The sequence below is a fragment of the Bos taurus genome, chromosome 10, assembly GCF_002263795.3.
Source record: "Bos taurus isolate L1 Dominette 01449 registration number 42190680 breed Hereford chromosome 10, ARS-UCD2.0, whole genome shotgun sequence".
In the NCBI taxonomy this organism is placed as follows: Eukaryota; Metazoa; Chordata; class Mammalia; order Artiodactyla; family Bovidae; genus Bos; species Bos taurus.
Window position 1 is genome coordinate 24890596 of NC_037337.1, and position 72089 is coordinate 24962684.

Below are 72089 nucleotides of genomic sequence, written 5' to 3' on the forward strand. Positions count from 1 at the left end.
TTCTTCTGATTCATTGGTGGTGAGGTAATCAGGAGTCAACACAATCAACCTTTTGTTTCCAACCAGTCTGAGTACTTGGGCTTCGTTAGTAGCTGAAATGGTAAAGCATCAACCTGCAATGCGGGAGACCTGGGTTTGATACCTGGGTCAGGAAGATCTCTGGGAGAAGAAATGGCAACCCACTCCAGTATTCTTGCCTGGAGAATTGCATGGACAGAGGAGCCTGGTGACTACAGTTCATGGGGTTGAAAGCAGTCTGACACAATTGAGCAACTAACACACACAGTCTGAGGTCTAGTGTTTGTGATCACATACAGTTAACTTCTTCCACTTGGTAGGGGTTTCAGATTCTGCAAAACAGCTTGAAGGACTTGGCTCAAAATGTTACACACAGTCCTTGAGGGGTTTCTGAAGGTCCTTGAATAAGTTTAATGGCTAAACTATTGGAGAAGATAGAGAAGGCAATGGCACCCCACTCCAGTACTCTTGCCTGGAAAATCCCATGGACGGAGGAGCCTGGTAGGCTGCAGTCCATGGGGTCACTAAGAGTCGGACACAACTGAGCGACTTCACTTTCACTTTTCACTTTCATGCATTGGAGAAGGAAATGGCAACCCACTCCAGTGTTCTTGCCTGGAGAATCCAGGGACGGGGAAGCCTGGTAGGCTACCGTCTACGGGGTCACACAGAGTCAGACACGACTGAAGTGACTTAGCATAGCATAGCATTGGAGAAGACTCTTGAGAGTCCGTTGGACAGCAAGGAGATAAAACCAGTCAATCTTAAAGGAAATCAGTCCTGCATATTCATTGGAAGGACTGATGCTGAAGTTGAAGCTGTAATACTTTGGCCCCCTATATGAAGAACTGACTCATTGGGAAAAACCCTGATGTTGGAAAAGATTGAAGACAGGAGGAGAAAGGGATGACAGAGGATGAGATGGCTGCATGGCATCCCCGACTCAATGGACATGAGTTTGAGCAAGCTCTGGGAGTTGGTGATGGGCAGGAAGCCTGGCGTGCTGCAGACACGACTGAACTGATTGAAAGTATTATTGTTTTATCTTGCTTGATTGTTTTCCTTTCTTTCTGCATTTTCTCACTTCTCTGATTAAATTTATACTTTGGAACTTGGGGAAGGTCTAGGAGCCTAAGTTTTTCTACACATAAGAGGCAGAGAGAGGACATTGCAGGGGCAGATGGAGTGGTCTGTTCCAGGAAGGCCCCATAAGGTCCTGCTCAATTACTTATGGATAGATAGATAATCTCCTGTGTGTGCTATGTATTGTTCAGGAATGCAGGATGCAACACCGAAGAGCAATTAAAAAATAATAATAAAAGGCCTACAGTGCAGTAGAATGAGAAAAAATTGAACAGCTTTGTTTCTTAAAAAATTAGACAATTTTAAGTAGTGATAAGTACTTTGAAGACATTACAAAACTGTGTTAAGATAGAGAGTGACTCTTGGGATGAGGAAAGGCATCAGCCCTAAGTAGGGTATGGAGGGAGGGCTCCACTCTGACACTTACTCTGCAACAGCAGGCTGGGCGCTGAACCTCTCTCATGTTCAATTTTATATCTGTAAGTAGCCAGTATTTTTCTGCTGGACACTGGGCTCAGCATTGGCATTCATTATTCCATTCACTTCTTATAAGAACCCTGAATAATAAATTCTACCAATAACCACAGTGCAGAGATGAGGAAATTGAAGCATAAAAATTCTTGTCACAATCCCAAGGTCACACAACTAGTGAATGCTGGATCTAGAAACACAATCTAAGTCTTTGGTCTTAAGCACTTTGCTCCACTGTCTTCCTAAAGTAGGGTGGACCCAATCTTGAGGGGTTCCAGTAAGAATTGCGAACACACATGCAAATCACCTAGTGCAGCACTTTCTCTGTCACAGGCTCTCAACCAGCTGTGGTAATGCACAAAACCTTGGTGGATGGGAAGCCAAGGTCTGGAATTCCAGACAAGTCTACCTACAAGATAAAGCTCAATATTTTCTGAGGTTTGTTTAGCAGTTTACACAGAAGATTTCATGTATTATCATAAGTATCAGCGGTCTATCATGTTTCTTACTGTTAATGGGAAATCAGTTCCCATTAACTGATATTAACCACCTTAAATATAAACTATTACATTGAGACAATGGGTAGCATAATATAACATAGAAAGAGTATACCAAGCTGTGTTTGCTACTCAGTCTATTAGTATTTTTGTAATTGACTTTTGCTCCCACTTCTCAGGATATTTCTACACTACAAGAAAGGACAAGCAGTAAATGCAATTTGACTTAATAGATTAAAATATCCCATCTTATGCAACAATTCCAAACTTTCTATTCATGCAACCATAGTCATCTCCTGTGTTTATTTTTCATTTGGAATCAATCATTTTCACATCTGTCTGACAAAAGCAAAAAACAAAAACAAACAGCCAGTTTTCCTGAATCCTCTCCCTCTTGATTTCTGCACTGGGAAGTTTACTGAGTGGTTCAACTTTGGCAGCTCCTATTGGGATTAGGCTTCCCCACAATTTAATCCATGATCACTGGAGGGGAGCAGGGAAGCCAGAGAAGCCTCACAAAATGTTTGAGCAGGACACCAGGTGGCAGTATATCAGCTTCCATTCTTGCTGCATGCAGTGTGCTAGAAGTCTGATTCTCAGGAAGGAAAAACAGATTTCAACAAAGGATTCACAAAGGGGTGACATTTGAGTTGAAACATGAAGGAATTCAGAGGTGCATCATGTTTATATTTGGGGGATAGCATCACTGGCTCAGTGGTAAGGAATCCACCTTCCAGTGGATTCAATCCCTGGGTCTGGAAGATCCCATAGAGAAGGAAATGGCTACCCACTCCAGTATTCTTGCCTGGGAAACCCCACGGACAGAGGATGAGTCAGACACGACTTAGTGACTAAACAACAGCAAAGCATCACAGTCAAGAGGGAAAAACAAGGGGCACTGGTCTTGATTGGGAAACAAGCTTGGGGTGTTTAAGGAATGAAATCTCATTGTAGCCCTTGTTTTTTCCAGTACACTATTACTTAAGAAACTTATTAAAGCATCTGGCACTGTTAACTAGTTAGTGGATGCTTTCCTCATTTACTGATCCTGGGACAGTTGAATCTATGTTTTGGCATTTTCTTTCTTAGTTTCCTTTAGCGTCCAGTTTAAACTAGTAATGTCACCACCACTGAGACATCCAACCACCCAGTTCTGGAGCCAAGTGCTTCTCCATAGTCCAGACCTTGCTTCTAAGCAGCCCTCTAAAATGCAACACACTGGCCGATAATAAAAGGTAGAGAAGCTTTTCACAATTAGGAAAGATAGGGCTCATTCCCAAAGTATTTTTTCTCTAAGGAAACAATAAAACCTATCTCTTAGGGTTTTGATATTTGAATTAGATAATGAATCTGAAACGCAAACTACAGTGCCTGACATTGAGTAAAGCTCAGTAAATATATCAACTTTCTTTTTTTCCAGGAAATCCTGCCTCTCCTTCAATGTCCAGGTCTGTGACTTGTTACTGTTTGTTCTTTTCTCCACATTGGCTCAATGATGGAAGCTTCTAGAAAATTCACTTAATCACTTAGTTTCCTGGAGAAAGTCGTTATTTCTCCCTATTTCCTGGAGTCATATTCTCCTAGCCACATTGATACACTCAGAGTACTGAAAGGACCCAGATGGAACACTGAGATAAGGTATTATTTTCATTTCCCTAATTAATAATAATATTAAGGTCTTTATATATGTATTAGTTATTGGATATCTTATTTCTGAGTTGGATCTCCAAGATTTTGTCATTCTTTATTATCTGTTTTCTTAATGATTTAAAAGAGCTTCTAACATACTCTGCATTTGAGTCCTTTTTCAGAAATACTCGGAGAAGGCAATGCCACCCCACTCCAGTGCTCTTGCCTGGAAAATCCCATGGATGGAGGAGCCTGGTAGGCTCCAGTTCATGTGGTCGCTGAGAGTCAGGCACGACTGAGCGACTTCACTTTCACTTTTCACTTTCACGCATTGGAGAAGGAAATGGCAACCCACTCCAGTGTTTTTGCCTGGAGAATCCCAGGGACAGAGGAGCCTAGTGGGCTGCCATCTATGGGGTCACACAGAGAGAGTCGGACACAACTGAAGTTATTTAGCAGTAGCAGTCAGAAATACTTATTGCAAATGCATTTTAACAGTTTGTGCATTGACTTTCAAAACTCTTAGCAGAGATTTATAACAAACACAATTAAAAAATATATTTTCAGGTTCACAAGAAACTGGCTTGGATATTTAGTTTGTTGTCTTTAAACTTCTTAATTTTTTTTTTAACCTTGGTGGTTTCTATTGCTTCTGATGTGAAGTTACCAGTTCAATTCAGTCGCTCAGTCATGTACTACTCTTTGCGACCCCAGGACTGCAGCACACCAGGCTTCCCAGTCCATCACCAACTCCTGGAGCTTGCTCAAACTTAAGTTCATCAAGTCAGTGATGCCATCCAAACATCTTAGCCTCTGTATTCCCCTTCTCCTGCCTTCAGTCTTTCTCAAAATCAGAGTCTTTTCCAATGAGTCAGTTCTTTGCATCAGGTGGCCAAGTATTGGAGTTTCAGCTTCAACATCAGTCCTTCCAATGAATATTCAGGACTGATTTCCTTTAGAATTGACTGGTTGGATCTCCTTGCGGTCCAAAGGACTCTCAAGGGTCTTCTCCAACACCACAATTCAAAAGCATCAATTCTTCAACGCTTAGCTTTATGGTCCAACTTTCACATACATACACAACTACTGGAAAAACCATAGCTTTGACTAGATGGACCTTTGTAGGTAAAGTAATGTCTCTGATGTCTAGCTTTGTTGTAGCTCTTCTTCCAAAGAGCATACGTCTTTTAATCATTCTTAATGATGTTTCCCAAAATATAATGCCTTGCAAACATCTGCCAAAACCAGAGTGGTTGACTTGCAGAATTCTTATTCAAATTTATGGCTTTACTCATAGCATTGCTCCTGAATAAGGAGATTGCTTTATAGAAAGTCAAGTATAGCAGTGAGTGGAAGTGCTTGCTATGAGCAAACAGGTTATGGGATGGATAATGGAAGAGGTCATTATAAATACCAGGTATAATCATGTGGTCATTTGCAAGAATGAGAACAATAATACTTATGAAAATTTGTTTTTCATTTTGATATGAATATATTTATGTATTATATTAACCAATTTTAACTCCCCTATCCCATTTTCCTGCATGTAGTAACATAAGAAAGGTATGTTAACATAACTCAATCGTATATCTTATTTTATCTCAGTAGTGAAGATACAGGATTCAGCGGGAGAGTGTGACTAACTAGAAGATAAAGTAACATCACCTACAAATGGATAAATGAACTTGCTCTAATCTTTGAAGGATATGGTTAGAAATTTTTGGGTTGAATGAGGAATTACTGCATCATAATATCAAGAAGTGTGGTGCTGGAGAAGACTTTTGAGAGTCCCTTGGACTGCAAGGAGATCAAAGTAGTCAATCCCAAAGGAAATCAACTCTGAATATTCATTGGAAGGACTGATGCTGAAGCTGAAACTCCAATACTTTAGCCACTCGTTGAGAAGAGCCAACTCATTGGAAAAGACCAAGCCTGATGCTGGGAAAGATTGAAGGCAAAAGAAGAGGGCAGCAGAGGATGAGATGATTGAATGCTACCACCAAATCAATGGACTTGAATTTCAGCAAACTCTGGGAGTAGTGGAAGATGGAGGAGCCTGATGAGCTGCAGTCCATGGAGTCACAAACTGTTGGAAGCCACGTTAGGCATTACTGACAAAATGGAGGCACAGCCCCCAGCCCCCTCTCCTCATTCCCCAGGCATGGACCTGGATGAAGGAGTTAGACCTTGTAATTCTGACTTGTTTCTTCCTTTCTTCAGCTGAGTTGGCTGAAAAGGAATATTAAGGTGCTTATTGTTCTTAAGAGGAGCATGAGAAGGCACAAAGCCTTCTGCAGCTGTGCTCAGAGAATAATTCATAAAGTTAATCATTGACTTTTGTTCAAGGACTTTTGCAAAAGAGTGTTCCAGGATGAGCACATAGGCTGAAGCTTGAGGCCATGGGAGGGACTGCTATCTGAAGCCTGTTTGTGAGGAAAATGTTTATGGCAAAGGAGTTTGCTGAATTTAGGGCTTATAAATAATTAAAATAGTTAGAAGTTAAAGATTTAAGAAATGTTGTAATGTTAGCAGATTTTACTATAGCTTATAGAGGTTAGGAATTTTAAAGATACTAATAGCTAGAAGTCTTTTTAAGAGATAGTGAGCTCAGGATGTTAGGGGCAAACAGGATTTAGAAAGATAAGAAATAAACTGAGGAATATAGCATGAGTTACAATGTAATCACAAGTTAACTATAGGATACATAAAAGGAAGTAGATAATAGATGGTAAAGCTGATTCCAAGAGAATCACTGAAGCAAGAACTCTGTTTGAAGAGCAACAATGATTTATGGAGATAATAAATCTGGGTGAGGGGGAACCGAAAATGTCAAACCTCTGACCTAATGTTTTTGTAAAAGCATAAAAGAGAATCTTAAACTTGAAATAAATAGGCAGTCCAAGAAAACTGAGAGGCTGTCTCATTACTTGCTGACACTGTTCCTCCCTTCAAGTTGAATCCCTGGCTGCTGGAGCTAGACTCCGGCAACAGTCAGACACGACTTAATGACTGAACAGCAACAACAACATCATCCTTATTCAAAAGTGGTTAAAAGAGTACAGATGGATGACAAGTTACCAAAGAGGATACTGTAGCAGCTTTGACCTATCTTAACTATTTGAAAACATCTTTCCCAGAATGTGCTTCCCATATTGTTCTGACTTAGGGTTGGCCCCCAAAGGAACTTGTCTAACATTTGGAAGATAGTTGTGATGAAGCAGCCATAGTTTTTATGTTTGGGGGTTTGGTGCGGGCCTCCAGGGACTATGGTTACTCACACGTGTTACTGCTGATTTGATAGCTCATTTTATTGTTGACTCACAACTCCTTCACTTCCAACCAAATCTCCTCCTCATCTTCTCTTTGTCTTGGGACAAGTATGTATGTAAGCATGATGCCAAATGACACCTACTTCTCCTAAGGTCACCTACTACTGTGAAATGGAGGGAGGTGAGACATAGGTTTTAGTGTGTCTTTGTGGGCTCCATTATCTTCATGGTTCTAGTATGTCACTGTGAGTCATAGTTCATCCATCTATTCAATGTTCTTCTACAAATATTACTCCAACCAACTAACACTAAATTCAGTCTCAACACCAGATACTAAGATAACGGCTTTGTATACACTCTTCTACCAGACCTAGCAATTGCCTGAATTCTAATTTTTATAACTAATTTCTCATTTGACAGACACCACTAGTGGTTCTGCTTCTCTGATTATACCTTAAGTGACACAAGTCTAAGAAGAAAGGACTAAGGAAATGATTTTCATGATGATTCATGATAGCCTATACCCAGATTTGTGATGTGAGTGTATTTTAGTGGAACTGTCACTTTAAATTATTATGGAGCAATTTTACAGCTTTAGACAACTTTACACATCTTCTGTATGATTGACTTAAAGTCAAGAATTCAAGAGGAGAATGTATTAGTCAACAGTCACTCTGAACACCTGTTTCCAAATGACATCAAAGAAGCTTTTATTTATAATTAAATCCTCTGATCCAGACTACAGATGAAGCAACCTCAGGACTACCATTTCTTGTCTGGGGTCTGCAGGTGTGCATTTTAGCTGGGGTCCTGCAGCAGGGGGTCTCTTTTTTATTTAGTTCTGGGGTTTTTGTTCAGCCTTTCCTATTACTTCAAGCACTGTGGTGCTCTGAGAACACAGAAGTACATTGCAGAATCTTCCAGCTCTAAGGCTGAAATGGTGAGGCTGATGGACTTTTGAGCTTTCTGGAAGTTTACAGAGTAACGGCCGTCCCTTGCATTCCCAGCATCTGAATACTGACGAATAAGATAAGTCATCTGTCCACTGGGAAGCTGCGTGTACCAAAAAATGTAGTAGTGGAACATGTCCCAACTTGTTTCATACCGACAGTTCAGGGTGACTGCCTTCCCCACTTCACTGAGTATGTCTGGCTGGTCTTGAGTAACACTCTGGGCCACACCAGATCCTGTGGAAAAAAGAAGAAAACAGAGCTGAAATAGTGAACAAAATAATGTAGAAATTAGACCTATTTTGGACCCAAATATTTACAAACCTAACTGAAATCCTAAGACGCTTGCTTTCCCCCAATTCTCCTTTCCTCCCCAAGTCCCTGTGAATCAGCATGTGCCTGTGTGCAGTCCTTTCACCCTGAACACGAGCACCCATGTTTGGAAGCATCCCTACCAGAGAAGGTGAAGGTCAGGAACACCCAGAGCAGACTGGAGAGCGGCATCAGGCATGGATTCCCCTGCTCAAAAGTGTTTAGTTCTGCCTCAAGCTAAGATTTCAGTGTCTTTAAGTGCCGGGCAGCACATATACACAGTACCTGGTTCCTGTGTGGCTCCTCCCCCAGACAGGAAGTGCCGTTTGTCATGTTCCTAGACCAGCCGGTCTGTGCTCAGATGGAAAAAAGTTTGGCTCACAACAAACCTTTACTTTGTCTACTCATGTTTCCCTGGTCATTAAATTTGGCAGATCCTGAAAAAGGGCTTGAAAAAGGCAATTAATATTAAAGATTTGAATTGAGGGGAACTAAAGATTAAACAAGTTGACATACACTGGTAATTATTTAGTAAAATTATTTGCCATCCTGTTTAAGATATAATTTTGTATAGCCTACAAAACTTTCTTGAAATCTACTGATTGGTCATTCATCTAGCCTATACTTACTTTTCCCCATCCAGAATCTACTGACTGTTTTAAAGCATTTACAGATCTTAGGCCTTCTGGGAGAAAAGCAATCTTATCCAAAATAATTAATGTATCTCTTTTGTTTTTTTTTCACTGAGTTCCGGGGCTCTACTTAGATTTGTCAATAAATAAAATTACTGCAACATGAAATGATTTTAGAAAATCAGCCTATGTGAATTTCAGAGCCTATTCAGTGCTTTATGTTTAAATGAAATTATAACCAGAATAAAACATTATTCTTTTGAAATCTGATATTTATTTCATTTTCATATGAAAATCTGATATTTATTTTCGTATCATTTCATTGATATTAATACAATTTTAGCAAAATATCATAACCTTATATATCAATTTTGATATACACTCTTAGGTTTTCATACATCGCTGTAAGAAATTTTATCACATGTATAAATTCTTGTCAGTTCAGTCCGTTCAGTTCATATCACCACTGAAATCATGACACAAAATTGTTTCATATCTCTAAAGAAATCCTCCTTGAATACCCTCCCCATCCCTGCAACTCTTTGTAACCCTGCTAACTACTCATCTCCTTTTCATCTTTATATTTTGTGCCTTTGAGAATGTTGTTTAAGCAAAATCACACTATGTAAGCATCATAATAATCCAATAAGTGTAATCATATACCATGTGACCTCTGAGATTGACTACTTTTTCATTCAGCATAACACCCTGAGATCTATCTAGGCTATTGTTATTTAGTCTCTAAGTCCTGTCTGACTCTTTTGTGACCCCATATACTGTAGCCCACCAGGGTCCTCTGTCTATGGAATTTTCCAGGCATGAATACTGGAGTGAGTTGCCTTTTCCTTCTCCAGGGGATCTTCTTGACCCAGAGATCAAACCCAAGTCTCCTGCTTGGCAGGTGGATTGTTTACCACTGAGCCACCAAGGAAGCCCTGTCTGGGCTTTTGCATGTATCAGTAGTCTGCTTCTTTTAATCACTACAGACTGTTACCATCTTATGTTGTTCTGATTTTGGATTTCTTTACCTTACAGTGGCAAGACAGTGATGAACTTTCAGGATAAAGTAGAAACCGTACTTTGAATTTTTAAATATGATATTTTCCCATGCTAGTAACATGTGGTATAATATTCCCTGGTGGTTCTGGGCAGCAGCAGTGAGCTGAGCTCCTGGCCAGCCCTGAGATCATGAGAGTAAACAACTGACACACTTACATTCACTCTGTACTCATACAATCATTCTGTTTTTTACTTTTAGTGTGTGTGTGTTAAGTTCCTGCCGTTGTGTCTGACTCTTTGAGATTGTATGGACTGTAGCCCACCAGGCTCCTCTGTCCATGGGATTCTCCAGGCAAGAATACTGGAGTGTGGTGCTGTGCCCTCCTCCAGGGGATCTTCCTGATCCAGGCATCTAACCTGCATCTCTTATGTCTCTGCTTTAGCAGGCAGATTCTTTATCCATTAAAGCCACCTTGGAAGCCCCACTTTCAGTACAGTACTCAATAAATTATATGAGATTTTCAACACTTTAATATAAAATAGACTTTGTGTTAGATGATTTCACCCAGCTGTAGGTTAATGTCAGTTTTGAGCACCTTTAAGGTAGACTGGGTTCAATTCAGTGGGTTAGGTATATTAAATGCATTTTCCATTTATGATCCTCTCAACTGAAAATGGTTTATTGAGACACAATTCTATCGCAAGTTCAGAAAAATCTATAAATATTATGTCATTGTACAGATGTATTACAGTGAATTTATTTGTCTATTCACCCATTGAAGAACATCTGGCTGGTTTCCAGTTTTTGATCATCAGAAACAGAGCTGCTATGAATATTCAAGTACAGATTTTGAATGAATATAAGTTCTTCATTTTTCAAGCATTAATACCCAGGAGTGTGATTGCTGAGCTGTAAGGCAAGTGAATATTTAAGTTTAGGTGAAACTGCTGAACATTTTTCCAGAATGGCTGGACCATTCACCCACCAGCAATGTAAGTGATCCAATTTCTCTGCAGTTTTGCCAGAACTTGGCATTGTTAGCATTTTTAATTTTAGCCTGTGAGAAATGAGAAGTGTTATCACTTTGTGGCTTAATTTGCATTTCCCTAATTACTAATAATGCTAATCATCTCTTTATATTCTTATTTCATTACTAGATAGCTTTTTGGTAAAGGGTCAGTGTGAATCTTTTGTCCAGGTTTCATCTGGATTGTTTGCTTTCTTCCTGCTGAGTTCAGAGAGTTCATTGTATTCAGAATACAGTCTTTTGATGAAAATCTATTTACAAATATTTCCTGCCATTCTGTGGTTTATCTTTTTCCTTCTCTAAACATTTTTAATTTTGATGAAATCTGTTTTTTTTTTAGTGGATTGTGCTTTTGGTGTCATGTCAAAAGTCTTTTTGTCCAGACGTAGGTCATGAAGATATTTTCTTATGTTTTTCCTAAAAGATTTGTAATGTTACATTTTATACCTGGATGTATGGTTCATTTTGAGACTGTACTCAAATTTTTGTATAAATTGTGAAATTTAGGTCAAGTTTCAATTGTTTCCCAAGAATATCTAATTGTCCTAATCTCATTTGCTCATAAAACTATGTTACCGCTCTAGAATTGAAAGAGACACGTGTACCCCGATGTTCATCACAGCACTGTTTACAATAGCTAGGACACAGAAGCAACCTAGATGTCCATTGGCAGATGAATGGCTAAGAAAGTTGTGATACATATACACAATGGAGTATTTCTCATCCATTAAAAAGAACACATTTGAATCAGTTCTAATGAGGTGGATGAAACTGGAGCCTATTATACAGAGTGAAGTAAGTCATAAAGAAAAACACCAGTACAGTATATTAAGGCATATATATGGAATTTAGAAAGATGGCAACAATGACCCTATATGTGAGACAGCAAAAGAGACACAGATATAAAGAACAGACTTTTGGACTCTGTGGAGAAAGCGAGGGAGGGATGGTCTGAAAGAATAGCATTGAAACATGTATATTACCATATATGAAATGGATGACCAGTCCAAGTTCAACGCGTGAAACAGGGCACTCAAAGCCAGTGCACTGGGACAACCCAGAGGGATGAGATGGGGGGGAAGTGGGATGGGGGTTCAGGATGAGGGACACATGTACACCCATGGCTGATTCATGTCAATGTATGGCAAAAACCACCACAATATTGTAAAGTAATTAGCCTCCAATTAAAATAAATTAATTAATTTAAAAAAAACACTTTGCTACTCTATTGAATTGTCTTTGCATTTTGTCAAAAAATAAGCTTTCCTGACCTTTGTGGATCCACTTCTATACAATGGCTCAGTAGCATAAACTTGTTAATGATACACTTTCATTCCCTTATGTAAGAGAGCCTGCAGAATAGTTCTCTTTTTTATTTCTTATATTTATAATTTGTATTTTTTCTTTTTTCCTTTGATAATTCTACCTAGGAATATATCAAGTTTATTAATTATTTTAACAAAATTAACTTTGTATTTCATGGTTATCTCCTTAGATTTCTTTGTATTTCACCAATTAAACATTTTATTTTTTACTTCTTTCAGTTTATGTTGGGTTTAATTTGCTTTCCTATCATCTTTTCTTGAAAGCCTTGATAGTAGTTTATCAATCTTTTTTCTTTAGTGATATAAGTATTTAAAAAGATAAATTTCCTTCTATGTGTTATTTTAGCTGCATCTCATACATATTTAATGTGCTCTCACAACATCTACTTTCAAAATATCTTCTAGTGTCCATTGTAATTGTTTCTTTAACCTAGGTTGTTTTAAAGTTATAGGTTTTAAATATATACGAACTATTTGGGAGTTTCTAGAGATGTCTCTTTGCACTTAATTTTCCATATCATTTCCATTTTGGTCAATAAATAAATTCTATATAATGTCAGTTTTCCTAAATATATTAAGACTTTTTATGGAGAAACAAATTGTGTGTGTGTGTGTGTGTGTGTGTGTGTGTTTCATCTGCACAGCAGGGTGTGTCTGGAGCCTCGGCTGCAGATTTGGGTACAGGCTGCAGGTGCCTGGGGAGCACTGTGCTCTTGCTGCACAGAAGTAGGTGGCTGAGTCTCCAGACTGGGAAGTTGCGATGTGCAGTGAGAGCTGTTGGGCACTCTTATTGAGGGAAATCATGAATCTTCCCTCTTCCATTTCATTCACAACTGAGTGTATGTCTCCCAAGAATGCAGGGGCTTTACCAGGGTATTGCTGGTACCACAGGAAGCAGTTAATTGCACTCTTCTCACAACTACAGTTCAGAATGGAAATCTCTCTTTCCTGGACTCTCAAAGATCAAGGGCTCTGTTTCACCTGCTCTTGGTCACTTTTTTCCTTTTGTTGTCCATTCACTCCTGTTTAAACAAATAAAAGCCGTGAATTCCATAAAATATATTTATTTTTTAAGAATATCTGCATGAACTTGTTTGCAACCCAATTTTCCAAGTCCCCCTAATTAATGAAATATCCTAGATTTTCTCCTCCACAACTCACAGCTTAGTTGAAGTCACAGAAGTGAAAATGATGCTCCCAGTATCTTGTCCATTGTTTCTGGCACCAGTGATCAGTGACAACTCAAGTTCCTCTTCTCACTTAGCTAGAAATCTGACTTTAAACTAACACTTATTTTATTCTTTTAGTAGGTCCCACCCTTTCATAAGTGCTTTCCTTAAACCCATCGCTCTCAAAAGTACTACTTCTCATTTGGTGCTAATTTAGAATCACTGAAAATTAAATTCATTGGGAATCAGAAATGCCCCCTTTAAAAGCATAAAGAGCAGGTTAGAATTTCTCTCTGTCCCCTTCTTCCTTTTCCTCACACCTCCTAGAAGGTTAAAAATCATATATCAGGAGAGTTTGATGTTTTAATAGGAATAGGATTAGTTTACAATGGGAAAGAGAAGGCCTCCCACGAAATCACTAGATTAGCATTACAGGGTATTTCTTTTTTATTACAAATTCTAACTAAAGTCTATTTCGAATACACAAGGGCATAATGTATCATTCAAGCAAAGCTTATGGAGCAGAACATAAAGATACATAGTCCTTTTGCCGTGATGGCACTTAAATTTTAACATGATCGTTCAATGTTTCCACACTTTACATGATCCTAAGAATTAATTAAATATAATTAGATCAATTTCAATTTATATTTCTTCTAAAATATAAATCAGGCAAATAAAATGTTTCCAAGAATATGCATGGAGAAAATAAACTGAGAAGCACAGAATAATCTGTTCTGAAGGCTATTTTATCTCCAAATGGATAAGATTGGCTAGGAAAATTCTGCAGAATGCAGAATATATGGGACCATGATCTTTCAGTAATGAAACGTTTTTGGAAGTTCTTATCCTGAATTACACCTTATCCTCACAGGCAAAGTACAAAAATGTGAAGAGTCAATGTGGGTTTTGATGACAACACATCAGGGGATAGAGACAGAAATTAAGGAGCTCATTTTTCTTAAGCACAAAGAAGAGTTTGTGGTCTCTGTATTTGATATCATCTCAGTTCAGTTCAGTTCAATCACTCAGTCGTGTCTGACTCTTTGCGATCCCATGAATCGCAGCACACCAGGCTTCCCTGTCTATCACCAACTCCCGGAGTTCACTCAGACTCACGTCCCTTGAGTCAGTGATGCCATCCATCCATCTCATCCTCTGTCGTCCCCTTCTCCTCTTGCCCCCAATCCCTCCCAGCATCAGAGTCTTTTCCAATGAGTCAACTCTTTGCCTGAGGTGGCCAAAATACTGGAGTTGCAGCTTTAGCATCATTCCTTCCAAAGAAATCCCAGGGCTGATCTCCTTCAGAATGAACTGGTTGGGTCTCCTTGCAGTCCAAGGGACTCTCAAGAGTCTTCTCCAACACCACAGTTCAAAAGCATCAATTCTTTGGCACTCAGCCTTCTTCACAGTCCAACTATCACATCCATACATGACCACTGGAAAAAACATAGCCTTGACTAGACGGACCTTTGTTGGCAAAGTAATGTCTCTGCTTTTCAATATGCTATCTAGGTTGGTCATAACTTTCCTTCCAAGGAGTAAGCATCATTTAACTTCATGGCTGCAGTCACCATCTGCAGTGATTTTAGAGCCCCCAAAAAAACAGTCTGTCATTGTTTCCACTGTTTCCCCATCTATTTCCCATGAAGTGATGGGACCGGATGCCATGATCTTCGTTTTCTGAATGTTGAGGTTTAAGCCAACTTTTTCACTCTCCACTTTCACTTTAATCAAGAGGCTTTTTAGTTCCTCTTCACTTTCTGCCATAAGGGTGGTGTCGTATCTTAGACACTGTCAAAGAAAAACATCACAGTTCAACAGAAGGCATAATAACCATTCCCACTCCTCAATCTAATCCCATCTACTCCAGCTCTCTTAGGGGATTTTTTATTGTTTGTTGAATTATTAGTGTGTTTTCTCTTTCATTTATTCACTCATTCATGCATGTCTTCAATATATATTTACTCGTGCCTACTAAATGGTCGTACTTGGGTCTCATTCAAGAAAGAGACAGAAGTAGCAATCTTCAGCCTACCCACTCCCAATACTCAAGTACATTCAGATAAAAGCTACTAAATAGAAATGTGTTTCTATATGATGCATCCAAGAAAATGATAATGGACTCACTTCTGGGTTCAGTCAGAGAGTAGTTCTGATGGAGGATCTGCTTGAACTGGAACTTACACCACCACTAGATTTCTTAGTAAAGAATGGGGTAAGGGAATTCTGGCACTGATTAACTCAGTTTGATTGGAGTTTGGGATGTATCTGGGTGGAAACATTATAAATTTATATTAGAGAAACTAATGTGGCCTTAATCTCAGAGGACAAAACATATTGTTTAAAGAAATATTAATTTTCAATGCCATATTTTTCAAATTGTTAAACTAAAATATACACAGATACTATTTAGGTAGATGGATGGATAGCTACATACATACAAGAATGGTGGATGTAAATTGAAGCAAACTTGGAGATAAAAATTTGATAGATATTTAAAGGAGTCTTTCTGGCTCCTTGAAGAATCTGTGTATGTGGGACAAAAGTTAAACGTCTCTGAAGCAGTGTTGCCCCTCTGTGGCCATAAAGAGATATTACTCTGAATGACTATACAGCTTCTTAAAAAGGGGAAAAGACAAGTTTCTTCAGTAAGTGGTGTTGACCATACTGAACACCTACAAGGAAAAGACCAAAAGTAGAGCATTTTCTCACAACATATACAAATATACACTCAAAATGGATTAAAGACTGACATGTAAGACCTGAAACCTTAAAACTCATAAGGACAGTATGTTCATTAATGTTTCTTTTTGTAATATTTTTTTTCTGTCTCAAAGGCAAGGGCAACAAAAGCAAAAATAAATAAATGAGACCTAATCAAACTAAAATCTAATGCACAGCAAAGAAACCATCAACAAAAATAAAAGGCAAACTACTGAATGGTAGTAGATATTTGCAATAAGGGGTTAATATCCAAATACATAAAGACATCACGTACCTCAATATCAAAAACACAGTCTGAATGAAGAATGGGCATAGGACCTGAGTAGCCATTTTTCCAAAGAGATAGCCAAGAGGTACACGAAAAATGCCCAAAGTCTCTAATATTCAGAAAAAGAGCAAATCTATGTCAATATGAGGTGTCACCTCACATCTATCAGTATGGCTATCATCAAAAAAAAAAAAAAAAAACAAATGTGGTGAGGATGCAGAGGAGAGGAAACCCTAGTACATTGTTGCTGGGTTGGAAATTGCTGCAGCTACTATGCAAAACATTACAGATATTCCTCTCAAAACACTAAAAATATAACTACCATATAACCCAACAATTCCACTCCTGGGTATTTATCCAAAGAAAACAAAAACTCTTCCAAATTGTATCTGCACCCAAATGTTTATAGCAGCATTATTTACAATAACCAAGATCCAGAACCAAGCTAAGTGTTCATTCATAGATGAATGGATAGAGAAAATACTGATCTTTCATCTATCTATCTACACACACACACACACACACACATACCCCACAATAGAACATTAATCACATATAAAAAAGAATGTAATCATGCCAAATGGAATAACATGGATAGATACAGAGTGTATGATATTTAGTGAAATAAGTCAGACAAAGAAAGACAAATACTGTGTGTTTTTACTTATATATGATATATAAAAGCAAAGCAAAACAAAGGGACAAATAGAACAAAAACAGAATCACAGGAACAAATGGCAGACTGCCAGGTATTTCCCCACAAAAGATGAGTTTATTGGAGATCACCAAAGGACTGCAGTTCTGGATCAGCAGCCATGAGGAGCCACATGCAAGTCCCCACTGGAGAAGGAAAGGAAGTGCTTTTATAGAGAAGACATGGAAATTGGGAGGGTGATAGGAAACAGAATGCCCTTAACTTTCTATTGACTGCGTCCTGACCAGGGAATAAGGGGCTTCTTTCATCTTCCCTTTGCCCTCTGTGATGTCCACAGGTCGGGAGAGCTCCCTCTCTTCTGCCAGCTCTATTTAATTGAGATTTTTGTGCGTTAAATTTTTATACCTTATAGGACAGAGTCAGAAAGATATTTGATTCCAGGAGATGAGGAAGCCATGGTAGTAGAAGTAAGATGTTGGAGTGATTCAAGAAGGGGTCTTGAGCCATGGAATCCAAGTGGCTTCCAAAAGCTACAAAATGAAAGGAAACAGATTTTTCCTCAGAGAATCTGGAAGGAATCAACCCTTCCAAGACCTTGACTGTAGACAGAAAAACAGATTTTATATTTCTTGCCTCCAGAACTATAAGAAATATTTTGTAAGTGATCAAGTTCATACTAAATATTGAGCAAATATTTTCTGTTCACATTGCTGCACTCGTAGGATGGGATACCAGTGCTTGCAGTTGCCTGTTGGGACACATCATGGTGAGACATACCTGAACATTCTTGAGACACCCAACCAAGCTGGATAATATATTTACTGGAGAGATTTCTCCCTTCTTTTAGTTGCTTTCAATGTTTAGTATTTTGGGTGGGAAATATTTATTTTAATTCTTTCTTATCAGCCATTCTTTTAGTTACAAGTTAGAGATTCTAGTGCAGAAGGAGATACAGATTGAGAAGGGAAAAGACCAAATCCTAAATCTGTAGGGCTGAAAAGTGTTTGTGGTTGTAACTATACCAACGTAGGTAAGAAATACTAAGTACTGCAAATGCCCTGTGGTGGCCTCATGATGTGACTGGTGCCCTTTAATCTTCTATCGTGTTTTGTCCCTGAAGGAATATAAACCAGGTTGATGAGGTGGCCCCCAGGGTTCTTAAGATACCAATTCACGCTCTGTGGGAAAGTGGGAAAATTACTCCAAAGCGTGGAGTTGGCTCCCTCCTGGAGACTCAGGGCTGGGGGACTCTGCTCCACATCCACCCCTTGCACACCTAGTGAGAAAAGAGAAACTGTCACAGGCGAGGGTCACTTAACTCTTACTAAACCCTGAAAGTGTCCCCCTCAATCCCCATAGATGGTGAATAGGATAGAAAGTCTGCAGGACTTGTCAGCTTCTCTCTTTCCCTTAACAATACAGCAGCTGCTCAATCCTTCAGATTCCTCTGTGAGGCAGCCCCAACTCACAGGAAACCTGGGCAAACAAAGCCCCAGCACAGTGCCTGCTAGCCCCTTCGTGATGCTTCCTCTTCTTGTTGAGACATTTTCACTATAAGATACTTAACTAAACCCTAAGGGGGTGAGGGTCAAAAATCCTTGTGCAAATGTTCCTGATCCTGCAACCAATCAGCTCACCCAACAAATCCTGCTCATGCACTCACTTTGTGACAGGAAGCCTCGATCTCCCATCTTAACCAGTTCAGAAAGAACTGGAGAGGAGTGGAGAAGAGTGGCAAATAGAAAGGTCAATAGTTTAGGACTTGAGGGGCATTTTCTAAGAACTTTGTAAAAAAGGCTGACATGATTTGGAATTTGTGAAGGATTATAGGGAAGAGAAAACAAAAATTTAATTATCTGGCTGGCATGGATGCTGGAGATTCTTGCAAAATGAAATATTATTTCCCAGGAGTTCTCAGGATCCTTTTTTTTTTTTTCCTTTGGCATCTCTTATGCACTCACCTGTTGCTTCTGAAGGGTGCTCAAGAATCAACACAGCATTCATAGCTGTCTTGGCTGGAACATTTTGCAGTATTAAACAGCTTTACTTTTAAATTATACATATGTATTTTAGACTGAACCTACATAAAGAGTCTTATTATTTTTTGTCTCTTGATGAGCACTGAAAGTAGAATTGTAAATATTTTTATTTTTATTAAAACTAATAGCTTTATTTTTACTATTGTTAAAACTGATTTATGTCAAAGTATGGCAAAAACCACTACAATATTATAAAATAATTACCCTCCAATTAAAATAAATTAATTAATTTAAAAACATATAATTTAAATATATATTTTAAATAAAATTTGAGGTTTAAATACATTTTATTTTATCATTTTTTAAATTAGAGGATAATAGCTTTACATTGTTGTGCCCATTTCTGCCTTACAACAACACGAATCAGTCAATATTGTGTATGTATCCCTCCCTCTTGAGCCTCTTCCAATGATCTATTTCCTCATAGAGCACCAGTATGGGTGTTTATATTGCAGCTTCCAATTAATTATCTATTTTATACTAAATAGATTCTAAATGTTGGTTATTAATATTTGTATTCTGCTTTTTACCTCTAGTAGGTTATTTTAAAAGAAGTATTTTAAAACATATGAAAATCAACTCTGTGCTTTTTCTCAGACTCTATGAATAATAATGTTTCTGTGTATGTGGATTTCAAGGTAAAAAGGGTGGAAAATGAGAACCTGTTTATTTTCACTCAGGTAAAATTGAAGTGATCTGTAGGCGTGGGGATCAGATGGGCAGTTTAAGATTATTGCAAATGTTTACTAAAGGAATTGTGAGAAATAGTGTATAAAATATAGTTGATCAAGAATCAATCATTATTATTGTGCACACAGTGGGTATTAGAGAAATTAAATTAGAAGACAGAAAAGAGGAGAGGAGCAACCTGAGTGGGTCACTTTGAACTTTGCCAAAGCAACATGTTTAACCTAGAATGCCTGTTATAGGCCACCGCTATATAAAGAAAGCCTTTTTACCTTCATACTCTATATTGTCTAGACATACAGGAAGAGATAGGGAAGTTCACTAGAGGTAGGTATAGTTGCACCTCCACTTCAGGGGGCCGTTTAGAGCCAGTGATGTGGCTGTCAGGCAGGTCATTAACTGGCTCCAGTTCTTCCTGCAGCATCAATGCTGAATCAGTGAGACCAGGACAGATCTGCCTATAATGAGACAGTGTCTCTATTCAGATTTCAATCAGAACTCTGTTTGTTCTATAGACACAGGAGCATGGAATATGATGTTACTGATTCCCTATGAAGAGCATTCCTAACATGAGAAGGGTAGTGGAAAACATGGCTATGCAGAATGGAAGTTAAGATCCATTTGGTGGAAGATCTCCCCTGAGAAGTTGGAAGGAATGTCAGAGGGTGCTGAGTCTTTATTACAGGGAAATCTGAGATTCAAAGGATCCCAATGTAAGCAAGTTCTAGTGACTATCAGGAAGAAATGTGTCCTTGACAATCACTGCACCTGGTGCTGAGCCTGTTCAAATGTATACCTCAGTGAGCTGTGAGGTACAGAAGCTCAGAGGAGTGAAACGGAGCTTTTATTAGAGGTGACATTTAAAGTTTCTGCAACATCACCTGGATGTCAATAACAGGAACAAATCCTTTCTTGGGTATTTCATGGTCTGGTTCCTCCCTGTTCTTACCAGGGTTGAATTTCCTCCCATTGTAATCAGATAAGAGTGTTTTCAGGGTTTCCCATATTAAATTGTTGTTGTTGTTGTTGTTGTTCAGTTGCTAAGTTCCGTCCAACTCTTTGTGACCTCATGGACTGCAGCATGCCAGGCTTCCCTGTCCTTCAGTATCTCCCAGAATATGCTCAAACTCACGTCTCCTGGTAGCTCAACTGGTAAAGAATCTGCCTGCAATGCAGGAGATCCCATATGGATTCCTGGGTCAGGAAGATCCACTGGAGAAGGGATAGGTTACCCACTTCAGGATTCTTGGGCTTCCCTGGTGGCGCAGCTGGTAAAGAATCCACCTGCAAAATGGGAGACCTGGGTTCAATCCCTGGGTTGGAAAGATCCCCTGGAGATGGGAAAGACTACTCACTTCAGTATTCTGGTCTGGAGAATTCCATGGACTGTATAGTCCATGGGTTTGCTAAGATTTGGACACAGCTGAGTGACTTTCACTTACGTGTTCATTGAGTCGATGATGCCATCCAACTATATCATCCTCTGTCGCCATCTTCTCCTGCCCTTGATTTTTCCCAGATCAGGATCTTGATTTTTCCCAGATCACGAGGTCATTTGCAGAAATAAGAACAATAATACTAAGGAAAATTTGTTTTTCAATTCAATATAATATATTTATGTGTTCAGTTCAGTTCAGTTCAGTTCAGTCGCTCAGACGTGTCCGACTCTTTGCGACCCCATGAATCGCAGCACGGCAGGCCTCCCTGTCCATCACCAACTCCCGGAGTTCACTGAGACTCACGTCCATCGAGTCAGTGATGCCATCCAGCCATCTCATCCTCTGTCGTCCCCTTCTCCTCCTGCACTCAATCCCTCCCAGCATCAGAGTCTTTTCCAATGAGTCAACTCTTCGCATGAGGTGGCCAAAGTACTGGAGTTTCAGCTTTAGCATCATTCCTTCCAAAGAAATCCGAGGGCTGATCTCCTTCAGAATGGACTGGTTGGATCTCCCTTCTCCAATTTGCCTACATGTAGTAACATAAGACATGCTAATATAAGTCAATGTTATATGTTATTATATCTCAGTAGTGAAGATATAGGATTCAATGGGAGGGTATGTCTTAGGTAGAAAAGAAAATAACATCACCCACAAAGGGATAAATGAACTTGCTATAATCTTTGCAGGATACGTTTAGAATATTTTGGGTTGAATGAGGAATTACTGCATCATATTAGCAAGAAGTGTGGTGTTAGAGAAGATTCTTGAGAGTCCCTTGGATTGCAAAGAGATCAAACCAGTCAATCCTAAAGGAAAGTAACCCTGAATATTCACTGGAAGGACTGATACTGAAGCTGAAACTTCAATACTTTGGCTACTTGGTGAGAAAAGCCAACTCATTGGCTCCAAAGACCCTGATGCTTGGAAAGATTGAAGGCAAAAGAAGAAGACAGCAGCAGAGGTTGAGGCGGTTGGATGGTATCACCAACTCAGCAGACATGAATTTGAGCAAACTCCAAAAGATAGTGGGAGATAGAGGATCCTGCAGTCCATTGGATCACAAAGAGTCAGACATGACTTAGTGACTGAACAGCAACAACAACATTATCAAGAAGCATAGTTTTGCTATGGTCTTTATTCAAAAGCTGTTAAAGAGCACAGATGGATGCCAAGTTAACAAAGAGGATACTTCAGCAGCTTTATACTATCTTAACTAACTGGGAATATCTTTCCCAGAATGTGCTTCCCGTATTTTTCTGGGTTAGGGTTGGCCACAAAAGAAATTTGTGTGACATTTGGAAGGTCGTTGTGATGAGGCAGCCACAGTTTTTATGTTCTGGAGTTGGGGCAGGGCTCCAGGGACTATGGTTACTCATTCATGTTGCTGCTGATCTGATAGCTCATCTTATCATTGATTCACAACCCTTCCACTTCCCACCAAACCTCATCCTCATCTTCTCTTTGTCTTGGACCAAGTAGGTATGTTAGCATGATGCCAAATGACACCCACTTCTCCTAAGGTCACTCACTACTGTGGAACTGAAGGAGGTGAGACATAGACAAGTTTTAGTGTGTCTATGTGGGTTCCATTACCCTCATGGTTCTACTATGTCCTTATGAGTCACAGTTTGTCTATGCTTCAGTCTCTCCCTAACTTTGCTCTAGCTGATTAACAATAAATTCAGTCTCAACACCAGATACGAAGATAACGGCTTTGTACACACTCTTCCACCAGATCTAGCAATTGCCTGAGTTCTAATTTCATCACTAATCTCTTATTTGATACCACTGGAGATCTGCTTCTCTGATTGTACCTTAAGTGACACAAGTCTAAGAAGAAAGGACTAAGGAAATAATTTTCATGATGATTCCAGATAACTAGACCCAGGTTTGGGGTATGAGTGTAGTTTAGTGAAATTGTCACTTTACATTATTATAGAAAAAGTTTACAACTTAAGCCAAGGTTACACATGCTCTGCATGATTGATTTAAAGTCAAGAATTCAAGAGGAGAATATTAGTAGAAAGTCACTCAGGACACCTGCTTCCAAATTACATAGAAGAAGCTTTTATTTAGAATCAAATCTTATGATCCAGATCAAAAATTAAGGAACCACAGGACTACTATGTCTTGTCTGGGGTCTGCATTTCGACCTGGGTCCCACAGCAGGGAGGCTCTCTCTTATTAACCTCTGGGATTTTTGCTCAGCTTTTCCTATTACTTCAAGCACTGTGCATTCCCAGAGAGCACAGAAGTATTTTCCAGAATGTTCCAGCTTTAAGGATTAAATGGTGAGGTTGATGAACTTATGTGCTTTCTGAAAGTTTACAGAGTAGTGGCCATCCCTTTCATTCCCGTCTTCTGAATACTGATGAGTGAGGTAAGTCATCTCTCCACTGGGAAGCTGCTTGTACCAACATTTCCAGTAGGTGTACACGTTCCAACTTGTTTCATACCTATAGTTCAGGATAACTATGTTCTGCACTTGACTGGTTATGTCTGGCTGATATTGAGTAACTTTCTGGGCCACACCAGATCCTGTGGAAAAAAAGAAGAAAACAGAGCTGAAATAGTAAACAAAATAATGTATAAATTCAACTAATTTTGGACCCAAATATTTACAAACCATACTGAAATCATAAGATGCTTGCTTTTCCCCAATCCTCCTTTCCTCCCCAAGTCCCTGTGAAGCACCACATACCTGTGTGCTGACCTTAAACCCTGAACACTCCATGTTTGGAAGCATCCCTACCAGAGAAGGTGAAGGCCAGGAACACCCAGAGCAGACTGGAGAGATGCATGAGGCATGGATTCGCCTACACAAATGCGCTAAGTTCTGCCTCAAGCTGAGAGTTCAGTGTCTTTGAGTACCTGGCAGCACATATACATAGTAACTGGTTCCTGTGTGACTCATCTCAAACAGAAGTAGGGTGTCATGGTCATCGACCACATGGTCTGTGTACAAATAAAGACTGGCTCACTACACACCTTTACTTTGTCTACTTTTCTTTCCCTGGTCATTAAGTTTGGCAGATCCTGAAAAGGGGCGTGAAGAAAGCAATTAATATTAAAGGTTTGAAGTGAAAGAAACTGAAGATTAAACAAGTTGATATACATTATTTATTTATTTATTTATTTTAAAAGGAGGCTAATTACTTTACAATATTGTAATGGTTTTTGCCATACATTGACATGAATCAGCCATATGTGTACATGTGTTCCCTATCCTGAATTCCCCTTCCACCTCCCTCCCCATTCCAACCCTCAGTGTCATCCCAGTGCACCAGCCCTGAGCATCCTGTCTCATGCGTCAAACCTGGACTGGCAATCTCTTTCACATATGATAATATACATGTTTCAATGCTATTTTCTCAAATCATCCCACCCTCACCTTCTCCCACAGAGTCCAAAAGATTGTCTATACATCTGTGTGTATGTGTGTGTGTGTGTGTGTGTGTTTTGCTGTCCCACATATAGGGTCATCATTACCATTTTCTAAATTCCATATATATGTGTTAATATACTGTATTGGATTGGAGAAGGAAATGGCAACCCACTCCAGTGTTCTTGCCTGGAGAATCCCAGAGACAGGGGAGCCTGGTGGGCTACTGTCTATGGGGTCGCACAGAGTCGGACACAACTGAAGCGACGACTTAGCAGCAGCAGCAGCAGCAGCATACTGTATTGGTGTTTTTCTTTCTGACTTACTTCACTCTGTATAATAGGCTCCACTATCATCCACCTCATTAGAACTGATTCAAATGCATTCTTTTTAGTGGCTGAGTAATGTTCCATTGTGTATGCATACCACAGCTTTCTTATCTATTCATCTGCCGATGGATATCTAGGTTGCTTCCATGTCCTGGCTATTGTAAACAGTGCTGCAATGAACATTGGGGTGCATGTGTCTCTTTCAATTCTGGTTTCCGAGGTGTGTATGTCCAGCAGTGGGATTGCTGGGTCATATGGCAGTTCTTTTTCCAGTTTTTTAAGGAATCTTCACACTGTTCTTTATATTGGCTGTACTAGTTTGCATTCCCACCAACAGTGTAAGAGGCTTCCCTTTTCTCTACACCCTCTCCAGCATTTATTGTTTGTAGACTTTTGGATAGCAGCCATTCTGACCGCCGTGTGATGGTACCTCATTGTGGTTTTGATTTGCATTTATCTGATAATGAGTGATATTGAGCATCTTTTCATGTGTTTGTTAGCCATCTGTATGTCTTCTTTGGAGAAATATCTGTTTAGTTCTTTGGCCCATTTTTTGACTGGGTCATTTATTTTTCTGAAATTGAGCTGCAGGAGCTGCTTGTATATTTTTGAGATTAATTATTTGTCAGTTGCTTCATTTGCTATTATTTTCTCCCATTCTGAAGACTGTCTTTTCACCTTGCTTACAGTGTCCTTTGTGGTGCAGAAGCTTTTAATTTTAATTAGGTCCCATTTGTTTATTTTTGCCTTTATTTCCATTACTCTGGGAGGTGGGTCATAGAGGATCCTGCTGTGATGTATGTCAGAGAGTGTTTTGCCTATGTTTTCCTCTAGGAGTTTTATAGTTTGTGGTCTTACATTTAAATCTTTAATCCATTTTGAGGTTTTTCTGTGTGTGTGTATGGTGTTGGAAAGTGTTCTAGTTTCTTTCTTTTACAAGTGATTGACCAGTTTTCCCAGCACCACTTGTTGAAGATTGTCTTTTCTCCATTGTATATTCTTGCCTCCTTTGTCAAAGATAAGGTGTCCATAGGTGTGTGGATTTATCCCTGGGCTTTCCATTTTGTTCCATTGATCTATATTTCTGTCTTTGTGCCAGTACCATACTATCTTGATGACTGTAGCTTTGTAGTAAAGCCTGAAGTCAGGCAGGTTGATTCCTCCAGTTCCATTTTTCTTTCTCAAGAGTGCTTTGGCTATTCGAGGTTGTATTTCCATACAAATTGTGAAATTATTTGTTCTAGTTCTCTGAAAAATACCATTGGTAGCTTGATGGGGATTGCATTGAATCTATAGATTGCCTTGGGTAGTATACTCATTTTCACTATATTTATTCTTCCAATCCATGAACATGGTATATTTCTCCATCTATTTGAGTCATCTTTTATTTCTTTCATCAGTGGTTTATAGTTTTCTATACATATGTCTTTTGTTTCTTTGCTGCTGCTGCTGTTAAGTCACTTCAGAAGTGTCTGACTCTGTGCGACCCCATAGATGGCAGCACACCAGGCTGTCCTGTCCCTGGGATCCTCCGCGTAAGATCACTGGAGTGGGTTGCCATTCCCTTCTCCAATGCATGAAAAGTGAAAAGTCAAAGTGAAGTCGCTCAGTCATGTCCGACACTTAGCAACCCCGTGGACTGCAGCCTACCAGGCTCCTCCATCCATGGGATTTTCCAGGCAAGAGTACTGGAAAGGGTTGCTATTTCCTTCTCTCTTTGTTTCTTTAGGTAGATTTATTCCTAAGTATGTTATTCTCTTCATTGCAATGGTGAATGGAGTTATTTCCTTAGTTTCTCTTTCTGTTTCCTCATTGTTAGTGTATAGGAATGCAAGAGATTTCTGTGTGTTAATTTTATATCCTGCAACTTTATTCATTGATTAGCCCTAGTAATTTTCTGGTGGAGTCTTTAGGGTTTTCTATGTAGAGGATCATGTCATCTGCAAACAGTAAGAGTTTTACTTCTTCTTTTCTGATCTGGATTCCTTTTATTTATTTTTCTGCTCTGATTGCTGTGGCTAAATTCCAAAACTATGCTGAATAGTGGTGGTGAGAGTGGGCACCCTGTCTTGTTACTGATTTTAGGGGTAATACTTTCAATTTTTCACCATTGAATATAATGTTTGCTGTGGGTTTGTCATATATGGGTTTTATTATGGTGAGGTATGTTCCCTCTATTTCTGCTTTCTGGAGGGCTTTTATCATAAATGGATGTTGAATTTTGTCAAAGGCTTTTTCTGCATCTATTGAGATAATCAGGTGATTTTTATCTTTCAATTTGTTAATGTGGTGTATCGCATTGATTGATTTGTGGATATTAAAGAATCCTTGCATCCCTGGGATAAAGCCCACTTGGTCATAGTGTATGGTCTTTTTAATATGTTGTTGGATTCTGGTTCACTAGAATTTTGTTAAGGATTTTTGCATCTATGTTCATCAGTGATATAGGCCTGTGGTTTTATTTTTTTCTGGCATCTTTGTCTGGTTTTGGTATTAGGGTGATGGTGGCCTTATAGAATGAGTTTGGAAGTTTACCTTCCTCTGCAAATTTCTGGAAGAGTTTGAGTAGGATAGGTGTTAGCTCTTCTTTAAATTTTTAGTAGAATTCAGCTGTGAAGCCAAAGTTTACATACACTGATTCAGTAAAATAATTTTGTAATCCTCTTTAAGATATAATTTAGTATAGCCTAAGAAATATCCTTGTAATCTACTGATTTGTTATTCATTTAGCCTATACTTACTTTTCTCTATCCAGAATCTAGTGACTATTTTAAAACATTCACAGATCTTAGGACTTCTGGGTGAATAGAAATCTTATACAAAACAATTAATGTACCTCTGTCTTTTTTTTACTGTGTTCCAGGGCTCCACCTAGATTTTTCAATAAATAAAATCACTTCAACATAAAATGACTTAAAAAAATCAGCCCATCTGAATTTCAGAGTCTATTCAGTGGTGTATATTTAAATGAAATTATAATTGGAATAAAATATTATTCTTTTTAAATTTTATATGGGGTCTTATGTATTAAACTTTGAGGGCAATCAGGCTATTCAATCCTGTTACCTCTAAATATAGAATTGTACTTATTAGATCATCTGTCCTAGAATCATTCTCATGTCACATTTTCTGTCTCCTTGGCCCAGAGTGTTCAGTCTCACTTGTCAGTTGCTCATTAGTATTTCTTATTATAAAATAAAGTTAAGATAAACATGCCAGATCTTTCTCTGGTGTAATGCTATAATGCACTCCTATAAATTTAATATTTACAGACTGCAGACACTTAGTACCTGTCAACACCAGAGAAGTTGGTGACTGAAGTTCTCTGCACTGTTTCATGTTCATGTGGAATGTAGCTGTCAATCTTCCATTTGCTTTCATTGCTATAATAGATGAATTAATATAAAAGAACCAAAGGCAAATAGATAAGTAGAAAAGAAAATACAGACAAGGTCTAAAATACTGCCAGTTCATGGAATTTAAGATCAAAATAACTCATGAATGACTGAAGCAAGGAGGATAGTTTGTATGTATCTGAGAAAACTAATCTTCAGTCTCATTTCACTTCTGAGAGCTGACAGGCAATGAATGCCCGGGCTTGAAATTATTTGTAATTAAGCAGAGGAGATCATGAATGATCACAGCAGCTTGCAAAGCAGCATGATATTATAAAATATAGATATATACTAATATAATAATTACATATATCAAGAAATTGATATTGATAAAATTTTATAAAAATACCATAACCTTATCATCAGTTTTTATATGCATTCTTTGGTTTTGATGCATTTGTCCATGAAATTTTATCTCATGTATTGGTTCTTGTACCACCACTAAAATCATGACACTAAATTGTTTTGTCTCTTAAAGAAATCCCCTGTGCATACTCTCCCCATCCCTGCATCTCTTTCTAACCCCAACTACTGATCTTTTTTTCATTTCTAATTTTGTTCTTTGAGAATGTTGTATAAATAGAATCACAGTATGTGTACAATCATAATAATCCAATAAGTGTAATCGTACACCATGTAGCCTCTGAGATTGACTATTTCTTCATTCAGCATAACATCCTGAGAGCCATCTAGGCTATTGTTTTTAGTTGCTAAGTCATGTCCCACTCTTTTGCAACCTCACTAACTGTAGACTTCCTGTAGACAGGTTCCTCTGTCCTTGGAATTTTCCAGGAAAGAATACTGGAGTGGGTTGCCATTTCCTTCTCCGGGGCATCTTCCCCACCCAGGGATCAAATCCCCGTCTCCTGCATTGCAGGCAGGTTCTTATCACTGAGCCACTTCGGAAGCCGCATCTAAGCTATTGCATGTATCAATAGTCTGTTTCTTTTAAGCACTACAGACTGTCATCCACTTATGATGTCTTGACTTTGGATTTTTGACTTTACAGTGGTAAAAAAGTGATGCACATTCAGTAGAAACCACACTTTGAATTTTTAAATTTGATCTTTTCCCATGCTAGCAACATTTGCTATATATTCTTTGGTGATCTGGGCAGCAGCAATAAGCTGAGCTCCTGGCCAGCCCTGAGATCATGAGGGTAAAAAACTGACACACTTACCTTCATTCTGTAATCATACAACTATTCTATTTTCCACTTTCAGTACAGTACTCAATAAATTACATGAGATTTTCAACATTTTAGTATAAAATAGACTTTGCATTAGATGATTTCTCTCACCTAAAGAAAAGTAAGTAGGCTAAAGTAAGTGTTGAGCACATTTAATGTAGGCTGGGTTAGGTATATTAAATGCATTTTTGTTATTTTCAACTTTAAATGGTTTATTGAGACACAACTCTATTACAAATTGAAAAAAATCTATAAATAATATGTCCTTGTACAGATGTATTACAGTGGATTTATTTATCTATTCACCCAATGAAGAATACTTGACTGGTTTCCAGCTTTTGGTCATCACAAATATAGCTGCTATGAATATTCATGTACAGACTTTTGTGTAAATACAAGTTTTTCATTTCTCAAGCATAAATACTCAGGACTGTGATTGCAGAGTTGTAAGGTACGTGGATATTTAAGTTTATGTGGAACTGCTGAACTTTTTTCCAGAATGACTGGACCATTCACAGACCAGCAATATGAGTGCTCCAATTTCTCTGCATCTTTGCCAGAACTCAATAGTCAGTAATTTTAATTTTAGTCTTTATGGTAGATGTGAAGTAGTATCTCTTTGTGCCTTAATTTGCATTTTCCTAATGACTAATAATGTCGACCATCTTTTTTTCTCTTTATTTTTTTAAATTATGAAAGTATATATTAGACTTAGAAAACACAGCACAAAATACAGTTCCACTATATATTGCAACTATTTTTTAAGTAAATAAATTAAATTTTTTGTTTGGAGTTTCAAGAGAAAACTCTCAAAAATTAATAGAATGAATATACAGAAAAGTAGGAGGGTACAGTGGAACTGAAAAGCACTATGAATTAACATAATTAAGACTTATGCAATTTTCACACAATCAGTTCAGTTCAGATCAGTCACTCAGTCGTGTCCGACTCTTTGCGACTCCATAAATCGCAGCATGCCAGGCCTCCCTGTCCATCACCAACTCCAGGAGTTCACTGAGACTCACGTCCATCGAGTCAGTGATGCCATCAAGCCATCTCATCCTCTGTCGTCCCCTTCTCCTCCTGCCACCAATCCCTCCCAGCATCAGAGTCTTTTCCAATGAGTCAACTTTTTGCATGAGGTGGCCAAAGTACTGGAGCTTCAGCTTGAGCATTATTCCTTCCAAAGAAATCCCAGGGCTGGTCTCCTTCAGAATGGACTGGTTGGATCTCCTTGCAGTCCAAGGAACTCTCAAGAGTCTTCTCCAACACCACAGTTCAAAGGCATCAATTCTTCTTTGCTCAGCCTTCTTCACAGTCCAACTCTCACATCCATACATGACCACAGGAAAAACCATAGCCTTGACTAGACGGACCTTTGTTGGCAAAGTAATGTCTCTGCTTTTCAGTATGCTATCTAGGTTGGTCATAACTTTCCTTCCAAGGAGTAAGCGTCTTTTAATTTCATGGCTGCAGTCACCATCTGCAGTGATTTTGGAGCCCCAAAACATAAAGTCTGACACTGTTTCCACTGTTTCCCCATCTATTTCCCATGAAGTGGTGGGATCAGATGCCATGATCTTCGTTTTCAGAATATTGAGCTTTAAGCAGGATGCAAATTCTATTCAAGGTCCCATAGACTATAAACTAGGAGACATTGGTACACATCCAGGGACATAAAACAAGGTTCAAATTTTCATTGTCTAAAGATATTAAAATCCTACAGTCTGTTTTCTAATCACTGTGGATTTATGTTAGAAATCGCTATCAAAAGATATTTGAAAATAACCCACATATTTTCCAGTGCAATGTGACATTTACTAAGAGAGATATTTGATTTAGACTGACCATCTTTTTATATGCTTATTTCCTTACCACATAGCTCCCTGGTGAAGTGTCTGTGTAAATCTATCCTTCAGTTTTCAACTGGATTGTTTTCTTCCTGCTGTCTAGAGAGTTCATTGTATTCTGAACACAATCTTTTGATAAAAATGTATTTCCTGTCATTTCTGCGGTTTATCTTTTTCCTTCTCTTAACAGTGTCCTTCACAGAGCAAACAGTGTCATTCACAGAGCAAATTTTTAATTTTGATGAAATCTAAGTTTGTTTATGGATCATGCTTTTGGTGTTATGCCAAAATTCTTTTTGTCTAACCCTAGGTCATGTAGATATTCTCTTATGTTTTTCCTAAAAGATTTGGTAATTTTACATCTTACACTTGGATGTATGGGTTCATTTTGAGGCTGTACCCAAGTTTTTGTATGAGGTGTGATATTTGGCAACGTTTTAATTATTTTCCAAGAATATCCAATTGTCCCAACATCATTTGCTCATAAGACTGTGTTACCCCCATTGAACTGTCTTTGCACTTTGTCAAAAAATAAACCTTCCCTACTTGTGTAAATCTACTTCTATACACTTACTCAGTGACATAAACATGTTAATTATATTCTTTTATTACCCTTTTAACATTATAGAACTTGTAGAATAATTTTCTTTTTAGTTACTTATATTTATAATTTGTGTTTTTTCTTTTTTCCCTTGATAATTCTACCTAGAAATATTTCAATCTTATTGACCATTTTAACAAAATTAACTTTGCATTTCATGGCTATCCCGATAGCTTTCTTTGTATTTCACCAATCCAACATTTTATTATTTACTTCTTTCAGTTTATATTGGGTTTAATTCAATTTTCTATCATCTTTCGCTGAAAGCCTAGATGACAGTTTTTCAACATTTTTTCCTTAGTTAAATAAGCATTTAAATAGATAAAGTTCCTTTTATATATTATTTAGCTGCATTTCATACATATTTATATAATGTACTCTCACAATATTTACTTTCAAAATATTTTCTGAAGTAAGTAATTGTTTCTTTAACCTATGGTTATTTTTAAGTTAGTGCATATATTCCAAATATTTGAGAGTTTCTACAGACATTTCTTTGTACTAGATATTCTGTATCATCTCCATTTTGAAGAATAAATTCTATATAATTTCAGTTTTCTTAAATATATTAAGACTTTTATGACCAAACAGATTGTGAGTGTGTGTGCATGTTTATCTCATCTACACAGCAGGATGTGGCTGCAGCTCAGCTGCAGGTGCCCGGGGAGCACCCGGCACTTGCTGCACAGATGTAGGTGGCTGAGGCTCCAGGCTGGGAAGTTGCGATGTGCAATGAGAGCTGTTTGCCACTCTTATTGAGGGAAACTGTGAAACTTCCATCTTCCATTTCATTCATAACTGAACATATGGCTATCAAGAATGCAGGTCCTTTACCAGGATATTGCCAGTGCCACAGGAGATAGTCAAACCCAGCCTTTTCATAACTACAGTTCAGAATGGAAACCTCTCATTCCTGGATTGTCAAAGATTGAGGGCTCTGTTTCACCTGCTCTTGATCACTTTTTTCCTTCTGTTGTCCACTCACCCCTACTTAAAGAGATCAAAAAGTTGTTAGTTCCACAGACATCTATTTCTTTCTTAGAGTTTCTATCTGCATGAGCTTGTTTGTAATCCAGTTTTCTCGGTCCACCTAATTGATGAGATATCCTAGGTTTTCTCCTCCACAACTCACAGCCTAGTTGAAGTCACAGAAGTGAAAATGATGCTCCCAGTATCTTGTCCTGGAACAAGAACTCAAGCTCCTCTTCTGCTCTTCTCAGCCAGCTAGAACTCTAAGTTCATATCTGCTTTAATTCTTTTAGTAGGCCCCACCCTCTCACAAACTGGAGAATATCTTTATTGGAGTGATTTCATTTAATTCCTTTCACTTTTTAACATTTTTGAGTTCACCATGTGTACTTAGTCACTCAGTCAGTCCAACTCTTTGAGACCCCATGCACTGGATCCTGCCAGGCTCCACTGTCCATGAGATTTCCCAGTGTTTCCCAAGAATACTGGAATGGGTTACCATTTCCTCCTCCAGAAGATGTTGCCAACCCTGGGATCAAACCCATGTCTTCTGCATCTCCAATTTGGTTGGCAAATTCTTTACCACTGGGAAGTTGTGGTTAAATACTTATTTTAATTCTATCCTCTTATCAACTACTCTGCTAGTTCCCAGTTAGAAGTTTCTAGTGCAGAAGGAGATATATGTTGAGAAGGAAAGATAAAGACCAAAGTCCATAATCTATAGGGCCGAAAGGTGTCTGTGGTTAAAACTATACTGATAAAGGTGAGTAACATTAAGCGCTGCAGATGCCCTGTGGCGTGCAGATGCCCACAGCGTGACTGTGGCTGGAAGAGGGGCTGAGCCACACGGAGGGTTTGTGTAGAGGCTGCAGGTGCCTGGGGAGCACTGTGCTGCACAGCACAGAAGTAAGTGCCTGAGTCTGTGGTCTGTGAAGAGGAAATGTGCAGTGAGCCGCGGCCTTCTTTAGGAACTGCTGTGGCATGTAATCTTCCATCCTTCTTTGTCCCTGAAGGAATGTAAAACAGGTGGATGATGCAGCCCCCAGGGTTCTGAAGATACCAGTTCACACTCTGTGGGAAAGTGGAAAAATTACACTGAAGCGTGTAGCTGGCTCCCTCCTGGAGACTTAGGGCTGGGGGACTCTGCTCCACATCCACCCCTCGCACACCTGATGAGGAAAGAGAAACAGTCACTGGTGAGGGTCACTGTAACTCCTACTAAACCCTGAAAATGCCCTCCCCATCCCCATAGATGATGAGAAGGGTAAAAAGTCTGCAGGACTTTTCAGCTCCTCTCCCTCCCTCAACAATAGAGCAGCTCCTCATTCCTTCAGATCCCCTGTGGGGCAGACCCAACTCACAGCAAACCTGGGCAAACAGAAGCCCCAGCACAGTGCCTGCTAGCCTCTTCATGATGCTTCCTCTTCTTGTTGGGACATTTTCACTGTAAGACACTTAACTAAACCCCGAGGGAGTGAGTGTCCTAAGTCGTTCCTGCTCCTGCAGCCAATCAGCTCACCCAACAAATCCTGCTCAGGTGACACTGACAGAACGCCCCACCCTCCCACCCACTGCAGCCAACTCAGAATGTGCTGCCAGGGGTAGAGTGAGAGAAGGAAATAAAAAGATCATTATTTTATGATTTGAGGAACATTTTCTGAGAACATTTAGGAGAAGGCAGACCCTGATTAGGAATTTGGGAGAATTTTAGGGAAAAGAAAGCAAAAATTAATTATATAGCCCCATCCTTCTCTCACATGGTATGGATGCAGTAGTTCTTCCTTAATGAAATACTGTTTCCCAGAAGTGCTGAGGATGCAGCTTTTGCTTCTCTTATGCACTTACTTGTGGTTCTGAAGGGTCCTCATGAATCAGCATGATCAGAAGTTGCTTCTAATGGCTGGAACACTTTGCTGTATTAAACAGTATTATTTTTTAATTAATTTATTTCTAACTGTAGGATAATTGCTTTACAATATTGTGTTGGCTTTTGCCATACAATGATGTGAATCAGCCAGAAGTATACATACGTCCCCTCCTTTTGAGTCTTCCCCCCATTCCTCTAGGTTGTCATAGAGCTCCGTGTTGACCTCCCTGCATCATACAGCAACTTCCCACTAGCTATCTATTTTACATATGGTAAAGCATATGTTTTAATGCTACTCTCTCAATTTTTCCCACTCTCTCCCTCCCCTACTGTGTCCAAAGTCTGTTCTCTATGTCTGTGTCTCTATTTTTGCCCCACAAATAGGGTCCATCAACAGATGAAAAGATAAAGAAGTTGTCATACTTATATACAATGGAATATTTCTCAGCCATAGAAAAACACATTTGAGACAGTTCTAGTGAGGTGGATGAGCCTAGAGCCTGTTAAACAGAGTGATGTAAGTCAGAAAGAGAAAAAATGGTATATTAATGCATATATATGGATGCTATAAAAATGGTACTGATGACTTTGAAAGTTATATATATTTATTTTAGACTCAGCCTGCATTGAGAGCGATATTAGTTATCTTAACCACCAGCTGGACATCGAAAATTGAATTGTAATAGTTTTATTTTTATTAAAGTGAAAGTGAATAAATTATTTTTTAAATTTCTATTGTAAATACATTTTTAAAGTGTTGATTGCTAGTTTTGTATTATGCTTTTTAATTTTAGTAGGCTATTTTAGAGAAAAATAAGTCCTTTTGAAACCATATGAAGATAATTTTAGGTTGTGTTATTACCTCAGACTCTGTAAATAATATCGATTCTCTAGCAGTAGATTTGAGGGTAAAAGGGATGGAAGATGAGGACCTGTATATTTTCACTGCAGTGAAAGTAAAGTGATCTGCAGACACTAACATTCAGATTGACAGTTCAAGAATAATTCAGTAGTAGCAGCACGTAGGCCTAGTTGCTCCAAGGCATGTGGGATCTTAGTTCTCCAACCAGGGACCGAACCTATGTCCCTTGCATTGGCAGGCAGATTCTTTACCACTGAGCCACCAGGGTAAGCCCCACATGCTGCTTGCATGCCTGCATGCTAAGTCATTTCAGTCATGTCCGATTCTTTGCAACTCTAAAGACTGTAGTCTGCTAGGCTCCCCTGTCCTTGGGATTCTCCTGGGAAGAATACTGGAATGGGTTGCCATCCCCTCCTCCAGGGGATCTTCCTGAACCAAGGATTGAACCTGGGTCTCTTGAAGCTCCTGCATTGCAGGTGGATTCTTTACTGCTAAGCCACGGGGGAACCCCCATGTGCTACTTAGGGATTATCAAATTGATGAAAACGCCTCATAAAGGCAGGGTTTCCAGACCTGCCTAGGAAGTGAAAAATTATTATTCATTTAATTTTTGTTTCTTTCAAAAAACTTCTTCATGGGAAATATGAATGTTCTAGACTAGCAACAATAACATTTCAGATCTTTCTCAGAGAGAGCAATTTGTTTTTGGTAAGCAGAACAACTGTAACACATCAGAGTCTAGACTTGGCCTTGGATCCAAATTAAAGAAGCCTTTGGTACAAGAATTATTTGTAGGTTTCCCACTTCTTATGTTGGGACTAGCACACTGAAACCAACATTTTATTGACATGAGAAAGAGTCATAAAAATTATTAACACCTCTTACTTTATTGCTATGTTAAAATTATGATTCTGATATGCCTCAAAATTCTTCTCAGATTCATCAGTAAACTAGGTGCTTATTCCTTGTCCTCTTTTTCTTCTGTTTTTATTCATCTTCTTCCATTTCTCTTCCCTTCATTTTCCTCATCTCTTACTGCTCTTCTGATTCTCCTTCCAAATGATTCTAGATTTGCTCTCGTGATGGCTCCCCCAACTCTGCACCCCCCCTTCTTCCCACCAGAGAGATACTGCACAGGTGCAGCCCTGTCTGTCCCAGTGTGCCTCTCTCAGGACACAGTAGTACACAGCGGTGTCTCTCAGGGTGACCTGGGGCAGGACCAAGGTGCTGGACTTTCTGTCTGAAGCTATGTGCAGAGAGCCCGTGCTGCTGTTCACTGTGCCTCGTAAGCCATGAATGACATACTGTGGACTCTGATTGGGATTTTGCTGATACCAATATATATAGTCATCTCCTCCAATGGTAGAGTGGTTACAAGGCAGGTTTACATTTTCTCCTTCAGCACAATCCATGGAGCTGGGCTGGGTGGTCTTAGCATTAATCACAGTCCCTAAAGGGCCAAGAAAATAAAATTATCCCCTGACAACAAATCAGTGTAATTCTGTGGATCAAGGGCACAACACTCCCCAAACTGTCTGGACCTACCCCCTACTCCACTGTTTTTATCTATGTCCTGAGAAATATTATTGATGCCTATTATATATTGACCAAAGACACATGGCAAGAATCTGAGAACTCTATAGGCTTTATCCTGGGGTCCTTGGCTCAATAACCCCAGAGATTTCTTCCAACATGCTTACTGCTAATGTCTCTTCTGGATCATGGCTATGAATTAACCTGTTATATAGAAGTTCGTACTCCCTAGCAAATGCATAGATCTGTTTTCAATTCCATTGCTATAATGCTGAATAAAACATAGGGAAAGAAGTACAGAGCAAATGACCCTTTATGGTTCCTTGGCTTCAAAGTCATCCTTTGTAGATACAGAACACTTACCCAAGGTCAGAAAAACAGTTACTCCAATCACCAGCCCCATACTTCAAGGACAAATCAGGATTGTGGGCTCAGAGCTCACACTTGTGTCTGCTCCTAGGCTTGTTTCCAGATAACAGACACAACTGCTGCTGTTAGAGACTTACAACCAGTGCAGGTATCTGTTGCAGTGTGTTGTTGCCAGGATCCCTCAGCCAATGATCAAGCAGTTCCCTGTCTAGGTCTTCCTGCCCTGTTTTAGTCACATCCTGCAAAGAAGGAGAGACATCCCCAACTCACAGGGTGTGTGCTGCCATCCTCTGTGAAGTTTAAAGTCTGATTCTGGAAAAGGAACACTGATCACGATGGTGTGCCTATCCAGAACCATTGTTCTATCATTTCTTCTTCAAAGACATTTTCTAATGTTCCATGAAGCTTGTGGAAAACATTGTTTAATCCCAGAAAACTGTACTGAGCTGTGCATTGTAAAGAGATGAAAATTCCCATCCATGTTCTAGCAAATGTATGTCAGATTTCAAAGTAGGCTGTGATTGCTCTGAGGGACAGGAAATATTAATAACATTGGGACAGAAAGCTAAATGTCTTGAGCTCAGACATTGGAGCTCAACGTCCTGAAAAGGTCCTTGGAATCATGCATGTGTCTCCATCTAGGCAGACATTTCACAATGCATCGGTTCTTAATATAGTAACTGATGACACAGATGGTATTCTTCTCATCCTCCTTGAACAATGGCCCTTAATCCTTATGTCCTCTCTACCCATGTTTGTAGGTGCTCTGCACCAAAGATGCTGAGACAGAGAGACACCAAGGATGCTGACACAGAAAAGACAGAAGGGAAAGCAAACTATCTGGGGTGGAGAAGGGTGGAGGTGGATGATTCTGGCAGAAAAAGAGGAGTGAAGAGAAAAGAACATAAGGAATAGGGAAGGGAAGAGTTAACCAGGGCTGGGAAATGGGAAAGCAATGTTTATGAGGTACATGGAAAAGATTTAGGCTATAAGGCTATGATTCCCTGAATCGTTGACCACATTCACTCAACAAAGGATTATAAAATCAAGTTGTCTAAATATGATGAAAATCTTCTTCTTTTTTTTTTTTTTTTTTTCACTTCTCTGGAACATTGATAGAAAACATAAACTTCCTTTCCTTGATAGCCAGAAAAAACCGCTGTTTCCAAATGACGCAGCCCCCTCTAGTGACTGAATAAATGAACTGCAGAGCTAAACTCCTACAGAATGTCAACCTTTTGAAATGTTTCTCAGATTGAAAGGTGAATATCCCTGGTGTCTCAGTCGGTAAAAAATCTATCTGCAATGTAGGCAATGGGGGTTCGATCCCTGGATCAGGATAGCTTCCTGAAAAGGAAATGGCTACCCACTCCAGTTTTTTTTTTTGATGATCCAGCGAATGTTGGCAATTTGATCTCTGGTTCCTCTGCCTTTTCGAAAACCAGCTTGAACATCTGGAAGTTCGCGGTTCACATATTGCTGAAGCCTGGCTTGGAGAATTTTGAGCATTACTTTACTAGCATGTAAGATGAGTGCAATTGTGTGGTAGTTTGAGCATTCTTTGGCATTGCTTTTCTTTGGGATTGGAATGAAAACTGACATTTTGCAGTCCTGTGGCCACTGCTGAGTTTTCCAAATTTGCAGGCATATTGAATGCAGCACTTTCACAGCATCATCTTTTAGGATTTGAAATAGCTCAACAGGAATTCCATCACCTCCACTAGGTTTGTTCATAGTGATGCTTTCTAAGGCCCACTTGACTTCACATTCCAGGATGTCTGGCTCTAGGTGAGCGTGAGTGATCACACCTTCGTGATTATCCTAGTCGTGAAGATCTTTTTTATACAGTTATTCTGTGTATTCTTGCCACCTTTTCTTATGTTCTGCTTCTGTTAAGTCCATACTATTTTTGTCCTTTATTGTGCCCATCTTTGCATGAAATGTTCCTTTGGTATCTCTAATTTTCTTGAAGAGATCTCTAGTCTTTCCCATTTTATTGTTTTCCTCTATTTCTTTGCACTGATCACTGAGGAAGGCTTTCTTATCTCTCCTTGCTATTCTTCGGAACTCTGCATTCAAATGGGTATATCTTTCCTTTTCTCCTGTGCCTTTCGCCTCTCTTCTTTTCACAGCTATTTGTAAGGCCTCCTCAGACAGCCATTTTGCTTTTTTTGCATTTCTTTTTCTTGGGGATGGTCTTGATCCCTGTCTCCTGTACAGTGTAACGAACCTCCGTCCATAGTTCATCAGGCACTCTGTCTATCAGATCTAGTCCCTTAAATCTATTTCTCATTTCCAAGGTATAGTCATAAGGGACTTGATTTAGGTCATCAAAAAAGCAAGAGAGTTCCAGAAAATCATCTATTTTTGCTTTATCAACTATGCCAAAGCCTTTGACTGTGTGGATCACAATAAACTGTGGAAAATTCTTCAAGAGATGGGAATACCAGACCACCTGACCTGCCTCTTGAGAAACCTGTATGCAGCTCAGGAAGCAACAGTTAGAACTGGACATGGAACAACAGACTGGTTCCACATAAGAAAAGGAGTACGTCAAGGCTGCATATTGTCACCCTGCTTATTTAACTTATATGCAGTGTACCTCATGAGAAACGCTGGGCTGGAGGAAGCACAAGCTGGAATCAAGACTGCCGGGAGAAATATGAACAACCTCACATATGCAGATGACACTACTCTTATGGCAGAAAGTAAAGAACTAAAGAGCCTCTTGATGAAAGTGAAAAAGGAGAGTGAAAAAGTTGGCTTAAAGTTCAATGTTCAGAAAACTAAGATCATGGTATCCGGTCCCATCACTTCATGGCAAATAGATGGGGAAACGGTGGAAACAGTGGCTGACTTTATTTTTCTGGGCTCCAAAATCAGATGGTGATTGCAGCCATGAAATTAAAAGACACTTACTACTTGGAAGGAAAGTTATGCCCAACCTAGACAGCATATTAAAAAGCAAAGACATTACTTTGCCAACAAAGGTCCATCTAGTCAAGGCTATGGTTTTTCTAGTGGTCATGTATGGATGTGAGAGTTGGACTATAAAGAAAGCTGAGTGCTGAAGAATTAATGCTTTTAAACTGTGTTGTTGGAGAAGACTCTTGAGAGTCCCTTGGACTGAAAGGAGATCCAACCAGTCCATCCGAAATATCAGTCATGGGTGTTCATTGGAAGGACTGATGTTGAAGTTGAAACTCCAATACTTTGGCCACCTGATGTGAAGAGCTGACTCATTTGAAAAGACTCTGATGCTGGGAAAGATTGAGGGCAGGAGGAGAAGGGGACAACAGAGGATGAGATGGTTGGATGGCATCACTGACTCAATGGACATGGGTTTGGGTGGACTCTGGTATTTGGTGATGGACAGGGAGGCCAGGCATGCTGCGGTTCATGGGGTTACAAAGAGCCGACTGAGCGACTGAACTGAACTGAACTGAACCGACTCCAGTATCCTGCCTGGGTAAATCCATGCACAGAAGAGTCTGGTGGGCTACAGTCTATGGTGTCCCAAGAGCTGGACATGACTGAGTTACACACATCTCAGTTGTATGACCTTTGTATTCATCTGTGTTTTCTTAGTTCTAAACCACTCCACAAATTGTTTTCATTATTTCTGGCTCCTTTCTTTGTCACATATCCTCAGTTGTTGGCTTCTTTGTAGTTTTCCTTTTGTCTTTTATCTTCCCATATTTAAAGTTTATTCAGTGTTTATAAAGAGAGGTTGGTACACATAAAGTACTCAAGAGTTATCTGTTTTCTGAATGAGTAGATGAGTTGTTATTCATGAGCTTAGTGAAGGAAGTTATGCTGAACAACTCTTGAAATTATTCCAAAAGCAATCTTTCAATACTATAGAAGTCAGGTTAAACAAAGACTCCAACAGGATAAATAAAGGGTTATATTTGTGGACAAAATTCAAGAACAGATAACAAACATCACAAGTCTAGGATGGAGGAAAATTAAACTGATGATATGGGAATAAATATTATTCCCATATAAATATTTAACAAATATTCATAAATATTCTTTTGTAGTCTGTTATGTGGCGGATCACACACACACAAGTCAACACCCACTACTACTGAAAATATAGGAACAACTAAAAATGAATTCATTTAAGCTATGTAGGAATATATTATTTTACTATATTAGCAAAAGGTAGAGAAAAAAAACGTTTTTGTTTCTTGGTTTCTTTTACTTTATTTTTTTAGAAGATTGTGCAAAGCATTTCAAAGTGGCATTTTAAATAATAACGAAAACCAAAAAAATGGAAACCAAAATTTGGAGAATCTAAAAATAAGTTTCTTAGCCTATTGGTTCTTTTCAGAATTTTTAATTTTAGAAGATTATATCTTGACCATATGAGGTGAAGTGATCTTTTTTTGCTTGATGAAAACAAAAATAATGTACTTAATTTACTTTTAAAAAATCAAGAGAATTTGATGAAAGGCTAACGTCTTTGCATGATGAATACTCCCAACAATCCAAAAATAAAAGAGAAATTCCCAAATCTAATAAAGGGCATCAATGAAAATATCAAAGTCAATATTACTCCCTACAGGATCACAAACAAGACAGGTACTTCTATTCACTGTCCTAATGGAGGGCCTGGGATCAAACCAGGGAAGAAAATAAGATATATTAAGTTTGAAAATGAGAAGCAAAACTATTTTAATTTACAGATCACAAGTTTATACATGTAGAAAATACAAAGTACCTCTAAACAAGCTGTTTAAGAGCTAGAACCTATCAGTGCATTGATACAGTCACCAAACACAGAAATCAATTTTATTTCTGCTGCTGCTGCTGCTAAGTCGCTTCAGTGGTGTCCGACTCTGTGCAACCCCATAGACGGCAGCCCACCAGGCTCCCCCATCCCTGGGATTCTCCAGGCAAGAACACTGGAGTGGGTTGCCATTTCTTTCTCCAATGCATGAAAGTGAAAAGTGAAAGTGAAGTCGCTCAGTCGTGTCTGACTCCTAGCGACCCCATGGACTGCAGCCCACCAGGTCTCTCCATCCATGGGATTTTCCAGGCAAGAGTACTGGAGTGGGTTGCCATTGCCTTCTCCCAATTAGATTCTAGCAAAAGCATTAGAAAATTCAATTAAGACTGTTCTATACATCTTTGAGTCTTTTGCTGTCTCGCATACAGAGTTATCATTACCATCTTTCTAAATTCCATATGAAACATGTATAATATCATATAAGAAATGAATCACCAGTCCAGGTTCGATGCAGGATACAGGATGCTTGGGGTTGGGCAACTGGGATGACCCAGAGGGATGGTACAGGGAGGGAGATGGGAGGGGGGTTCAGGATGGGGAACACGTATACGTGTACACCCGTGGCAGATTCATGTTGATGTATGGCAAAACCAATACAATATTGTAAAGTAATTAGCCTCCAATTAAAAGAAATAAATTTAAATTTAAAAAATAAATTAAAAAATGTAAAGGCTTAAAAAAAGAAAATGCAATTAAAATGTCATTTATCAAATGCTTGGGAACTAATTTAATATAAGGTATGCAAGACCTCTTCTTGATTCCTCTCCAATAACTCCAGAATAGTTTTGATTTGAGAGATAAAAATCACATAGGAGATGAGAAATGTCCTCACTTCTGAGGTCTGGGGTAACTAACATAAATCATGGCCTGGTACTCAGTGGTGACCAGTCCTTGCCACCTACAGACACTAATGCCAGGAAAGACCATTTCCTAAGGCTGCTCAATGAAATAGTGTTTTCAAAACCCCAAACAAGAGATTGGTATCATCTGTTTGGCTGTTGAACTAAATCTGTTTTCATATTGACAGGTATCCTAGCTCTGTTCTGGCTATTTCAGGGCATAATCAATTCCCTGTATCCACATTTTTCTTAACCCAATTAATCATAGCACTGGATTTGATGCTGGGCATTTAGGTCAATTAAGGTAAAAAAGCTATACAAAATAATAGATAAAATTTTTATAAGTATCCCTGCTTCCCAGGTGGCTTAGTGGTAGAGAGTCTGCCTGCCAACCAGGCAGACTATCTTTATTTACACATCATATATTCGTACATGTAGAAAATACCCCTGCATTGGGAAGATCCCCTAGAGAAGGGAGGGGCAACCGACTCCAGTGTTGGGAAATCCCATGGACAGAGGAGCCTGGCGGGCTACAGTCCATGGGGTCGTGAAGAGTTGGACATGACAGAGACTAAACAACAGCAACAATGCAAGTCCTCTACAAAAATCTTAACATTAACAAAAGAAATTAGAGAGGACCTAAATTAATGAAAGAAATTAGAGAGGACATAAATAAAGAGGTTATTGATCTAAAAAGACTCCATATGTTATGATGTCAATTATCCTAAATGAATTCATAAATTCAGCACAATCCTAATCAAATTACCTCAATCTCTTGTGGTAGAAGCTATTCTATACCTTACGTGGAAGTGCAAAGACCTAGAATAAGCCTTGAATAAGACAAAGAAAATACGACTTGCATTTCCAGATTTCAAAATGTGTATGAAGCCCCAGTAATTAAGATAGAATGGTCTGTTGGTATGAGGATAAAATAAATAAGTCAGTAAACAGAATCAAGTCCAAAAAGAGGTCATAATACATGTGCCATCAATTTTTTTTTCTCTAAAAGTGCCTATGCAGCTCCACTGGGGGAAAGTTGGTCTTTCTAGGATAATAGCTAGAATAATTGGCTATTTTTATTTTTTTAAAGTAGCAGTGTTTTGTAGCTTTCTGTGTTTAAGTTCTGTACATGTTTTCTTAGATTTATGCCTAAGGATTTAGGGTCTTTCTTGAACCATTGTAAATAGTATTATATTTTTAATTTAGGTATCCACATGTTTACTGATAGTATATAAAAATGCATTTCATTTTGTGTGTTTACCCTATATATCCTGAGACCTTCTGAACCCACTTAATAGTTATAGGAGTTTTGAAGAGTATATTCTTTGGGATTTTCTACATAGATAGAAAATAGTGGTAATTTGACTGCCTTTCTGGCTTAAAAGGTTGTTTATATATTTATTTGCTTTACTGCACTGGCTACAACGTCTAGCACTTGCTGAAGGAGAGCGATTAAAGTGGATATTCTCCCTTTGTTGCCTTCCTTAGGGAAAAGTATAATTTTTTACCAGTAAACATGCTAAGAGCTGTTGAGGAACTTCTCCATTATTTCTGTGTTTCTTAGAGTTTTAACCATGGTTGACTATTGGATTTTGGCAAATGCTTTTTCTACACATTGCTGCTGATGAACTAGCTCATCTTATTGTTGACTCATAACTCCTCCACTTCCCATGAGATGTCCTCCTCATCTTCTTTGTCTTGGGCCAAGTATGCATGTAGCATGACAGCAAATGACACTCACTTCTCTTCAAGGTCACCCAGTATTGTGAGACTGAAGGAGGTGAGGGACAGACAAGTCTGTGGGTTCCAGTTGTCCTCATAGTTCAAGTGTGACTTTCTTTGTCACAGTTTGTCCATACTTTTGTACCTATCAGACTTTCCTTTACAAATGTTACCTTCAGTTCAGTTTTGTTCAGTTTAGTTGCTCAGTTGTGTGTGACTCTTTGCGACCCCATGGAATGCAGCATGCCAGGCTTCCCTGTCCATCACCAACTCCTGGAGCTTACTCAAACTCACCATCCAACCATCTCATCCTCTTTTGTCCCCTTCTCCTTCCACCTTCAATCTTTCCCAGTTTCAGGGTCTTTTCCAATGAGTCAGTTCTTTGCACCATGTGGCTAAAGTATTGGAATTTCAGCTTCAGCATTAGTCCTTCCAATGAATATTCAAGACTGATTTCCTTTAGGATGGACTGGATGGATCTCCTTGCAGTCCAAGGGACTCTCAAGAGTCTTATCCAACACCACAGTTTAAAAGCATCAGTGTTACTCTAAGCTGACTTAAAGTGAATTCAGGCTCAACACCAGATATAAAGATAACAACTTTTTACATACTCGTCCACCAGCTTTGGCCATTGCCTGAGTTCTAATCCCTAGAACTAATCTCTTATTCTACATCACTCATGGTTCTGCTTTTCTGATTGTGCCCTGACACAAAGTCTAAGAGGAAATGATTAAGGAAGTAGTTTTGATGGTGATTCCACACAACTAGACCCAGTTTTGTGATGAAGTAAAACTGCCAGTTTTACTGGCACATTTGAAAATGGGGCACATTTTCAAATTTAGACAACTTTACACATGTTCTGTACAGTTGATTTAAAGTCAAAAATTCAAGTGGAGAATATATTAGTAGAAAATTACTCTGGACACCTGTTTCCAAATAACGTAGAAGGTGCCTTTAACTAGAACTAAATCTTCTGATCCAGACCACAACTTAAATAACCACAGGACTATCATTTCTTGTCTGGGGTCTGCGGGTGTGCATTTCAGCTGGGGTCCTGCAGCAGGGGGGCTCTCTCTTACTAAGCTCCAGGGTTTTTGTACAGCTTTTCCTATTACTTCAAGCACTGTGAGTCACTAAGAGCACAGAAGTACTTTGCAGAGTCTTCCAGTTGTAAGGCTGAAATGGTGAGGCTGATGGATTTATCTGCTTTCTTAAAGTTTACAGAGTAGCGGTCTTTCCTTGCATTTGTCACTTCTGAACCCTGACGAATAACGGAAGTCATCTGTCCACTGGGAAGTTGCTTGTACCAGTAAAGGTAGTAAGCGGTCCAACTTGTTTCATACCGACAGTTCAGGGTGACTGACTGCCCCACATGGCTGGATACATCTGACTGGTCTTGAGTGACTTTCTGGGCCACACCAGATCCTGTGAGGAAAAAAAAAAAAATCAGAAAACAGATGAAGCAATGAATAAAATAGTGTAGGAGTTGTTGAGGATCCAAAGACAAAAAATTGAAATCATAAGATGCCTGCTTTTCTCCAGTCCTCATTTCCTCCCCAAGTCCCTGTGAAGCTCCAGGCGCCTGTGTGCAGGCCTTTCACCCTGAACACTCGCTCCCATGTTTGGAAGCCTCCCTACCAGAGAAAGCGACAGCCAGGAACACCCAGAGAAGACTGGAGAGCGGCATGAGGCATGGATTTCCCTGCACAAATGTGCTTAGTTCTGCCTCAAGCTAAGAGATCAGTGTCTTTGAGTGCCTGGCAGCACATATACATACTACCCGGTACCTGTGTGACTCCCCACAACAGGAAGTGGGGGCTGTCATGTTCATAGACCATGTGGTCTGTGCACACATGGGAAAAAGTCTGGCTCACCACAAACCTTTAATTTGTCTGCTTGTCTTTCCCTGGTCACTAAATTAGGCAGATCCTGAAAGAAGGCGTGAAAAAAGCAATCAGTATTAAAATTTGAGCAGAGGAGAACTGAATATTAAACAAGTTGATGTACATTGATAATTATTCAGCAAAATAGTTTTGCCATCCTGTTTAAGATATAATTTACTATAGCCTATGAAACCTTTTCTAATGTACTAACAGGTCGTTCATTTAGCCTAGTCTTACTTTTCTCCATCCAGAATGTAATGACTCTTTTAAAAAGCTTGCAGATCTTAGGCTTCTTGGTGAATGGAAATTTTATTCAAAATCATTAATATATCTCTGTCTTTGTATTGAGTTTTGTGACTCTATTTAGGTTTTTCAATAAATAAAATTACTTCACCATGAAATGACAAAAAAAAAAAATCAGTTCATCTGACTTTCAGCATCTATTCAGTTTTAAATATTGAATGAAATTGTACAGGAGTAAAATATTCTTTTGAAATTTGAAATTGAGTCTTATTTATTAGACTTTGAGGAAGATCAGGATATTCAGTCCTGTCCCTTCCACATATAGAATTGCATTTATTAGACCATGTGTCCTGGAATTGTCCTGATGTCACATTTTCTATGTCATTGGTCCAAAGTGTTCAGTCTCATTGAACTTGTTAATGGCTCATTATTTTTCTCTTTGTAAAATAAATTCAAGATAAGTATGCCAGATCTTTCTGTGACATAATGCTGTAATGTCCTCCTACAAAACTTGGTATCTACAGATTTTAAACACTTTTTTTGTTGTTGTTCAGTCACTAAGTCATGTCCAAACTTTGCGACCCCATGGACTGCAGCACCCCAGGCTACACTGTACTTCAGTATCTCCCAAAGTTGCTCTAATTCATGTACATTGTGTCAGTGATGCTATCTAACTACCTCATCCTCTGCTGTACCTTTCTCATCCTGCCCTCAATCTTTCCCAGCATCAGAGTTTTTACAATAAGTCGGATCTTCGCATCAGGTGGCCAAAGTACTGGAGCTTCAGCATCAGTCCTTCCAGTGAATATTCATGGTTGATTCTATTAGGACTGACTGGTTTGTCCTCCTTGCAGTCCAAGGGACTCTCAAGAGCTTTATCCAGCACCACAATTCAAAGGCATCAATTCTTCAGCATTCAGCCTTATTTATGGTCAAATTCTCACACCACACATGACAATTGGAAAAACCATAGCTTTGATTATACAGACCTTTGTCAGCAAAGTGATGTGTCTGCTTTTTAGTATGCCATATTAAGCTTCTCTGGGGCACAAGTATTTAAGAAAATGCCTGCAAACTCAGGAGACATAAGAGATGTGGGTTTGATCCCTGGGTCAGGAAGATCCCCCTGGAGGAGGGCATGGCAACCCACCCCAATATTCTTGCCTGGAAAATCTCATGAACAGAGGAGACTGGAGGGCTACGGTTCATAGGGATGCAGAGCCGGACACTACTGAAGCAACTTAGCCCACCTGCTGGTTTTTCATATCTTTTCTTCCAAGGAGCAAGCATCTTTTAATTTCATGGCTTCAGTCACCATCCATAGGGATTTTGGAGCCCAAGAAAGTAAAATCTGTCATTACTTCTATTTTTCCCCTTCTATTTGCCATCAAGTGATGGGATTAGATGCCATGATCTTAGATTTCTGAATGTTGAGTTTCAAGCCAGTTTTTTCACTCTCCTCTTTCACACTCATCAAGAGGCCCTTTAGTTCCTCTTCACTTTCTCCCATTAGAGTGGTATCATCTGCATATCCAAGGTTTTTGATATTTCTCCCAGCAATCTTGATTCCAGCTTGTGATTCATCCAGCCCGACATTTCGCATGTTATACTCTGCATATAAGTTAAATAAGAGGACTGACAATACAGCCTTGATGTACTCCTTTCCCAATTTGGAACCAGTCGGTTGTTCCATGTCCGGTTCTAACTGTTGCTTCTTGACCTGCATACAGATTTCTCAGGAAACAAGTAAGGTGGGCTGGTATTTTCATCTTCTTAAGAATTTTCCAGTTTGTTGTTATCCACACAAAGTTTTTAGTGTAGTAAATGAGACAGATGTTTTTCTGGAATTCCTTTGCTTTCTCTATGATCCCATGAATGTTGGCAATTTGATCTCTAGTTCCTCTGCCTCTTTGAAACCCAGTTTGTATATCTGGAATTTCTTGGTTCACGTACTGCTGAAGGCTAGCTGAAGGATTTTGAGCATAATCTTACTGGTATGTGCAATGAGCACAATTGCATAATAATTTAAACAATCTTTGTTATTACCCTTCTTGGGACTGGAATGAATACTGACCTTTTCCAATACTGTTCAAACACTTAGTATATGTCAATACCACAGAACTTAATGATTGAAGCTTTGTATACTCTACATGATCATGAAGTATGTATCTCTCAATCTTCCACTTGGTTTCATCATTTTAATAGATAAATTCATTTAAAAGAACCAAAAGCAAACAAACAAGTAGAAAAGGAAGTATTAGATACAGTCTTAAAAACAGTGCCAGTTCTTAGAATTTAAGTTCAAAAGAACTCATTAATGAGTAATACAGGGAGGAGAGTTTATATGAGGTTGAACCATTTATTCTTCTGTCCCATATGAACTCTGAGTGACAGGCAGCTGATGTCCTGGTTTCTAATTATTTACAAGGAAGCAGGGGAGACCACAAATGCCTAGAGCAGTCTGGGGAACACCAAGATAATACATATATTATATGTATCAGTATGTTATATTTATCACATGTTTTATATCCACCTTTTTAAGAATAGTTGTGAAATTGATAACATTTGTAAATTCTTATTACCACCACTAAAATTAAGGTACAGAACCATTCCACCACCCTAAAGAACTTGCTTTGCCAACCATCCCCACCTCTGCAACCCTTGAAAATTGCTGATGCCTTGGTTTCCAATTATTTGTAACTAGGCAGAAGAGACCACAAAGTCCCACAACAGCCTGGGAAGCAGCTTGATATTCTAAACTATATATGCTAATATAATAATTACATATACATACAAAGAAATTTATATTGCCAAAAGTTTATTAAAATACAGATTGCGATCTGATACCTCAGTTTTATATGCACTCTGGTTTTGATGCATAGCTCTGTGAAACTCTATCACATGTATGAGCTCTTGTTACCACCATTAAAATCATCACTTAGAATTGTTCCATCTCTCTAAAGAAATCCTCTTTGCACACCTTACTGAGGCCTGCACTTCTTTACAATCCAGGTCACTACTGATCTCCTTTCATCTCTGTATTTTGTCCTGTTGAGACTGTTGAATAAGTAGAATCACACTATGTATACAACCATAATAATCCAGTAAGTGTAATCATACACCATGTAGCCTCTGAGGTTGTTTTTTACTCAGCATAACATCCTGAGATCCATCTAGACTATAGCATATATCAATAATTTTTACCTTTTAATCACTACAGACTGTCCCCAACTTAATTTAGGATAATTCAATTTAGGATTTTTGACTTTACAGTAGTGAGAAAGTGGTATGCATTCAGTAGAAACCATGCTTGGAATATTGAAGTTTTATCTTTTCCTGGGCTAGCAACATGCAGTATTATGTTTCCTGATGATTCTGGGCAGCAGCAGTGAGCTGAGCTCCTGGCCAGCCTCAAAATCATGAGTGTAAACAACCAACACATTTACAGCCATTTCATACCCATATAACCATTCTGATTTTCATTTTCAGTACAGTACTCAACACATTCATAAGATTTTCATCATTTTAAAGTAGACTGTTTGAGACAATTTTTTTCCCAGCTGTAGGCTAATGTGAGTATCGGCCACATTTAAGGGAAGCTACCGCTTCCCTGATAGCTGAGTTGGTAAAGAATTTGCTGCAAAGCAGAAGACCCTGGTTTGATTCCTGGGTTAGGAAGTTCCTCTGGAGAAGGGATAGGCTACCCACTCCAGTATACTTGGGTTTCCCTTGTGGCTCAGCTGGTTAAGAATCCACCTGAAATGCAGGAGACCTGTGTTCAATCCCTGTATTGAGAAGATGCCCTGGAGAAGGGAAAGGCTACCCACTCCATTAGTCTGGCCTGGAGAATTCCATAGACAGCCCATAGGGTCGCAATGAGTCGGATACGACTGAGCGACTTTCACTTTCAAGGGAAGCTAGGTTAAATATATTAGATGGGTTATCATTTTTAAAATTTTTATTTGTATTGAAGTATAGTTTCTTTACAATGTTAGTTTCTGCAATGCAGCAAAGAAAATCTGTTATACATGTATATATTTATCTCCACTCTTTTTTTAGATTTCCTTCCCATATTAAATGAACTTTTGACTTACCATTGTTTCAACTTAAAATGATTTATTGCAAAATAATCTTATTGAAGTTGAGAAGATGTATAAATAGTATCTCATTGTGTAAATGTACTACAGGATATTTATCTGTTCATTCAGTGAAGATCACTGGTTAATTTCAAGTACTAATGTACATATTTTTGTGTGAACATAAAGTTTTCTTTTCTCAAGCATAAATACCCAGAAGTGTGATTGCTGGGTTGTTCAGTAAGTGAATATTTAAGTTTATGTGAAACTCTTGGATTGTTTTCTAGAATGACTGGGCAATTCACCCACCAGCAATGCATGAGTGATGCAATTTCTCTGCTTCCTTGCCAGAACTTGGTATTGTCAGTAATTTTCATTTTAGCCCTTATGATAGATGTAAAGTGATTTCTCTTTGTAATTTTAATTTGGATTTCCCTAATATAATTTAGGGGTATATTCTTTGGATTTTCTACATAGGTAATCATGTTACCAGCAAATAGTGGCAGTTTTACTTCTTCTTTCAACTCCATTAGATTGTTACATCTACTTTCTTTATTGCACTGGCTCCAACATCTAGCCCTGTACGGAAGGAGTGACGAGAATGGACACTGGTTTTGTTCTCTTTATTAAAGAAAATCATAGTTTTTTACTAGTAAGAATGCCTTAGCTATTGAGGAGATTTCCCACTCTTGCGTTGCTCAGAGTTTTCACCATTACTGACTACTGAATTTTTGCAAATCCTTTTTTTCTGACTAGATTAATATGATGACATGATTTTTCTTTTCTACCCTGTTAATATGATGAATTCCATCCATTGGTTTTCAATATTAAAGTGTCTTGCACTCTTGAAAGAAATTACATTTGTGCTCGATATATTATTCATTTTGTATATCAATGAATTTTACTTGCCAAAATATTTTCAGAAATTTGTATCTATCTTCAAGACAAAAGATATTTCCCTGTAGTTTTTTGTTCTTTATAGTCTTTGTCTGATTTGGGTATCAGGCTAATATTAGCCTCATAAAATGAGTGAAGAATTATTTTCTTTCTATTTTCTGCAAGAAACTGTATATAATTCAATGTTTGACAGAATTCTTCACTGACACTGAGTCCGGGATTTTTTTTTAAATTAAAACTGCAATTTCTTCATAGACATCATGACTTCAGCTATCTCTGGCCTCTGCTCTGAGGAGAGATGAGGAGGAGCAACTGCTGGAGCCCACAGTGAGGTTTGGGGACAGACAGCAGGTGCCTCCAGAGCGCTGTGCCCCGTGCAGAAGTAGGTTCCTGCATCTGAGGGCTGGTCAGCCGTGAGGTGTAGGGAGCTGTGCTGTTTTGTCTCTCCAAATCGACCTGTCAGTCTCTGCTCTGTCTTCACTTCTCTACCCTTAGCTAATATCATCAAGAAGACAGAACTTCCCCCAGGCCTCTGCTTATACCACTGTAAGTTTTAAAATGCGCTTGAGGAATTGCAGTACATGGTGAAGTTCTCTCCTTCTTGCAGAAGCAAGAATTCAGGAAAATGCTTTATCTGTTGCCCATTCAGTTCTGTTCAGAAAAGCAGAGGGAAGTAACAGAGAAAGTCTGATTAGATGTTTATTCTCTCTATGTATAATGGTCTGTTTCATTCTTCTTGTGTATTTTCTCCTTTCCATGTCTCCCTCCCCAACTCCCTCTATCTCCCACATTTTAGTTTTTATGTTTTTCTCAATATCCTGCTCTCAGTCATAAAATCCCACTCCTACAGTTGCCTGCAGATAAGATTCCTCTGTGCTGAATTTTCTAGGAGCAATCAGGGAAACCCCAAACTCACGTGATATTTGTATCCATAAGATCAACACTGGTGCTAACAGTAGCATCTCCCTTTTCTTCCTCTTCAGAAAGAGTTGCTGAATCAGCCTGCTCCTAAAAGGGTTTCCTTTGTATCAGCTTCTTCCAGACCTATAGAAATGTAGCCTATACTGCCTTTTGGAAAGAAAATAGAAAGGAGTGATAACAATTTGAGACAGCCAATCAGACATACTACCTTATTACCCGCCCATCTTCCCCAGGGAGTGTTTATGTTTGCAGATGCTGCCCCCCTGTGACTGGATCAAAAATTGCTGATCCAGTCAGTTCAGTTCAGTTTAGTTCAGTTGCTCAGTCATGTCCGACTCTTTGTGACCCCATGAATCGCAGCACGCCAAGCCTCCCTGTCCATCACCAATTCCGGGAGTTCACTCAGACTCACGTCCATCCAGTCAGTGATGCCATCCAACCATCTCATCCTCTGTCGTCCCCTTCTCCTCCTGCCACCAATCCCTCCCAGCATCAGAGTCTTTTCCAATGAGTCAACTCTTCTCATGAGGTGGCCAAAGTACTGGAGTTTCAGCTTTAGCATCATTCCTTCCAAAGAAATCCCAGGGCTGATCTCCTTCAGAATGGACTGGTTGGATCTCCTTGCAGTCCAAGGGACTCTCAAGAGTCTTCTCCAACAACACAGTTCAAAAGCATCAATTCTTCGGCACTCGGCCTTCTTCACAGTCCAACTCTCACATCCATACATGACCACAGGAAAAACCATAGCCTTGTGCCAGGGTCCAGCCTCGGTTGATCCAGGGTATTTGAAGGAGAGACGGCGTCAGCGATTTATTTAAATATTAATTAGAGATATAAAGAGTAATAGAATGGGCTGAGTAGCTTGGTTTACACGGAAAATCAATATAACCTGTGACATCAGGTTAGCTCTGACCATAGAGGCCGCAGGCACCCTCTCGAATAGCGGAAGGTGCCCCACCTTAGACACCTTCTCGAGTGGGTCTTAGAAGCCCAGGCAGATAAACGGTCGCTGAGGACCTCCACGCTCCAGAGACTCAGCCGGAATGTGAAAAGAAAGAATGACACATCTGCCAATGCAAGAGATACAAGAGACATGGGTTCAATCCCTGGGTCAGGAAGGTCCCCTGGAGGAGGGCATGGCAGCCCACTCCCATATTCTTGCCTGGAGAATCCCATGGACAGAGGAGCTTGGCAGGCTACAGTCCATGGGGTCGCACAGAGTCAGACACGACTGAAGGGACTTAGTAGCAGTGGCATTGGTGTAATGGATTGTGTTTCCCTCTACGGTACACAAGAATCTCAGCAGATGAGACCTTAAAAAGACTAGAGTGCTGAGAGAAGCAGAAGGATAGAATAGTTGTGCATCTGACTGGAAACCTCTTTGACAGAGAATTGGGAATATAAGTTAAGAAATCCATTTCTTCAAATAATTTTATGCCAAATAATTTTAGGCTTCAGGGACCAAGCATAACTAAAACTCAGGGTCAAGAACTTGATAGATCTTAGGGGGACAGAACGGGTGACCATGGCAGAGGGAAAGAAAAGCTCTCCAGTATAGACATCAGACAGGTCAGAAAGTCACAGGGCAGAGTGGGCAGCAGAAGATAAGTACAGCAAAACTAGCATTGCTTAATGTGCCTGGTTCTATGACACCCCGTTGGATCTTGTCACTGAAAGTGTGTCTATGTTGTGGAGTTGACCACCATTTATAGGAGCTCTCTTAAGACTTGTCTGAACAGCACACTCTGCCCCAACCCCATTAGCTTCAATGTGGAAAAAGAGCATCAGCTTTCAGCTGCACTGTTTTGATGTCACCTTATCCTTTACCCACTCAGTGACAAGAAAGAATAAGCAGCACAGAAGTTCTTACACTAACAGTGTTTGGAGTTTGTTGTTCTTGGACTTTTTATTTGAAAATTTGGTAATTTCTCAGTGATTTAAAAGTCACTGAACTGACTTATATCCATTTTAGCATCCTTTGATTTAATTCATTTTAACCATACTTAGCAAGCTCTCCTACAACCATATTTAGAAGGCAGCTTTTCTTTGCTTCTGAATGTGTATCTCAGAAAGGAGATGAGAAAGATAACTGCAAGATAAATAAATGCAGGAGCTCTTTGTAGAATAGACACTAAATGAATCCAGGAGCTGGATGAGGGATGTGTAACGAGGCTCAAGAGATGATTTACAGTTGCGAACTTTATGAAAATTGCATGTCATTTTTTAAATACTTTTAATTTGAAATCACTATAGATTCATGGAAGTTTCCAAAAATGTACAAGGAGGCTCTGTGTACTCTTTACCCGGTCTCCTCCATGGTGTCTACACCAGGAAATTAACTTTAGTAAAATCCACAGGTTTCAATTTTTAAACTTCCCCAGTTTTGCATGCAGTCATTTGTGTGTGTGTGTGTGTGTGTGTGTAGCTCTATTCAATTTACACACGTACAGATTCATGTATTCATGTATATCACATGTATAGGTTCTACACCACAATCAAGATGCACAACTGTTTCATCATAACAAGGTTTCCCTAGGCCATGCACACCTTTGTAGCCACACTGACCCCCTTCCCTAATCATTAACCCCAGACAATCACTAATCTGTTCTTCATCCATACAATTTTGTTGTTTAGTAATGTCATAGAGTGGCTTCCCTGGTGGCTTAATGGTAAAAGAATCTGCCTGCCAATGCAGGCTTACTCCTTGGGTCAGGAAGAGCCTCTGGAGAAGGAAATGGCAACCCACTCCAGTATTCTTGCCTGGGAAATCTCTTGGAGAGAGGAGTCCATGGGATTGCAAAGAGTCAGGCATGACTTATCGACTAAACAACAACAGTGTCCTAGAAATGGAATTATATAGAAGTAACTAATGAGTTTTTTTTCACTTAGCATAAGTACTAAAATCATGAGATCTATCCAAGTTACTGTATGTGTCCAACTTGTTGGTCTTTTTATTTCTGATTAGTATTCCATGGTATAGATGCGCCACAGTTTGCTTAGCCGGTAACCCCTGAGGGACACTGGCTTGTTTCTACATTTCGGCTGCTGTGAATAAAGCTGTTATGAATATTCAGGCACGAATTTTATGTGAATAAAATCTTTTATTTATTTAGAATAAGTGTCCAAATGTGTGATTACATGTTTCGTTTCATGAGAAACTGCAAAGCTATTTTCCAGAATGCCCGTATCATTTTATATCTTCATCAGCAATTTGTGAATGACTGAGTTTTTCCCACGTTTGCCAGAATTTAGTGTTATCACAGAGAAGGCAATGGCACCCCACTCCAGTACTCTTGCCTGGAAAATCCCATGGATGGAGGAGCTTGGTGGGCTGCAGTCCATGGGGTCGAGAAGAGTCAGACATGACTGAAGGACTTCACTTTGACTTTCCACTTTCATGCATTGGAGAAGGCAATGGCAACCCACTCCAGTGTTCTTGCCTGGAGAATCCCAGGGATGGGGGAGCCTGGTGGGCTGCCGTCTATGGGGTCACACAGAGTCGGACACGACTGAAGTGACTTAGTAGTAGTGTTATCACTACTTTTTATTTTAGCCCCACTGAGATTTGTGTAGTGATATTTCATTCTGGCTTTAATTTGCATTTCTCTGATGGCTAATATTGTTGAACATCTTTCAGGTGCTGATTTGCAATCTGCATATCCCCTCTTGGGTGAAACACCTGTTCGAATGCATTGCCCGTTTTCTTCCCTCATAGCTCAGTTGGTTAAGAATCCACCTGCAATGCGGGAGACCTAGGTTCGATCCCTGGGTTGGGAAGATCTACTGGAGAAGGGAAAGGCAACCCATTCCAGTATTCTGGCCTGGAGAATTCCACGGGGTCGCAAAGAGTCAGAGATGACTGAGCGACTTTCACTTTCACCCCCAGTTCTGTAACTTATCTTTTCATATTTTAACAGGGTCTTTTACAGAGGAAAGGTTTTTAATTTTGATTTAGTTGGTGTGTGTGTGTGTCTGTGAGTGTATCATGCTTTCAGTGTCAAATCTAAGATTTACTTAGCTGCAAGCCTGAAGCTTTTATCTTATGCTTTTTCTAAGAGTTGCACAGTTTTATATGTTACATTTAAGCCCATGATCCATTTTGAGTTAACTTTTATAATGTATATATTTTTTAATATTTTTTAAAAGGGCTGTGTCATCATCTTTGTTTCAGCCTTTACCTATTTGCTGTTATTAAGTAACTAGTTCAACACAACATAACCAAAATGTGGACTGAAGACTTCTCATAGGAGAGTGAAAAAAAATTTGTTCTTTGAGCCTGTGACTTTCCGTTTTTATACTTACTGTGATTTCTCTACCTAAAGAGTAAAATTAAAACTGTAGTAAAAAGCCAAGCCCTTCTCGATTCATCGCTTCTGAAATCCTCTACCATGTATTATAGGGCAATGCTTTCTAGTATAGATTCAGAAAATGGTTACATCTGTCTTATGATTGAAGATAACTGTAATCTCTTCTAACATATACATTTCTTTAACTTTAAAGTTCTCTGAGAAAAATGCCTATCAATCTTTAAGTCATCAAACTGAGCTAAAAGTCAGAATCTCCTTTATTGTATATAACTTCTTTCCTATAATTGAGCATGTGTTTCTTGAAGAAGAGAATACTCTTTACAAATTGTCTCAAGAATGAAAATTCCCTCTTTCTGTTATTACTTTTTGAGAAAATTACAGGCTTCCATGGACCTTGTTTTCACAGACAGCATTCCAAGGTCAAACAGCTCATTTCTCCAAGGATGTGGTGATTCTTCTTTCTACTGTCTCAGGGGCAGTCTTTTAAATACCAATTTTTTTAATACAAATATTACAATTGAGGATAACACTTTCTAAAAGTTTTCTTAAGGGTCATGAATCCAGGAGCTTAAAATTTTTCTTGATCCAAATAAGTCAGCCCTTGAAAACAGAAAACAGAAAAACAGACAAGGCATTTTCTTGTCTTAGGCTTGGACTCCCAGTGGTAGGAGTATTTATCCCTAAACTAGGTCTTTAGATTTGAAAGAAAAAAATATACAAAGAAGCAGCAAAAGTCACGGCAATGGTAAAGGTAAATAGAAACAGATAGTTTGACACCATCCAGCTGTACTCATGGGCAATAGCTAGTGTATGGAGAACACCTGTTATACAAGGGCCATTTCCTTTGAACCCTAGAAACTAGGATGGAAAGGGAAAGTATTGGGACTCAAAGGGAACTAAGGTAGCTATGACTTTCAGTCTGGACCACTGCTCCCTCCTTGCCCACTACCATCCTTAGCTTAATAGGATTCATATCTTTAGCCACAGCAAGTAAATATTTGAGGCTAAAGTTCACAGATTAAAAAGTCTAGAGATGAAAGCAGAAAAGAGATAATACAGGGGTACTTTAACATTGGCTGAAACCTAGAAGAATCACTGATAAGAGGGACTTCCAAGTTTACAAGAGAACAAGTCTATATACCTTACTATAGACTCACTCAGGTGATTAAGATGGCTCTGTCTATGCCAACAGGAGGGAGACCATTTAATTTAATTGCAAGCCTGAAAATAGTACCATATGAAGAAAATCTGTTCAAACAGAAAGAGAACTTATGACACATATAAACAGAAGTATTCTTAAGGTGATGAGAAATGAACTACAAGAAATAATAGATCCGCAATTACCTAACAGCATCCAAAGGGTAGACGCTCTATATCTGTTGATTTTATGAATTAATTATTCTTCAGTCAACCAATATTTAATGTGTAACCACTATGTGCTCTGTACTGTGTAATGTACAATGCATTCACGTTTCCTAACCCTGTGGAGCTCACAGTTATAGTCATAACAGAGACATTACTTTGCCAACAAAGGTCCATATAGTCAAAGCTATGATTTTTCCAGTAGTCATGTATGGATGTGAGAGTTGGACCATAAAGAAGGCTGAGTGCCGAAGGATTGATGCTTTTGAAGTGTGGTGTTTGAGAAGACTCTTGAGAGTACCTTGGACTGCAAGGAGATCAAACCAGTCCATCCTGAAGGAAATCAGTCCTGAATATTCATTGAAAGGATTGATGCTTAAGCTGAAGCTCCAATACTTTGGCCACCTGATGCGAAAAACTAACTCATTGGAAAAGACCCTGATGCTAGGAAAGATTGAAGAAGGGGATGACAGAGGATGATGGTTGGATGGCATCACTGATTCAATGGACATGAGTTTGAGCAAGCTCTGGGAGATAGTGAAGGACAGAGAAGCCTGGTGTTCTGCAGTCCATTGGGTCACAAAGAGTCAGATGTGACTGAGCTACTGAAAAATACAATACATAGTTATAGATATAGATGTAGATACATAAAAGCATATTAATTGCAACATCCCTTTTGTCTTGGGCTTTGAAGACAGCCTGCAATACATGAGAACACATGGAGAGAGACCACAATACAAGCTTGAAGACACTTGCAAAACATTTATAAGGCCACTTTTTAACTTTCCTTAGCCTATTCTGCACAATAATGATATATGAGAAAACTGATAATTCACTAAAGAGTTAGAATAAATAGGGACTTCACAGGTGGTACAGTGGCTAAGATGCTGAACTCCCAATGCTAGGGACCTGGGTTTGACCCCAGACAGAAAATTAGATCCCATGTGCTGCAACTAAGAGCTGGCACAGCCAAATAAATTTTAAAAATATTAAAAACAAAAGAGAAAAAAGTGAAGCTGTGGTGGTATGTGTTTTTTTCAATCTTCCTTAAGTTAGAGGAGATTCAAAGGATTGACACAGAGAGTTTGAAATATTTCCCTGGAGTCTGGAGGATTTTGAAGCTCACGTTAGGGTGCAATGACAACTTCTCTCACTTTACTGTGGTAAAGAATCTGACTGCCAATGCAGGAGTCAATCCCTGGGTCAGGAAGATTCCCTGGAGAAAGAAATGGCAACCCACTCCAGTATTCTTGACTGAGAAATCCCATGGATGGAGGAGCCTGGCGGGCTACAGTCCATGGGATTGCAAAGAGTCAATTCTAGGATACATTTTTCTTCTTTCACATGTTTGATTTATTCCTTGAAACTGCTTACTTCATTAAAAGTTGATCTCTAGATGACTTTACTTCCTTCTTTCCAACACATTTTACAAAATTCAACTCTTTAAACTAGTTAATTACTTGATGACTTGGCTATGTAAGTCTATTGTCTCTCTCTCTCATCTCTCTCTCCTTCACACACATGTGTGTCGCACACACACACACACACATACACACACACACACACACTTATAGTTTCTTTTCTGGAAAGTTGCTCTTTATTGGGATCATTGTTATTTGTAAATAGGAATAGAAAATCCTTACACAAGGAAGAGTATCTTCCTTTTTGGAATTCCAGACAAAAGCAAACCCACTAGGTTAATTCCCACCTAATATCACAGCAATAGTGCAGAGACTGAACTCTTTAGGATGTTATATGACAGCTACTCTGCACATCCGTGGTGCAGACATCCAAAACTGAAGTTAATTGGAGTTAATTGGGACTAAAGTATAAAGCAAAGCCTTCGTATAAAAGAATTTTGTGAAACAAGGAAAATATGACTGTTTAGTAATTGCAGAGTGAAAATGCTCTATTCTCCAGGGTCACAGAAATGAGCAGGGAGCCACATCAGAAAGATTTAATGGTAAACTCCTATTAAACTCCTGGGAGTCGTCAAGAAAACCACCAAATACCTTTGTGTTTATTCCAGTATTGTTTACTACAGTGAGTAAAACAATCTAAAAAGCTAGTAAAATGGAATTAGCCCAAAAGTATGATAAAATCACACATTGGAATATCACCATTAGAATGTGTGATGTTGATCTGTAAATAATGTTGTGAAATAATTATTTCACAATATACTGTCAGATAAAAATTCAGACTAGAAATATCCTATAAGGTATGAATCTCTAATAGCGTTTTTTTTTTTTGACTAGTAAAATTGGTGAGTTATTTTGTTTTTAGCATTCCTTCTTTGCATATTCTATTTTCTACGTTAAACATACATAACTTGTAATCACACATAGGGAATGTGACCAGGTGATGAGGTTAGTTCTGAGCAAACTGTAGGGTTTCATTTCTCCTTGGGGTGAAGATCTGTGGTAACAGTTACTCTATGCACATCATTCCAAGTGATTCACAGCACAGGTGAGGCAGGGCACAGGGAAGGTCCAATAAGTGTCCTTTCAGAGATATTTCAGATCCACAATGATGGCCAGACTTAGCAATGCATAAATATTTGTGCAGTGAACCTAAAACTCTGCCAACTCAGGTGCAGATTTAGTCAAATACTATTGATTTTTTAAAGCCAAATTTCATACTTTAAAAAATCACTATTTAAAAGTTTTTTAAAAAAATTTTGGCAAACGATCTTCTACAAGATAAAGAATTGAAGATAAAGGTATTTTTGATGAATTACACTTTGAGATATGCACTCTGAGCCAAAGATAACATTTCCCTTACAGTGAGGTTTTCACTTCTAACCCCCCTACCTTTCCTGACCTTACCGAGAATCTCACTAAGGTGTTCATAGCTGGGGGACTCCACATGTTGACATCTGAGGTTTCTGTGGGGCTCCCTCAGGCAGCGGCATCACTGTGGTCTCTCAGAACACAGAAATACACGGTTGAGTCCTCGAGCTGTGAGTCTGAGATGGTGAGGCTGATGGAACTCGTTGCTTTCTGGAAGTTCAAAAAATACTGATCTTTTGTTGTATTCAGCTCATTGTAAGAGTCCTGATGAATAAGGAAAATAATTTCCCCGCTTGGTGGTTGCTTGTACCAGAATAAATAATAAGTATAGCTATTAGCTTCATATGCACAGTTCAAGGCTACATACTCCTGCTCCAGCACAGAAATTTCTGACTGATTTTGAGTTACTTTCTGGGCCATGATGGAATCCTAGAGAGAAGAAAAAAAATTATATATATATATAAGAGAGAAAGAGAGACAGAAAGGAAGAGGCTGATTCTCCTGGTGGAACTCAGAGGGCTTCAAGGAACAAACAGAGGATTAAGAGTTCTTCCTAATTCTTCTGCCAGTTAACCAACTCTCGTAAACCCCAACAGACAATAATAACCTGCCCTACCGCTACACATGGAAGCTGAGCAGAGCTGAGTCTGTTTGCGGTCATCCTTACCAGCCTTACCAAGGCAGACAGAGGCTATGACAGCTCTGAGCAGGCCAGGGAGCCCCATGCTGGACGTTCTTCCTCTGAGTGAAATGCTCTGTGGTCTCTCTCAAATTCGGGTCGAGATGCCTGGCCTGTGCCTGCCAGGGCACATGCACAGTGACTGAGCTGTGAGATGCTTCTGCATCAGAACAGGAAATGTAACTGGCTGATATCAGTTTGCCTGTGTCATGCCATGGCTTGTTGATGTGGTTGATGATTGTAACCTGCCTATTTAGACTTGAAAGTCACTTGGTCATATCTGACTGTTTGTGACTCCATGGACTGTAGCCCACCATCCTCTTCTGTCCAAGGGATTCTCCAGGTAAGAATATTGGAGTGGGTTGCCATGCTGTAATTAAATTAACAACAATTACATCAGGGCTGCATGCATATTCAGTCGGTGCATCTAGGATAGACATACGTTTTGTGACAAAACAATTTATTATGATTACAGTGACCTCTGAGAACAAATAGTCATCCATTTTTGTATAGCTCCTTTTTGAGGGGTGGGATCTGAAGCCCAAATCTACAGTGAAATAAGCTCACAAGTTTTTCTTTCATACAGAAGATAAAACTGTTTACTCTCAATCATCACAACTTCTCTTCCTACACTCCAAGGCATAGGTTTCTGGGGAAATTTACACTGGATAAAGGTCCTTGTCTGTTTAATGCAATCATAGCAAGTTTCCTGATGGACAAAATTTGTCCAGCTTTATGTGGCTAACAGTAATCAATAATGTGTGCTAAAATAATCTTGCTTTTAAATATCCACCCTATAGTCAAAATGAGGACAAGCTCACCAGACCATACATTCTTAATTCCTTATATCAGAAATGTAGCCCTAGAGGCTGCGAGCCACAACTCCTGAGCCCATGCGCTGCCATTACTGAAGCCCATGCGCCTGGAACCTGTGCTCTGCAACAAGAAGCCATCGCACTGAGAAGCCCACGCACTGCAGTGAAGAGTGACCTCCACTCACTGCAACTGGAGAGAGCCCAAGTTCAGGAACAAAGACCCAGCTGAACCAAAAATAAAATAAACAAATAAATAATAAAAGAAACATAGCCACTCAAAAGTCACAAACGCTTTTTCATCCCACAGCTGCAGCAGCTCCAGTTCAAGGCTTTCACTGAAAACAGCCCCTCAATAGTGTTACGTCTCAGCCACATGCAGGCTGGTATGTGATTTGCTTGGTACCTTTGTGTTGGTTCATGATTATGATTCAGGTGATGCAGGTTTTAATCATCTATTTCTTTTCTCTAAATGAATTATTAATTCTGTGGCATCTAATATCCATCTTACATTATGAGAAAAATAGATTTTTTTTAAAGTCAGTCTAGAGAAGAGAGGAATCTTTCTGGCTGAACAGGGATGCTTCTGGGGATTGGATCTTGGGTCTTCTTTAAGACTGACATCCACCATATTATCCCTATAGAGCAATTCCCAACCTCCTGAGTTTCTAGGATTAGACCTGAGCTTGACTGGTTTTCCTGAAAACTCTAAATGTAAACTAAATTCTGATCAAGGAGAGAATATACCTCTTACTGACTTCAGCCTCCTGCTCCCCTTAGGTTTGTGCTCAGCTCCCCCGCAGCCCTCTCTCACTGTGTCATTCAGAGCACAGTAGTACACAGCCGAGTCTGATGCTTGCACTGCCTGTTTCTGCAGGTGGAAGGAGCTGTCACTGTTAACAAGAGTGGCCTGAAAACCTTCATGCTCTGGCCTCTGGTTTGTCATTGAGCCCTTCAGGAGGAGTTGAGGAGCTTTGTTGAGATGGTGGACATACCAAAAATGATAGGAATCTGAATACGTGGTCTGGTAAGTGCAGTTCAGGGTCAGGAGAGCCCCCTCTGAGAGAGTCACTGGGCCTTCTGTCTGGTTCACTGAGTCCCTCCTACAAGAGAATCACATTGTTATCATAGAAATGTACAGGAGGAGTTTTCAGCCATAGAAGAAAAATAAAACTTACCTGTTATCATAGGAAAATGAAAAATCATTTTAGGACAAAATGCTGCTGCTGCTAAGTAGCTTCAGTCATGTCCAACTCTGTGCGACCCCATAGATGGCCTCCTACCAGGCTCCTCTGTCCCTGGGATTCTCCAGGCAAGAACACTGGAGTGGGTTGCCATTTCCTTCTCCAGTGCATGAAAGTGAAAGTGAAGTCGCTCAGTCTTGTCTGACTCTTAGCGACCTCATGGACTGCAGCCTACCAGGCTCCTCTATCCATGGGATTTTCCAGGCAAGAGTACTGGAGTGGGGTGCCATGCTACTTACCAAGTATTAAGAAGATGACAAGAACTGAGTGAGTGGCAGAAAACATTCTGGCAACAGTCCTCGTTCCCTAGAAACATCGAAGCTAACAAAGATAGTCTCTGGCTGGATGTTACAGAAGCTCCTCACTCAGAAACTGGGAACCCCTTTGTGCACAGCAGCAGTCATCTGTCTTGTGGCTACAGAGTAGGCAAGTCAAACCAGCTCCTGAATACAAAAAGGAATCGCTATGAACTTTCCCCTTAGGACTGCTTTTAAAGTGTCCCACAGGTTTTGAGTTGTGTTTTCATTTTCATTAGTTTCTATGTAAATTTTGATTTCTTTTTTGATTTCTTCTGTGATTTGTTGGTTATTCAGCAGGGTGTTGTTCATCCTCCATATGTTGGAATTTTTAATAGTTTTTCTCCTGTAATTGAGATCTAATCTTACTGCATTGTGGTCAGAAAAGATGCTTGGAATGATTTCTATTTTTTTGAATTTACCAAGGCTAGATTTATGGCCTAGGATGTGATCTATCCTGGAGAAGGTTCCATGTGCGCTTGAGAAAAAGGTGAAATTCACTGTTTTGGGATGAAATGTCCTATAGATATCAATTAGATCTAACTGGTCTATTGTATCGTTTAACGGTTGTGTTTCCTTGTTAATTTTCTGTTTAGTTGATCTATCCATAGATGTGAGTGGGGTATTAAAGTCTCCCACTATTATTGTGTTATCGTTTATTTCTCCTTTCATACTTGTTAGCATTTGTCTTACATATTGCGGCGCTCCCCTATTGGGTGCATATATATTTATAATTGTTATATCTTCTTCTTGGATTGATCCTTTGATCATTATGTAGTGACCTTCTTTGTCTCTTTTCACAGCCTTTGTTTTAAAGTCTATTTTATCTGATATAAATATTGCTACTCCTGCTTTCTTTTGGTCCCTATTTGCATGAAAAATCTTTTTCCAGCCCTTCATTTTCAGTCTGTATGTGTACCCTGTTTTGAGGTGGGTCTCTTGTAGACAACATATGTAGGGGTCTTGTTTTTGTATCCATTCAGCCAGTCTTTGTCTTTTGGTTGGGGCATTCAACCCTTTTACATTTAAGGTAATTACTGATAAGTATGATCCCGTTGCCATTTACTTTATTGTTTTGGGTTCGAGTTTATACACTGTTTTTGTGTTTTCTGTCTAGAGAAAATCCTTTAGTATTTGTTGGAGAGCTGGTTTGGTGGTGCTGAATTCTCTCAGCTTTTGCTTGTCTGAGAAGCTTTTGATTTCTCCTTCATATTTGAATGAGATCCTTGCTGGGTACAGTAATCTGGGCTGTAGGTTATTTTCCTTCATCACTTTATGTCTTGCCATTCCCTCCTGGCTTGAAGAGTTTCTATTGAAAGATCAGCTGTTATCCTAAAGGGAATTCCCTTGTGTGTTATTTGTTGTTTTTCCCTTGCTGCTTTTAATATTTGTTCTTTGTGTTTGATCTTTGTTAATTTGATTAATATGTGTCTTGGGGTGTTTCGCCTTGGGTTTATCCTGTTTGGGACTCTCTGGGTTTCTTGGACTTGGGTGATTATTTCCTTCCCCATTTTAGGGAAGTTTTCAACTATTATCTCCTCAAGTATTTTCTCATCGTCTTTCTTTTTGTCTTCTTCTTCTGGGACCCCTATGATTCGAATGTTGTAGCCTTTAATATTGTCCTGGAGGTCTCTGAGATTGTCCTCATTTCTTTTAATTCATTTTTCTTTTATCCTCTCTGATGATTTATTTCAACCATTCTATCTTCTAATTCACTAATCCTATCTTCTGCCTCTGTTATTCTACTATTTGTTGCCTCCAGAGTGTTTTTAATTTCATTTATTGCATTATTCATTTTATATTGACTCTCTTTTATTTCTTCTGGGTCCTTGTTAAACCTTTCTTGCATCTTCTCAGTCTTTGTCTCCAAGCTATTTATCTGTGATTCCATTTTGATTTCAAGATTTTGGATCAATTTCACTATCATTATTCGGAATTATTTATCAGGTAGATTCCCTATCTCTTTCTCTTTTGTTTGGTTTGGTGGGCATTTATCCTGTTCCTTTATCTGCTGGGTATTCCTCTGTCTCTTCATCTTGTTTAAATTGCTGAGTTTGGGGTGTCTTTTCTGTATTCTGGCAGTTTGTGGAGTTCTCTTTATTGTGGCGTTTCCTCGCTCTGTGTGGGTTTTAAAGTTCATAGCAATACAGGTATACCTAAAGGAACAAGAAAAAACTCAAATAAATAACCTAACCCTACACCTAAAGCAACTAGAAAAGGAAGAAATGAAGAACCCCAGGGTTAGTAGAAGGAAAGAAATCTTAAAAATTAGGGCAGAAATAAATGCAAAAGAAACAAAAGAGACCATAGCAAAAATCAACAAAGCCAAAAGCTGGTTCTTTGAAAGGATAAATAAAATTGACAAACCATTAGCCAGGCTCATCAAGAAACAAAGGGAGAAAAATCAAATCAATAAAATTAGAAATGAAAATGGAGAGATCACAACAGACAACACAGAAATACAAAGGATCATAAGAGACTACTATCAACAATTATATGCCAATAAAATGGACAACATGGAAGAAATGGACAAATTCTTAGAAAAGTACAACTTTCCAAAACTGGACCAGGAAGAAATAGAAAATCTTAACGGACCCATCACAAGCACAGAAATTGAAACTGTAATCAAAAATCTTCCAGCAAACAAAAGCCCAGGTACAGATGGCTTCACAGCTGATTTCTACCAAAAATTTAGAGAAGAGCTAACACCTATCCCGCTCAAACTCTTCCAGAAAATTGCAGAGGAAGGTAAACTTCCAAACTCATTCTATGACACCACCATCACCCTAGTACCAAAACCTGACAAAGATGCCACAAAAAAAGAAAACTACAGGCCAATATCACTGATGAACATAGATGCAAAAATCCTTAAGAAAATTCTAGCAATCAGAATCCAACAACACATTAAAAAGATCATACACCATGACCAAGTGGGCTTTATCCCAGGGATGCAAGGATTCTTCAATATCCACAAATCAATCAATGTTATACACCACATTAACAAATTGAAAAACAAAAACCATATGATTATCTCAATAGATGCAGAGAAAGCCTTTGACAAAATTCAACATCCATTTATGATAAGAACTCTCCAGAAAGCAGGAATAGAAGGAACATACCTCAACATAATAAAAGCTATATATGACAAACCCACAGCAAACATTATCCTCAATGGTGAAAAATGGAAAGCATTCCCTCTAAAGTCAGGAACAAGACAAGGGTGCCCACTTTCACCATTACTATTCAACATAGTTTTGGAAGTTTTGGCCACAGCAATCAGAGCAGAAAAAGAAATAAAAGGAATCCAAATTGGAAAAGAAGAAGTAAAACTCTCACTGTTTGCAGATGACATGATCCTTTACATAGAAAACCCTAAAGACTCCACCAGAAAATTACTAGAACTAATCAATGATTATAGTAAAGTTGCAGGACATAAAATCAACACACAGAAATCCCTTGCATTCCTATACACTAATAATGAGAAAACTGAAAGAGAAATTAAGGAAACAATTCCATTCACCATTGCAACGGAAAAAATAAAATACTAAGGAATATATCTACCTAAAGAAACCAAAGACCTATATATAGAAAACTATAAAACACTGGTGAAAGAAATCAAAGAGGACACTAATAGATGGAGAAATATACCATGTTCATGGATTGGAAGAATCAATATAGTGAAAATGAGTATACTACCCAAAGCAATCTATAGATTCAATGCAATCCCTATCAAGCTACCAACGGTATTCTTCACAGAGCTAGAACAAATAATTTCACAATTTGTATGGAAATACAAAAAAACCTCGAATAGCCAAAGCGATCTTGAGAAAGAAGAATGGAACTGGAGGAATCAACCTGCCTGACTTCAGGCTCTATTACAAAGCCACAGTTATCAAGACAGTATGGTACTGGCACAAAGACAGAAATATTGATCAATGGAACAAATAGAAAGCCCAGAGATAAATCCACGCACATATGGACACATTATCTTTGACAAAGGAGGCAAGAATATACAATGGATTAAAGATAATCTCTTTAACAAGTGGTGCTGGGAAATCTGGTCAACCACTTGTAAAAGAATGAAACTAGACCACTTTCTAACACCATACACAAAAATAAACTCAAAATGGATTAAAGATCTAAACGTAAGACCAGAAACTATAAAACTCCTAGAGGAGAACATAGGCAAAACACTCTCCGACATACATCACAGCAGGATCGTCTATGACCCACCTCCCAGAATATTGGAAATAAAAGCAAAAATAAACAAATGGGACCTAATTAAACTTAAAAGCTTCTAAACAACAAAGGAAACTATTAGCAAGGTGAAAAGGCAGCCTTCAGAATGGAAGAAAATAATAGCAAATGAAGCAACTGACAAACAACTTATCTCAAAAATATACAAGCAACTCCTACAGCTCAACTCCAGAAAAATAAATGACCCAATCAAAAAATGGGCCAAAGAACTAAATAGACATTTCTCCAAAGAAGACATACAGATGGCTAACAAACACATGAAAAGATGCTCAACATCACTCATTATCAGAGAAATACAAATCAAAACCACTATGAGGTACCATTTCACGCCAGTCAGAATGGCTGCAATCCATAAGTCTACAAGCAATAAATGCTGGAGAGGGTGTGGAGAGAAGGGAACTCTCTTGCACTGTTGGTGGGAATGCAAACTAGTACAGCCACTATGGAGAACAGTGTGGAGATTCCTTAAAAAAACTGGAAATAGAACTGCCTTATGATCCAGCAATCCCACTGCTGGGCATACACACTGAGGAAACCAGAAGGGAAAAGACACGTGTACCCCAATATTCATCGCAGCACTGTTTATAATAGCCAGGACATGGAAGCAACCTAGATGCCCATCAGCAGATGAATGGATAAGAAAGCAGTGGTACATATACACAATGGAGTATTACTCAGCCATTAAAAAGAATACATTTGAATCAATTCTAATGAGATGGATGAAACTGGAACCTATTATACAGAGTGAAGTAAGCCAGAAAGAAAAACACCAATACAGTAACTAACGCATATATATGGAATTATAAAGATGGAAACAATAACCCTGTGTACGAGACAGCAAAAGAGAAACCGATGTATAGATCAGTCTTATGGACTCTGTGGGAGAGGGAGCGGGTGGGGAGATTTGGGAAAATAGCATTGAAACAAGTATAATATGTATGAAATGAGTCGCCAGTCCAGGTTCGATGCACGGTACTGGAGGCTTGGGGCTGGTGCACTGGGACGACCCAGAGGGAGGGGAGGGGAGGGAGGAGGGTGGAGGGTTCAGGATGGGGAATGCGGGTATACCTGTGGCGGATTCATTTCGATATTTGGCAAAACTAGTACAATATTGTAAAGTTTAAAAATAAAATAAAATTTAAAAAAATAAATAAAAATAAAAATAAATCTTTTAATAAATAAATAAACAGCCCAAAAAAAAAAGGAATCGTATCTGAAGGAAGCCCCGCCCTCTGGTGGTGATCTTAAAGATTACACCACAGTCATATCTGACCTCAGTTCAGTTCAGCCACTGTCGTGTCCAACTCTTTGAGACCCCATGGACAGTAGCAGGCCAGGCTTCCTTGTCCAACACCAGCTCCCGGAGCTTGCTCAAAGCCATGTCCATTGAGTCGGTGATGCCATCCAACCATCTTATCTTCTGTCGTCCCCTTCTCCTCCTGCCTTCAATCTTTCCCAGCATCAGGGTCTTTTCCAATGAGTCAGCTCTTCGCATCAGGTGTCTAAAGTATTGGAGCTTCAACTTCAGCAGCAGTCCTTCCATTGAATATTCAGAACTGATTTCTTCTAGGACTGAGTGGTTTGATCTCCTTGCTGTCCAAGGGGCTCTCAAGAGCCAAGTGGCTCTCTTTTGAAGACCACAGTTCAAAAGCATCAATTCTTCGGCGCTCAGCTTTCTTTTAGGTCCAACTCTCACATCCATACATTACTACAGGAAAAAGCATAGGTTTGACTATATGGACCTTTGTCAGCAAAGTAATGTCTCTGCTTTTTAATATTCTGTCTAGGTTGGTCATAGCTTTTCTTCCAAGAAGTAAGTGTCTTTTAATTTCATGTCTGCATTCACCATTTGCAGTGATTTTGGAGCCCTAGAAAATAAAGTCTGTCACTGTTTCCATTGTTTCCCCATCATTTGCCATGGAGTGATGGGACAGGATGCCATGATCTTAGTTTTTGAATGCTTAGTTTAAAGCCAGCTTTTTCATTGTCCTCATCCTGACCTACTCCTGACCTAGTCCTCCTGATAGTTTGTGGGGTACACACAGGAGAATGGGGCAGGACTCTAAGAGGAGAGCCCTGAACACAAACATGCTTTGGGAAACATCCCATTATTACGTCCATCATTTTCTGTATGGTATGGTGTCTCTAGCTTTGCAAATAATGCCAATAACAATTTTTAGGAGGAATAGTCAGAGGGTTTCTTCTTTACATATGTCTCCATGATTCCCATGGGTCAGGAAAGGCCCCTCTGCATGGAAAGCACTCCCTCCTTTCCCTAGACCTTCAGCTGAATTCACTCTATTCATCCCCAAGACACAGCCCACATGCTGCTGGAATGTTGGAATGCTGCATGATGTTGGAAACATTATCTCAGTCAGGTCTCAAATAACGTGCAGCTGAGTGACCAGTAACTACCCCTGTGCCATGTGCTCTGCTCAGCCGCTCAGTCGTGTCTGACTCTTGTGGCCCTAGAGACTATAGCCTGCCAGGCTCCTCTATCCATGGGTTTTCCAGTCAAGAATACTAGAGTGGCTTTCCATGCCCTCCTTCAGGGGATCTTCCCAACACGGGGATTGGGCCAGAGTCTCCTACATCTCCCGCATTGCAGGTGGACTCTTTACACATCTGAGCCACCAGATAATTTAAGGCAGATCTCATCTAATGTGTGGTTGAATGAGCAGGTTATTACCCCTATCCATCATAAAATGACATATTTGTAAAATTAAAAAATAAATTGCTGTTACTTCTTTTTACTGATAAAGGTAGAGTTGACCTTCCAACTAGAAAACTGGGCAAAATATATGAAACAAGTTGTGGATCTTGGACATCAGGTGGCACAGAGATAAGAAAAAGAGGTGAGATGAGCCAGGACATCACCCAGCTCTCTTCACGGAGGCAGCTTCTAGGCACCAGTGCATGAGGGATTTAACAAAAATGGCCCAACTGTCTCACTGTGAGATGGAATAATATTTTGGGGCTCCTGAGGAACCTAGAAATTTGTGGACCAGTGTACCAGAGAGGAGGGATGTGGGCAAAAGAGAGAGAGGGAGAGAGATGAGGGCAAAGAGGTGGGGGGAGGCGTCACTGTGAATCTTGGACTGAGTACTAATCTGTAACTAAAAAGACAAGACTCCATGAGTTTGGTAAACCTCCCTGAAGGGGCCTCCTTTGGGGCCCTGGACCCTACTTGGATGACAAGCCACCTTACACCTCTAGCCTCATGAGAGACAGGTGACCTTACTTAGATAACCTGGTTCTTGAAACATCTTTTTACCTCTTGTCACATTCTTGCTTTAGTTCAACTAAGTATCTTTTTTAGAATGTCAGGTTTAGATGGTTAGTATGTTAGCCGGACACTCTTCATTTCTGAGGTGTGTGTGTGGCATCAATCTGTCTTCTGTTTGTTTGTTTGTTTTCTTAGGAA

At 39.2% G+C, this 72089-nt stretch overlaps 1 pseudogene and 4 gene segments (V, D, J or C); all 5 read right to left on the minus strand.

The window, feature by feature from the left end:
- Positions 1-7666: 7666 nt before the first annotated feature.
- Positions 7667-8511, minus strand: LOC789029 (T-cell receptor alpha chain V region HPB-MLT-like). The segment is given in 2 exon segments: positions 7667-8154; positions 8373-8511. Coding segments are annotated over 2 exon segments (369 nt in total).
- A 14777-nt stretch (positions 8512-23288) lies between these two features.
- On the minus strand, positions 23289-29489 carry LOC112448419 (T cell receptor delta variable 1-like; annotated as a pseudogene).
- Positions 29490-33545: 4056 nt separating this feature from the next.
- On the minus strand, positions 33546-34389 carry LOC530850 (T-cell receptor alpha chain V region PY14-like). The segment is given in 2 exon segments: positions 33546-34081; positions 34274-34389. Coding segments are annotated over 2 exon segments (588 nt in total).
- A 2003-nt stretch (positions 34390-36392) lies between these two features.
- LOC789005 (T cell receptor alpha variable 26-1-like) lies at positions 36393-37782 on the minus strand. The segment is given in 2 exon segments: positions 36393-37091; positions 37538-37782. Coding segments are annotated over 2 exon segments (465 nt in total).
- Positions 37783-45830: 8048 nt separating this feature from the next.
- On the minus strand, positions 45831-46903 carry LOC788997 (T-cell receptor alpha chain V region HPB-MLT-like). The segment is given in 2 exon segments: positions 45831-46324; positions 46538-46903. Coding segments are annotated over 2 exon segments (363 nt in total).
- Between the last annotated feature and the right edge of the window lie 25186 nt (positions 46904-72089).